General features: G+C 35.2%; 6 protein-coding genes, 1 non-coding gene and 1 pseudogene across 7 annotated transcripts in view; 6 read left to right on the top strand and 2 right to left on the bottom strand.

Moving 5' to 3' along the window:
• The first annotated feature begins 1,183 nt into the window (after positions 1–1,183).
• LOC114719155 (BTB/POZ domain-containing protein At5g66560-like) lies at positions 1,184–3,462 on the top strand. Its single transcript, XM_028904619.1, has 4 exons — positions 1,184–1,244; positions 1,323–1,392; positions 1,489–2,787; positions 2,887–3,462. The coding sequence occupies exons 1-4, from the start codon at positions 1,204–1,206 to the stop codon at positions 3,442–3,444; spliced, it is 1,968 nt and encodes a 655-aa protein (XP_028760452.1). The 5' UTR covers positions 1,184–1,203; the 3' UTR covers positions 3,445–3,462.
• Positions 3,463–7,447: 3,985 nt separating this feature from the next.
• Positions 7,448–7,530, top strand: LOC114719172 (small nucleolar RNA SNOR75). Its single transcript, XR_003737889.1, has one exon. It is a non-coding gene; the product is annotated as a small nucleolar RNA SNOR75 (small nucleolar RNA).
• Positions 7,531–9,360: 1,830 nt separating this feature from the next.
• Positions 9,361–10,767, top strand: LOC114719130 (oxygen-evolving enhancer protein 1, chloroplastic). Its single transcript, XM_028904588.1, has 2 exons — positions 9,361–9,648; positions 9,747–10,767. The coding sequence occupies exons 1-2, from the start codon at positions 9,436–9,438 to the stop codon at positions 10,500–10,502; spliced, it is 969 nt and encodes a 322-aa protein (XP_028760421.1). The 5' UTR covers positions 9,361–9,435; the 3' UTR covers positions 10,503–10,767.
• Positions 10,768–11,916: 1,149 nt separating this feature from the next.
• LOC114719132 (CASP-like protein ARALYDRAFT_485429) lies at positions 11,917–12,953 on the top strand. The gene is made up of 3 exons (XM_028904591.1): positions 11,917–12,044; positions 12,538–12,670; positions 12,759–12,953. The coding sequence occupies exons 1-3, from the start codon at positions 11,917–11,919 to the stop codon at positions 12,951–12,953; spliced, it is 456 nt and encodes a 151-aa protein (XP_028760424.1).
• A 7,435-nt stretch (positions 12,954–20,388) lies between these two features.
• Positions 20,389–21,171, top strand: LOC114719158 (uncharacterized). The gene has a single exon (XM_028904622.1). It carries the CDS (start codon positions 20,446–20,448, stop codon positions 20,956–20,958), a length of 513 nt encoding a protein of 170 aa, XP_028760455.1. The 5' UTR covers positions 20,389–20,445; the 3' UTR covers positions 20,959–21,171.
• A 9,911-nt stretch (positions 21,172–31,082) lies between these two features.
• LOC114719164 (uncharacterized) lies at positions 31,083–34,098 on the bottom strand (annotated as a pseudogene).
• Positions 34,099–42,680: 8,582 nt separating this feature from the next.
• Positions 42,681–46,952, top strand: LOC114719131 (BTB/POZ domain-containing protein At3g50780-like). The gene is made up of 4 exons (XM_028904589.1): positions 42,681–42,895; positions 42,995–43,044; positions 43,199–44,104; positions 45,625–46,952. The coding sequence occupies exons 3-4, from the start codon at positions 43,463–43,465 to the stop codon at positions 46,594–46,596; spliced, it is 1,614 nt and encodes a 537-aa protein (XP_028760422.1). The 5' UTR covers positions 42,681–42,895; positions 42,995–43,044; positions 43,199–43,462; the 3' UTR covers positions 46,597–46,952.
• A 9,178-nt stretch (positions 46,953–56,130) lies between these two features.
• The window catches only part of LOC114719144 (BEL1-like homeodomain protein 4), a 6,583-nt gene continuing 1,018 nt past the window's right edge, over positions 56,131–61,695 (bottom strand). The window contains exons 2-5 of the mRNA XM_028904605.1: positions 60,990–61,695; positions 59,544–59,929; positions 58,861–58,921; positions 56,131–57,154 (exon numbers count right to left, since the gene is read on the bottom strand). The exon at positions 60,990–61,695 is cut by the window's right edge and continues 619 nt beyond it. Of these exons, the coding sequence (XP_028760438.1) occupies positions 56,510–57,154; positions 58,861–58,921; positions 59,544–59,929; positions 60,990–61,695 (1,798 nt within the window). The 3' untranslated portion in view covers positions 56,131–56,509. The remainder of the gene's footprint in view (positions 57,155–58,860; positions 58,922–59,543; positions 59,930–60,989) is intronic.

Below are 61,695 nucleotides of genomic sequence, written 5' to 3'. Positions count from 1 at the left end.
AGTTTTGGAGACTTTTTGAAATTAATTCTGTACTGCGGCCCTTGAACGAAATTTCCCTTTTATTTATAAGAGGGCAAGTGTGAAAGAAATACATTGTAAGAAAAATATTAAAAAAATGCATGGGAAAAACAAGTAACATTGCCGCATAATTATTATTTTTTGAAAAAGTGTCCCTACTAACAATCTCCGACAGTTATGGGCTCCGACTTCGAAAAGCTTTGGTTGTTTGTTGTCCGTCTTCGCATCGTCTTTTCGTTCGAGAATGTCCGAAAACCATAGCCATGCATACCAGCAGTAGCAGTGAGATCTAGTTACATGAATATTTATTATCAAATCAAGAATTATATTAGTAATTTATTGTCCCGATAAAGGTAAATTTTTTAAATTTAATCGCACCGCCTAAGTGTCACATTTGAATCTGATTTCAATCTCTTGTTAAAGTTTCATTCCCCTCAATTCAAAGATGTCCGATGATTGAGTTAATTTTTATAAGGAGTTCGTTAAAAAATCAGAACTTTTGTATGAAATGAAATTTGGAGTGAACTAAAAGCCTGCTCCCTGCTTTCTCTGCTTTCCCTCAATTGGCATCTCAGTTTGAAAACTTGAAAATGTCATTTTTCAGATTCATTTTGAAAGTGTGATAACAGTAATGGACCTTGAAATAGTTGTCGCTCATTAAAGACAGTCATAAATTCCAAGGATTGAAGGACGAGAGGGTAGCTATGGAAGCATTTATGAGGAGATCGCTCTCTTTACTAATTTAGATTTTCTTTTAATTTGTTTGAGGGCTCAGAGAAATTTAGACACCTTTCCACACCTGAACATCCCTGCCTCATAGGGCCAGCCTTCAAGATCTTTACCTGGCTCTAAGGATTTATAGTAGTAGCCTTCTTTTTTTTCTTTCTTTCTTTTTTAACTCAGAAGTTTTGTCTGTTCTGGTTCCAAATATTATAAACTTTAGAAAGTCACAATTTGTTTATATCGAGTTTGGGGGACCTCTTTGATTCTTTTCAGTCCTCATCAAAGTTTTGGATTTAAATCGTTCAGAACTACTCTTCTATCTTCTGGTTGTTCTCAGAACCTCCGTCTTCACGTTCCACTTGAACTGAAATTATTTTTGTATTTGTTCTTCATGCATCTAACTTTCTTCTAAAAATTTTACTCTCAACCAAGCTTTTCCTAGAATACGATTTTCCTGAGAAAATGACAGCATCTGAAAAGCCCAGCACCAAAGGACAAGCATGGTTAGATAAATCTCTTACTCTTTTAACCCCTTGTCTTTTGCATTATCTATTGCAATTTGTGACGATTTCTCTGTGTAGGTTCTGCACCACCGGATTGCCAAGCGACATTGTGGTAGAAGTGGAAGACATGACCTTCCATCTTCACAAGGTAAGCCTATATTAGATGGGTTTGTTCCCATCCCCAGGACTAACAATCATATGTACCCTATTCTCTGAAATTTCTCACCTGTGTGATATACTCCAGTTCCCTCTGATGTCAAAAAGTCGAAAGATTCACGACCTGATTACAGAGCAAGAAACGAATCATTCCTCTGCTGCTAGAATCCAACCTGCTGGCACAGAAACACAATCTGTCCCCGAGGAAATTGAGGAAGACGACGAAATTGCTGAAGAACACTGTCATATAACATTTGCAGACTTTCCCGGCGGCTCCGAGACCTTCGAGATAGCTGCCAAGTTCTGCTACGGTGTCAAAATCGACTTATCCTCTTCCAATGTGGTCTCTCTCCGCTGCGCTGGTGAGTTTCTTGAGATGACAGAAGAGTACTCTGAAGATAACCTCATCTCCAAGACCGAGAAGTTTTTCTCTCAGTTTGTCCTCAAAAGCATCAAGGACTCCATTAGAGCGCTCAAGTCCTGTGAGAGATTGATGCCTCTGGCGGAGACATTAGGCATTACGCAGATGTGTATAGATTCCGTTGTTGCCAGCGCCTCGTCATCGGATCCGGCATTGATTGGTTGGCCGCTGAGTGATCCCGGAGCCAACGACGCAACAACTCGAGGTTCTGACTCGAAGCAGATCTTGTGGAATGCGATTGGGACTGGTGGAAAGAGAAAAGGCGTAAGCAGAGGCGTTACAAGAGGAGACTCATGGCTTGAGGATCTGGCGCGCCTGAGTTTTCCTGTTTTCAAGCAACTCATTCTGGCCCTGAAAAATACGGATACGAGACCGGAGGTAATAGAGTGTTGTCTTCTGTATTACGCAAAGAAACACATTCCTGGTGTATCAAGGTCGAGCCGGAAGTCCTTAACCTCATCTTCGACGGCAGTTTCAGAGGCTCAACAGAAAGGGTTGCTGGAGACTATAATATTGAATCTTCCATTGAAGAGTAGGTCCAAGTCCTCCGCAGCAACGAGGTTTCTGTTCGGATTATTGCGAACAGCCAATATATTGAACGCATCCGAAGTTTGCAGAGATACATTGGAGAAGAAGATAGGTTCACAGCTAGAGGAAGCGACGCTGGACGACCTTCTCATACCCAACTACTCGCATTTGAACGAAACACTATACGACGTAGATTGTGTGGAGAGAATGTTAGGTCATTTCTTAGAGGGTTTAGAAGAAAGAAACGATGCCGCAACAATTGACGGCAGGTCGCCGACGTTAACGTTTGTGGGTAAACAAATCGACGGCTATCTTTCCGAGATAGCTTCCGATGCAAATCTCAAACCAGAAAGGTTCTACAACTTCGCTCACTCTCTTCCCGAACAAGCCCGACTCTTCGACGATGGTCTCTACCGTGCCATAGATATCTATCTCAAGGTAGCAACAAGTACCGACAATTAGTAATGTGATTTTTTCTCCTTGTCATTTTCGCAAACACCTTTAAGACACATGAATTCACTCTTCTATTCCTTACAGGCACACCCACGGACATCAGAAGCAGAACGCGAAAGGATTTGCGGGTTGCTGGACTGTCAGAAGCTAACACTAGAGGCGTGCACGCACGCAGCGCAGAACGAAAGGCTCCCATTGAGAGCAGTGATCCAAGTACTGTTCTTCGAGCAGCTTCAGCTCCGGCACGCGGTGGCGGGGTCGTTCATGTCAGCGGAAGCGGCGATCGACGGCGGGAGGCCATCTGGGGGCGGGATGGAAGAGGAAGCACGTGAGAAGGAGGGGAGCGGCACGTGGAGCGTAGCGGAGAGAGAGAATCAGGTGCTGCGGCTGGACATGGATAGCATGAGGACGCGGGTGCATCAGCTGGAGCGGGAGTGCTCCACCATGAGGAAAGTGATCGCGAAGATTGACAACAAGGCGGGCCCACAAGGAGGCAGAGGCTGGAGGGCATCCCTGGGGAAAAAGTTCGGGTGCAAATTCAAAACGCAGGTTTGTGACTCCCGCGAACAGGCAGTGGTTGACACACGCAAGGGACGACCCCATCAACACCAACCCCCCCATGCCCATGCCCATAATGAATAACCTGCTGCTTAACGTCACGTGAGATTGGTTAGCTGAATCATCTTTTTAATCCCGCATTCTGTTCATGAACTGTTAATAACAACCCCAAAAGGGCAAAAAACCCACACCCCCCACAGGATTTTGGTTTGGCAGGATGGTGATGTGGAAGTTAGTGATTGGTTAAGTGGAGACGCGGCTCTTGAGGTGAAGGGTGCAGAGCGCAAGACATGAGAAATATGGGGGAATAAATGAGAGGGGGTGTCAGTGATTATTGGTAACGGGGAATAAAATTAACTAATTAAGATGCATTATACGAGGCTGGGAACAGTAGCTGGGGGTGGCAGGGCCGGAAAATACTAGAAGGGAAGGAAGAATGAATAGGGATTGCTTGTGGTGAAAGGTCATCAAAGAAGGGGGAAGGGGTGATGATTGGGAGGAGGAGTAGCTAGAAAGGCTGGAGGATGGGGCCATAATTGGTGCACTTTTCCCTGTAGGCTAATCATAATCTCATTTATTTTAGAGAGTTGGGGATTCACAATCAGACCCATGATTTTGCTGCGTGTTCCGTAATTTTTCAACCATCATCATTATGTGACTGAGTCATGTATAAGGAACCTTTTCAATCAATACCCCCACATGGGCACCTCCCCTAACTCCTCATGTTTCTCTTTTTTTTTTTTTTTTTAAATTTGTTCAAGGCCCCAACCCAATACTCTTCGACTTTTCGTTTATATTGGTGCGACCCGGCTATGATAACAGCATTGCTCCTGCAATTGTAACATTTTCCTGACTTCGGTTAACGTTTTCAAGTGAAATAAGTTAGGAAAAATTGGTGAAAAATACCTATTTAAAAATTTATTTCGGAATTAGTCCCTACAAATGTGTCAGAGGTCCTTAAGGAAGACTAAATATTCAGATAAAAATACTGTAGTGCCCTAAACTAAGATTCAAAAAGAAAGATGAGGTTTCACCAAGTGCAACATACCATCTGTATCCGCAAATAAAAATCCCTTTTAAATACAATTAAACTTCTGTTATGTTCACATGAGCCTAACTGCAAACAAACTTAAACCGAGTGCAATATACCATCCGTATGTGCAAATAAAAATCCATCTCAATGCAATTGAACTTCCATTTTGTTTACATGAGTCCAAATGTGAATGAACTTTCACCGAGTGTAACATATCATCCGTATATACAAATAAAGATTCTTCTAAGTGCAATTAATCTTCCATTATGTTTACATGAGAGTTGGTGCAAATGAACATTAAGTGAGTACAACATACTATCTATATGTGCAGATAAAAATCCTTCTAAGTTCAATTGAACTTTCATTATATTCACATGAGCCCAAGTGCAAACAAACTTCAACCTAGTGCAACATACCATTCGTGTATGCAAATGAAAATCCCTCTCAATGCAATTAAACTTCCATTTTGTTCACATGAGCCCAGGTGCGAACGAACTTCTACCGAGTACATTATATCATTCATATATACAAATAAAAACCCCTCTAAGTGCAATTAATCTTTTATTATGTTTACATGAGAGTTGGTGCAAATGAACATCAACTAAGTGCGACATACCATTCGTATGTGCAAATGAAAATCCTCTTAGTACAATTGAACTTCAATTTTGTTCACATGAGCCTAGGTGCGAACGAACTTCCACCAAGTGTAACATGTCATCCGCATATACAAGTAAAAATTCATCTAACTGCAATTAATTTTTCATTATGTTTACATGAGAGTTGGATTAATGAACATCAACTTAGTGCAACATACTATTCGTATGTGAAAATAAAAATCCCTTTAAATACAACTGAACTTCCTTTATGTTCACATGAGCCCAAGTGCAAATAAACTTCAACCGAGTGTAACATATCATCCGTATGTGTAAATAAAAATCCCTCAAAGTGCAACTAAACTTCCATCCATATGTGTAAATAAAAATCCCTCTAGGAGCAGTTGAACTTCCATTTTGTTCACATGAGCCTAGGCGCAAACGAATTTCCACCAAGTGTAACATATCATCCGTATGTGCAAATGAAAATCTTTCTAAGTGCAATTAATCTTCCATTATATTTATATGAAAGTTGGTGCAAATGAACATCAACTGACTATAACATATTATTTGTATGTGTAAATAAAAATCCCTCTAAATGTAATTGAACTTCCCTACTTGGTAGTGCAGTCGCTTGATCCCTTGCTCATCCATATGCGGCTTGCCCAATTTTTCCTCTTCTACGTTGTCTTTCTTTTAAATTTTAGTTTAGGGCAACATAGTAATTTCATTTGAATATTTAATCTTCCTTAAGGACCTCAGCCTCTGACACATTTGCAGGGACCAATTCCCAAATAAATTTTCAAATAGGTATTTTACACCCATTTTCCCCAATAAGTTACTTTTTTATCTTTAGAAAATATTCATTTTTATTGGCTTATGAAGATTTTCAATCTCATCTCTTCAATCGAAACTTTCCCTCTTGTCTAAGGGTGAATATTTGGTTTTTCGGTTCGGTTATCAGTGATAACCGAACTAACTGAATAGAGTAAATTTTAAAAACCAAACCGAAACCGATTAACCGAACTAACCGAAACCGAATTAACCGAAAATTTCGATTCGGTTAACCGATTAAAAATATATAAATATAAAAATGATTTTAAATTAAAAATAATAATAAAACACAATTACAACTATTAATTAATAAATATTTCATGATTCAATAAGATTTATTATAACCATATTTATTGAATATAAATATATGTAAAAAGTTCACATATACCCACATATATATTTATTATAATAATATTTATTAAATATAAATATATGATATATTTATTTCGGTTATAACCGAAATTTTTTTCTGCTAACCGAACTGAACACCGAAACTGAATTGTTTAAAAAATAAAAACCGAATATATAACCAAAAAACCGAAATAACCGAACTGAAAAACCGAAATTGAATTAGGTTCGGTTCGGTTTTCTATTACGGTTCGGTTTTGCTCACTCTTACTCTTGTCTAAGCGAAGAGAAAACATCTTGAGTGACAGTAGAATCATTTTTTCTCTTGCCAAGGGGAATGGTGCCAAAACATGCTGACTCTAGTTTGATATTTTTTCCTTTCTCTGGTCTGGCTTTGTTATAGTGACTTAAAAAAGAAAATTAATCTCCAAGTTTGTTTCATTTGATTTTTTAATTAAATTTTTATAATTGCATTTTCTTTTTTTGTTTTTATAATTTCATTTATTGTTAATCAGGTGTGATAAAAAGAAAAAAAATCTGCACAAATCTAACTGAAAATTAGATACAACCATACATTACTTTTTTTTTTATTTATAAATGGCCTGCTTGATGACATCATATGCAGGAAAGGGGTCTCTCTACTCTTTCCCTGCAACTTCCATCCCCTTTGGCACTTCCCATCCCAACTATTACAAGTAAAATTTGCACTATTTAGATTTCGTATAAAATAATGTTATTAAGTATTTATTTTATTAGTGTTTTAAATTATCATGACTAAAATTTAGTAACTTAATTTTATTTATTTTTTATTTTAAAAAATTAACGTTTTATTTATAAAATAAGAAATTTAACCATTCAAATCTCAATCTCATAATTAATGCATCTTTCCATCCTTTTTTTTTTTTTTGTGCCAGGTACATCTTTCCATCATCCATCTTTGCAAGTTCAATTTTATTATTAAGACTCTTGGGCCCGGTCCAACAAGAGACCCCAAAAAAACAACTTGAACCCTAAGATGAAAAGGCGGATGAACCCTAATACCTGCCCGGGAATGTCTCCGTTGCGTATAAAAGTACGACATCGAGAATTCAATTTCTCGAAGGGTACGGGTACTTTTCGGGGGAGTGGGGCCTTTGGTTCTGCATGCGTTTCTCGATTGCTGGTTGTTTCATGTTTCAATTGCCTTCCTTTGCTTGTATTTCTTGTTATGATCCTTTTTTTTTTTTTTTAATTGATGGCAAATCTCTGATGGATGGATTGTGAGATTTGCGGGATTTCTTCTCAGTGATGATGAATGAAAGATGACGAGTCCGATCACTTTTCCATTCAGTGACGACCAAGCGAGGCATTTGTCTGAGAGGAGTCCTCTCTTTCATCGTTATGTTTTTGTTTTCTGTGTGCCTGCTTTGTTATATGTGTAGTTTGTTTAATTTTTCTTTTTTCCCGGTGAATTTGCATTGTTTAATTGTTTGTGGAGGAAATTTGATGTTTGTTATTTAGTGTTTTTTTTTTAATTTTGTTTTGAATTCCACTATCAGATTCGAATACATGGCATTGTGATGATACTTACAAATTGTTCATATGATTATTCATACGATGAATACAATACCTCCTGCTCATTCTGAATGCATATTATTCGATGTCATCGAAATTTGTCGGGAGCAATTTTCAGGTGGAAGAATCTGTTTTTATTATCTTCTGTGGCTCGATTTGCTTGTCTTAGTCGCCATTACAAGCAGTCTTAATTTGGAGGAAATAATTACTTATGCAGCTGAGCTTCTCTTACGTCTTGATGTAAATGGCAGATAAGCATGATGACGGCAAATTGTATTAAATTCTAATCAGTTTGCTTGTTCGTGGAGCACTGAGTAGTGTGGCCTATGTTCTTCTGTGTGGATTTTGAAATCTTTGTCAATAGGTTTTTGAGTTTTTCCCACTTGCATAGACGTGTATGCTCGCAGAACAATCCGTCTCCTTGACCCTGACACCTCTGGCTACACCAAAGTTTCAGATTCAAGTCTTCAACTATTGAAATTTAATTTTTAGTTTATTTTCCTAGAACCTGACTACCTGACAACCTGTGCTTGAAAATAAATAAGATGATTTAGATTTGGGCTTTAGTTCAAAGGCCCCAGCCGGAATCCTCAATAGGAGGTTAGGAACTTAAAAATAGAGTGAAATGAAATGAATGGGAAGTAAAATGAAAGAAAAGCTCCTTATGTATCAAAAAAGAAAGAAAAGAATGAAAGTGAGTTTTGAAAATTGTAGGATATGTTAAAAGTAAACGAAATCCTTATATTTACTTGTGCTTTAAATATACCTAAGGAATTTTTATGTCACACACTCATTATAAAAATAGTTCAGATTTTAATTCCTTTTTAAAATTTTATCCTTCTTTAATACCACTAAAACATATAATGGTATTTTTTTAACGATTGATGCCTGAGCGAAAAACAAAGAAAGAGACTCTCTATTTGTGAATCTAGAGCACCCAAAAAATCAAAGTCGTCGGAGACTACGAAAAATTCGAAGAGCTAGCCATGGACATGGAAACCTAGAAAGCAGAACCATTTCCAAATGATGATCTATTAATCTATTACTACCTCCGATTCTAATTATAAGAGTCAGTTGACTAATTTAAGAATATTAAAGAAGTAAGTTGAGTTAGTTATTTGTCTTAAATAGGTGTTGTTTTTCCTAAAATATCCTTGCTAATCAAATGTACTAATTAGAACTATAATTATTAGAAGGATTATTTTAAAACAAATTGAGTAAATATAAGAGATAAAGTAGATTGGGGTCTAATATTTAAGATCAAAATAAAAATCAAACAGGATCTTATATTAAGAACCGGAGGTAGTATCATCATTCGTTGCAAACTCGAACTTCTTTGGCAAGCACCCCGAAACCATTTTAGCAGCCACTTCTCAAGTTGTTATGCTTGTGCCCTTCGAACTTCGAAGACACTAATTATGAAACAAATAAAATTTTTACATTTAATTTTTAATTTCTAATTTTATTGCCACGTCATAGATTTCATTCGCCTGGATGGCCTATTTTATGACCGCAAGAATCTTGATCCCAAATGAGAAGCTTCCAACGTGGCAAGCAGTGGCACCAGGTTCGGTGGACCAATCATATATCATCTTATCTTATCCGTGATCTTACTCATACCATCCACCACACAACTCTCCAGATCCTCTTCTTCCCCAACACAAAATCACTCTCTCTTACAGAGACACAGAGAGAGCAATTGTGGAAACGACAATGGCCGCCTCACTGCAAGCAGCCGCCACCCTCACGGCCATGCCCTTGCAGCTCAAATCTTCCCACTCCATTTCCAAGGCCTTCGGCTTGCAACCTTCTGCATCGAGGCTCACTTGCTCTCTTCACCCTCATCTCAAGGACCTCGCTCACAAGTGTGCCGACGCCACCAAAATTGCAGGCTTCGCCCTCGCCTCCTCTGCTCTCCTCGTCTCTGTATGTTTCATTCTTTTTCATTCCTTCATTCATTCTTTCTTTTTTGTAATTCTGGGAACAGTTGCCGATATTTGATGCTTTAACACATTCTTTGTCAGGGGGCAAGTGCCGAGGGTGCCCCAAAACGCCTGACCTACGACGAAATCCAGAGCAAGACATACTTGGAAGTCAAAGGAACAGGAACGGCTAACCAGTGTCCGACCATCGATGGCGGAGTTGACTCATTCGCCTTCAAGCCTGGAAAATACAACGCCAAGAAGCTCTGCCTTGAGCCCACCTCTTTCACTGTGAAAGCCGAGGGTGTCAGCAAGAACGCCCCGCCTGAGTTCCAAAACACCAAGCTCATGACCCGCCTCACCTACACTCTCGACGAGATCGAAGGCCCCTTCCAAGTTTCTGAAGATGGCTCCGTCAAGTTCGAGGAGAAAGACGGCATCGACTATGCCGCCGTCACGGTCCAGCTTCCCGGAGGCGAGCGCGTGCCTTTCCTCTTCACCATCAAACAGCTGGTGGCTTCTGGAAAACCAGACAGCTTCAGCGGAGAATTTCTGGTGCCGTCGTACCGGGGATCATCGTTTTTGGACCCCAAGGGAAGGGGTGCTTCCACGGGTTATGATAATGCGGTGGCATTGCCGGCCGGAGGAAGAGGAGACGAGGAAGAACTTGCGAAGGAGAACAATAAGAGTGCTCAGTCATCGAAAGGGAAGATAACTTTGAGTGTGACGAAGAGCAAGCCTGAAACTGGAGAAGTGATTGGGGTGTTTGAGAGCCTTCAGCCATCTGATACTGATTTGGGAGCTAAAGCTCCGAAGGATGTGAAGATCCAGGGCGTCTGGTATGCTCAGCTTGATTAATTCAGAGACCTTCTTCTTCTTCTTCTGATCTGAGTAATATGGGGCTTCAGATTTTGTTGTAACTAGCCAGGGTTGCATATTCGCTTCTGCACCATCCTAGAGCCCAAAGGGTAATATTTTTATTACTATGTTTGTATATTATAATGTTGACTTCAAACTATAATAAAATGTAGTTTTAATTGGCGGTGGCCTGGCTATTTTTTGTAACATTCCATGTTCTTGTTTACCCCAATTGTAAGATGGTTTGTCCTTTACATGGGCCCAGCCACGGATGTTATTGTTAGTATTACTATCCGGTCAGTTTCTCTGCGCATAACCTTAAACAAATCCATCCTTTAATTTCTATAATTTTCGTTTAATTTTCTGACAATTTTAATTGAAGTATGAAATTTGATGACGTTTTTATATTGAATGATACAAATATAAAATAAATTTGTATTATTTTATTTAAGAAATTTAAGAACCATTCAAGGTTTACTTGAACACATCAAAAGATTGGAAAAGGAAATAAAAACAAGCAAGGAAAACTGGTCAGCACAAATTGATTCAATTTGTTGTGAAATTTATGCCCTTAAAATTTGTAATATGGCGTTTATAGTGTTAAGGAATGTTTGGTAGGAGAGTCAAGCGGTTTAACGGGGAACTATTTAATAATTAAATTATCTAAATTACCAACTCTATATAATGTAACAAATTTAAAAACCGAATCAAAATTCAAATCATTTTGTTAAATTAGATTCAAACTGCATCCTATATTGAACTTGCATAAAAATGAGCAAGTGTTTGTTATCAAGAACACAGAATACTTGTCCCGTCTATTAGCTTTCTGAAAGAAAATAGACATGTATCAAATATTCTTAGGAACCTTATAACAAAAGAAATAAATCAAAATTAGTGAAAGGATTTTACAAGGAATTTACTTAATTAACAGACAAATTAATCAATTTGGATATATCTACGAATATGCAATATAGGTCAAACAAGTCGAACAACAAAAGTGAGGTGAAACTGTATTTTAATTACATAAATAAGTTTAGAATTTGGAAGTCCAAAAATATGGACTTTAAACTACTTATGGGGAGGAATGTTTGGTAGTCACGCTAATGATGAATGGCACGAAAAGTATAAGCTGTTTTGGTTTTTTGCACGAAACGTGGTGTGTATCAGAAGCCAACCGAGCAAAACGCATTCTACGTGTAAGAAATCCAAACGATGAGAAGAGTCTCTATCCGATTCCACGCTTTTTGCATTGCAATTCACTGCAAAAGCAGAAGGATATGCTATTTTCCTGCTGCCATATGTTGCTAGAATTTCATACTCCCAGCTTTCTTTGATTTTCTTTTTCCCTTTTCACTTTCCTCAACACCCACTATCTGTTTGATTAAATTACCATGACAAGAACTTGCTCGCAACAATGGAACCGCCGGGAGTGTTTGGCACTAGCTCAAGCTTCACTTTGCGATTGGGCCAGACCGGTTTCTCCACTGCTTCGCTTCTCTTTCTGTGCTTCCATGTTGAATTCTATGGTTACACTGCTTTCTGGTATGCTTTTCTTACCTTCCTTCCCCCTACTCATTGTTGTTCAATTTGAGTCCAAATTCTCGGTCTTGAATTGCGGGTACTCCAGGAAAGCGATGATCATCGGTTCCTCTGTCTCATAAATTTTGTAAAAATATTTGGGAGAACCAAGTTTCCGAATTATATTTTGGGCGGGATAGGCAAGCGAGGGCAGGGTGCGTATAAAATGAGGAGCTTTACGAGTCAAAGGGCACGAGAGAGTGCCATTGTATGCATTAGTTGCAGCTTTACAGAGTCTAGGCCAGATAGCGTGTCATTTCTATTTTATTTAAAGAGTCAGGTATTAACTGCTCAGGTAATGAGTTTGAACTCCTATTTATAAGGAAGCTTTCACGCTGCTAAATTATAAGGCGATTTGCTAGTGTGTCATTTCCTGATGGGAACAAATTATACAGAAGTAGCCAACTACCTTACTTGGGGTTCTTTTTCAATCACTGTCTTTGTTGGTGATGCGCAGCTATTCTATTATAGCAATGGGGTTGGTGGTTCCTTGGAGTGCAACATTGTTTGTGGTTGATGCATATTCGCTCCTCGTAAGATGTTTACCGCGTCAAAGAATGATCATATGGATCGTCTTCTTTGGAGACATAGTATGTGAAGTTTCTGACTAAAATGACCTAAAAGGCCTCATTTCTGCCACACTGCACTAATAATTTTGAGTTTTGTGTGCCCCTTCAGTGTCTGTCATATCTCTCTCTGGCTGCAGCTTGCTCAACAGCCAGCGTCACAGATCTGCTGCAACATGCTGGTGGATCCGTCTGCCCCACAAATTTATGCAATGGATTGCAATTGTGTGCTGCTATGTCCTTCTTGTGCTGGCTTCTTTTATCAACTTCTTGCCTCTTTAATTTCTGGCTCCTCCCTTCCTTGTAAATTTTAAGCTTGATGACGTTATGACTCAAACTTCGATAATACACAGTGTTCCCTTCTTCCTACAATGGATTCTTTTTCTTTCCCGGAGGATATTCCAAATAGGTTGGGGTTCGAGGTGCCTTTTTTCATACTTGAAAATCCAGTTAAGAGATTGGAAAACAAATGTTTTTGTCAAGGCACCTCAAATCTCAATGTTCTTTTTACCCCTCATCATTCACCTGATGGAAGGAACTCAAGTAACCTTCATGCTCATGAATTGAAGAGTTAAACTCGTAACTTCTTATAAGTTAAGATTCAAGGAGGTGTTTATTGTCAATTGAGCTAAACGTAATGGCCAGAGAATCCTCGTATACTCCCGAAGATACATTATTACAAACTGTTCTTGGCATTTAGATATCCATTTCAAAGAAAACTTATCTAAAACTACGTATTATTGATGTGACATAAATCCATAAAGTGGAGGCGGGGTTTTCAGCCATCAAACCTAAATGTATGCTTACACTTGATTTCGCCCTAGTCTCTCTTGTAGGAATAAATATAGAAGGGATGAGGAAATCATACCGGGTCGGATTGGGTCGGTTGGATCCTTTGAGTTCATGTTATAAGTTAGATTATAAAAGTTTAAGCTTTGAGTGCACAATAGAGCATTTTTTTGTAGGAAAGAATAAGAGAGAGAAATAGTAGAAAAAGCTCAACTATTGGAGTGAGTTGAATTGATTGGTGGAGGCCTTTATTTATAGCTTTTGTTAGGGGTATTTTGGAAAGCCAAAATATTAACTGAGCTCATCAGGTTAAATTGAGTTAGGATAAATACATCTTTATTTCATAATATCATGATATTTGAATTTAAATCCAGAATCAATTACAATTAATTCTAAATATATACTCAATACATATTTAATGTATACAATATAAATTAATTAAATTTATATCGTAACTAATTGGGTTTAATTCAGGATGTTTGGCCGAGTCAAACATATCATAATCTTGCTTAAATATTTGATTGGTATATTATCTTAATATCCAGTCAAATAGTCCGGTCCATCAAGGGCGGATCCAAGCCCAAAACCTAACAATCTCTAAAATAACCTCAGATGGAGACGTACTAGTTGTATTTGTGGGGCTGGGCTTAAGAACTAGGCTTATGTGATATTTGGTGGTGTTATAATTTTATGGGCGCTTGTATATTAGGGTCAGCCCAGCCTGTTTGACATCCCTTACTTAGGTTAGGCCCATTGACCCTTGCCCTGTTTGCCAAGACGCACGAGAAAAGCAACATATTCATCAAATAACCATATCTTGTGTTATTTTGAGAATCAAGTTCATAAATTTTTATTCTTTTAGACCACTAATAATAAATAACCATGATTCTGCTTGTAAATTTGTGATATTTGAGTGGTAAATATATACTGGTAGTGTTCAATATCTTTTTAGTTATATGTGAATGATAAATGCTTATAGCTTGGTTAGTAAATTGACATGTGAATAGTAAGTTCAAGGGACTTTCTTAATACTACCTTCAGCCCTAAATATAAGAGTCAATTAATTAATTTGAGTAGATTAAAAAAATAAGTTAAGTTAGTTATTTGTTATAAATATTTTGTATTTCCTAAAATATCATTGTTAATCAAATATAATGAGTAGAACTATCATTATTATAAAAACTATTTTTAAAAAAATGAATAAATATGATAGATAAAGTGAATTGGGATCTTATATTTAGGATAAAAATAAAAGTCAAATAGGGTCTTATATTAAGGAGCATGATAGTAATTAATATGTGAATTTTGTCTTTCACTATAATTTTTCTTCTACATGTTTCCAATTATGTTGTGAAAACCCGGAAGAGCAATCACTATGATTCAGGCCAAGTTCAGTATTTTATTATTGTCGTTATTCTTCTTATCATTACTCTATACCTAACTAAACATATAAGAGAAATAACATTTTCATTCTATTCTATATTGTATCAATTACAATTACAATTGACTATCATTTATGTTTTTTCTTCATACATACATGCTCTTTTCATACTTAAATCAAGTTTGCGTACTGGATAAGACACTAGAGCTTATATTAATGTTAACACACATCTCATGTGTAAATTGCAAGGCGATTTATTGTTATCTAAGCGATTTATTGTGATTTGTGAAATGTTTAAGAGTATGAATAATCTTGCATTGTATAACAATTGTAATTCCCAACTCTTTCGAGACCGTATATGTGCCCCCCCCCCCCCAAAACCAACAAAACACATATATTTACTGCTTTTAATTCATAATTTTTTTTTCTACTCATAGGTATCTTTCTATTAGAAACAACTCTATTTGAGACACTGTTAGGCCCTACATGTTAACACTTCTCCCAGTAGGGATTCAAACATTGATTCGTCATGTTGTAAGGGACTAGTCCCTTCCACTAGATCTAATCCTTGTTGGTTAATTCACAATTTTGACATCATTCACACATAATTATTACTTATAACTGTGGCATGCTTAACTTTATTGAGCCCCTAATGCTGATTATGTTTTTAAAAAATCACATAAATATTGGTCGAAGATAATATCCAACATCAACTTGTACAATAAATCTGTTCATTCGTTGTTTATTTTAAATGAACAGTGCTCTCATTCAATTGCGCACATTACGGATGCCACGAGTCCACGAGCACATATTGTAATGATCATAATAAAATTAATTAATAATGAATAATTATTCCAATAATGCTTCAAGGATTGAAACACCGGTAATGATATACACGCTTAATAATGGAACACGCAATCCTGCAGTGTCTGAATGGTAATGTATCTTGGGCTAAATCCAAACGGATTATATATGAAGCACATATAATTGTTTGAGGAACCAAATTATTAAAAAAAGGATTAGGATTTAGGAATTACATAATTGTTGGTGAACCGACAGGCAATAACACATTCAACGCATTTATATATATATATGTATATATTGCTTATTTTAAGACTTTGAAGGCAATAATGTGCGTGGGTATATATAGCTATAGGTAGCCACAAACAATGATCCTATATCTATAATTTCCATTTCGAAAGACAACTTATCATTTAGGTATCTTTGATTTGATTTGAGTATAAAACTAATTAGGTTTATTGCCAAGAAAGTTCCTCGTTGCTATGAAAAACCAGAGATAAAGACAAGCAAAGGGTCAAATCAACATAGGATCAGGACCACAGCCCGAATATATAGCAGATGAAGCGGTGCCATACAATATAATGATGCACATATATTATTGTGTTCAATGCATCGTGTTCATAATTTCATACTTAATCCAATTAATAGAGGTTTGTCTTAATTATTAGTTCCTGCACTTGGGTAATTCATTATGTTTGAATACTCGAAACAATTTGGGAATTAGTTTCCGAAGTTATTGCAAGTGAGAAATTAAAGAAACGCATGAAATTAGGATATCCTAACAAATTAAAGATGAATTTGCTTTAGCTTGAGGTATTGAATGCCAAAGATAGCTCCAGATATAATCAAAATTGTGGCTAGGATGTAGGAATGCGGGCCTGGTGCATCAGATAATGGCAACCAACTTACGTTGTCCGTCTATATATCATAAATGACAAACTTAGGATGATTAGATGCTTCAGCGATAGCTAAATTGATAAACAATAATTGAGAGATAAAGTAAGATGAAACGTGGAAGGTAAAATCTTATTGATATGTTAGTTAAAAAGTTAATACTGCCTCTAGTACTTAATATAAGACTTCGTTTGACTTTTATCTTGGTTATAAATATAAGACCCCAATCTACTTTGTCTTTAATATTTATACATTTTTTTCCAAGATAGTCCTTCTAACAACAGTAGTTCTAGTCAATACACTTGATTAGCAAGTATATTTTAGAAAATATAACACCTATTTATGACAAATAACTAACTTAACTTCTTTTCTTAATCTCCTCAAATTAGTCAACTAGCTCTTATAATTAGGACCAGAAGTAGTACAATTTTTTATCTCTTAAATTTGCTCTCATTTTGAGTTTGGTCACTCCAATTGTCTTAAACTATAGTTTTTAGTTTCTCAAGTTTCTTCTCATTTAAAATATTGATCTCTATAATTTAACAAAAACCTGTATCATTTTACCCTTTGAAAGCCAACACTGAAATGAAAATAAATTCGGGAGACGAAAAATTATATGAACTCTGTATTAAAATATAATTATTAGCTCAAAAGATGCATGTTACCAAAACAAGACTAGCGCCACCATGTTTTGGGTCTGTGGGCACAGAGGCCGAGTCCTTTAATTGCCCTGAAAACAACTTCACGTACGTGTTAATAAGAGGCTATATGGAAGACACGTGAGTTCACAATTTAAATATATATATTGGTAAATGGAAATCCGTTTGGTAAATTCATAAAGAATTAAAGATACTAATGTATATATTCTGTAGCAAGCTGTTTTGCATGCAAAATCACGCTTTTCATCATTTAGTATTGACTCAAAATATGAAATTAAGGTAGATGATCTCAAATTCTGGGCGTGGCACACAGACAAATGGATGCCTCCAAATATCGCAAATGGGATCATCATATATAAATAATGGGTATCTTGATTGGCTTGCAACTTTCTTGGGATCAGGGTTTATAGGAATATTATATGTATATTTATTTATATATTCGTGGGTGTTGATTCTATGGAAGCTTAAAAAGCCACCAAACGGGCAATATTCCCCATGATATAAGAGATACATGTTGACGCGAATTAACTGGGAACACGTTGACCTGAATTTTGTGGTGACTAATATATCCCCTTTAAATTGCATGAACATTAATTATATTCTTTGAATATGAGTAATTATATACAAGAATATTACAATTTTAAATATAATCACAGGCCTCTAAAAAAATTTTTAATTAAATTCTTTTATGACATGAACAATATGCTCTTCAGTTCTCACACGCTTAGAACTTCATTATGAAAAAGATCTCTTAATTTATGAGATCAAATTAGTGTTACGTTTACTCCAGGAAATAAGCCATCTGTCTTTTTTATGACAGATATGTGTGTGCCTGTGTATCAGCGCAGACAGAAAGAGGTGTCTTCAAGGAACCAACCTCAAATTAACAGAAAACCCTAGCAGCACCAACTGAATTATGAAAAGAAAAAGTAGACATGTATAAGCACAATAAAAATAATATAATGGGGGCCCTTGTTTTAGATAAAGGACAAGCTTGGGTGAGGAAGAAGCTTCATGGAAGGAAAAGCTTAATGAAATAAAGGTATGTATCACTTTCTTCCACACTCTCCCTCTCCCTGCTCATATTCATGGATTCGTCAAGCTTTATATTATTGATTCGTACGTCTCCGTTGAAAGTGAAACCAGTTAATGGTTATTATATATGCTTTGTCCACCTTAATTCATTTTCATGCTATGCTTCCTCCCACCTTCATGTCTCTCTTTCATCCCTATCACTGTGCCTTTAATCCCTCCAACTCCTTAATTAATGTCTGTTTCCCTCCCCACCATCTCCATCTTTAATTATTTAATTTTTCTTCTGTTCAGAATGGGAATATCATAGATGTATATATTTTTATCGTTATTTTTTTTCACATTTTTTGCAAGGCAGAAAACGATGATTTAGGATCGAGAAATGCAGGAAAGGGCCGTGGCTGGCCTGGCTTTAATTTCGTCCGTTAGAGTTGCCACATTATCGTTTGCTTTCTTTTCGATTTCTTTTCAAGTTAAAATATATTTAACATCCCAAAATATTTTTTAGGTATATTCAAATTCTTAAAATATTTTATAATGTATCCAATATTTTAAAATATTTTTTAGGTAAGCCTAATACTGTGAAATATTTTTTTTATTATGTCTAATATCTAAAAATATTTTTTGATGCATCCAGCATTAATGTAAGAAAAGAAATATTTCAAGATACTAAACACACCTAAAAAATATTTTAAGGTGTTAAAATGTATCTGAAAAAATATTTAGAAATACTGAATGCATATGAACTTTTTTTTTTATTTTAATCATTCACTTTTCTATTTGTTTCATTATAATTTATTATTAGTATTATTATCTACGCCTTCCAATACCTTTCTTCCCCTCTTGTCGTGGCTTCTTCTCCATCTGCCACCCATGCGCCTTCCCCCTCCTTCCTTTGCCACGTCTCCTTCTAGGACACTGCCACTCATCCAAGAGCCCCTTCCCTCTTCTCTTTTACATCAACATAAAACTCATACAAAACACGAGCCTTTTAATGCAATGTTAATTTTTTTTTCAATTTCAGAACATAACAAAGTACTATTTTTAATTTTTAACATGAGAACTACTTACCGATTTAAATAGATCAACAAAATTATTTATCTATTTATAAAAAATAAGTGTTTTTTTAAAATACTCTTGATAATTATATATATTAGCTAAAATTATTATTTAATAAAATATTTAATATATAAAACTACTATGAGAACTATTTTAAGAAAAAATGAATAAATATAAAAGATAAAATAAATTAAAATATTATATTTAAAATTAAATTAAATGTTAAATTAGTTTTTATACCATAAACCTTTCTTTTCAAAATGTAAGTATAAACTTCTCCAGTCTTAAATATAAGATCTTTATACTTTTATATACACTATAAAGATTTTATATTTAGAATCAAAAGAGTATTAACATCACTGCACATAAATATTTGTACCGCATCTTTAGCGTTTGAATGCAAATTATGGAATCCCGTGCATATCGCCGGAGTTTTATTATTATTTTCTTCTAATTGTAAATTGTAATTGAACTATAAATAAACAAATAAAAAAGTAAATGGTAGAGCGCCACAATCTGATGAGCCCGTGTACACCCGCGATTGGAAAATCTCCATCGTATCAAAATTCACCAACTCTTATGACTTATGATGTAATTTGCAGAACTTCTTTGCTGCTCTCAGGTGCTCTGATCTCACATTTCACAGAGCCAGTCCCAAAGTTTGCTCTCTATCCTTTGTTTATGGTAATAAAATTATCACCATCGTCCGTCCCTTCAACCAACGGTTTAGATTACGAATCTCAGTCCCCCCGGCTTCACGTGACCACCTTCCCTTTCCCGGATGGCCTGCCCCCACCATTGACGGTGAAGATTGAATAACCACGATGAGACACGTACACACGTGAGAGCATACTGCACAGAAATATAAGCAACACTTCAGTCTCCCCTCATTCTTTCGACGACACGTACCCCTAACTCGGACAGCCTGTCTACCATCACTTCCAGCCTGGAAATCAATTCCCCACTGATTCAAATTTCAGCTTTAAAGAGAAAAATAAGAAGAATATTTTCCATTAAAGACGTATCCGACGTGGCAAGAGGTCCAAAACACGACGTTCCTTCTCTCCCCTATATATACCCTCCGTCCCTAGCTTTCTTCTTCCTCAATCTAGAGCTCCCCTCTGCATTTTAACGTATTAGGCATAGTAAGTAGAGAATTATAGATCGGAGCAATTTATTACAAAATGGGCAATTGCAGCTCCGGCGATATGGTGCACGTACCGACGGCAAGGCTTATTCTGGAAGACGGCCAGCTTCGGGAGTTCCCTTACCCGGTGAAGGTTTCCTACCTGCTGCAGAAGTACCCGATGTGTTTTATTTGTAACTCCGACGAGATGGACTTTAACGACGTCATGAGGGCTATCGACGAGGACGAAGTGTTAAAACCGGGTCAGCTCTATTTCGCTTTGCCGTTGAGTCGGTTGAATCATCCCTTACGGGCGGACGAGATGGCCGCATTGGCGGTGAAGGCCAGCTCGGCGCTCATGAAAGGTGGAGCCGGTGAGAAATACATTTGTCGTCGGGCGCAGATTGCGGTTCCCGGCGATGAAAACTCCAAGTCATGTCAGACAGTTTCTCACAGAGTCAGCGGCGCTCGCGGTGTAGGTCGATCAAAAATAGGAAGGAGAGGTGGCGGTAGTGGCGATCAGTGGGCCAAGTCTACCGCGACGTTGAGCACCATACCGGAGTACGGGTAGTTTGGGGAGAAAATGTTCGCCGGTGACCTTTTTTTTCCTTTGTAAATAACGATAACCAGATCGATATGTTTTTTCCCACGAAAAGAAAAAAGAACATTAATGTAGAGGTATTATCCAGTGGAACAATGAAAGTGATCAGATTTCACTGAGACGGACCCAGTTTTCATGGCTGCTCTGTTCATCGTTGGCTCTAATCCATTTTATTTATTGGTTTATGATTCTTAATCCCTCTATTGGCGGATTCACCTCCCAGAGGAACAACGAAAAGGTAAAATTTCCTGCAATTAGTAGCAGTAATTAATGGTAACCGTGTTGAGCAGAATAATCTGTGTCAATTAAAAACGTACGAGACAATAATGTAGAGCGGAAGTAGAAGAAGATTAGCACTTGCCAACATGATGGTTAGGTACGGCAAGAGAGATAGAGATAGGCATATAGGAATGGCAACATCAATGTGATTGGGCTAACGAAAATTGCAGTCAAATGGAATCAACAAAGTAGGTTGCTAATGGATGAAATGCCAAAGAGAGGGGACAAGAAAACAACCTCTTTCACTGCTGTCACGTTTTCAAATCCGACTCATGCTTGAAAGAGATGTCAGATTTTAGCGATAAAACGAGATTTTAGGGGGTGTTTGGTAAAACCAAAACCACGGTTTCAGAATTACTTTTCCGCAAAACGAGGTAACCTCCTCTATATATTTACTTCGTAATTCGTAAAAACACTTCTGATACCATGGTTTGGTTTCTATCCAAACACCATTTTACTCCACATAAAGCAATCTAGTTAATTATCCAAGTTAGGCGTGCGAAGATGATGATAGGAATAACCATGACAATTACTTACCGCGTTGTTTCTGTATGTATGTCACTTCTATCTTATTCTCGCATGTTACAAAATCTATTAAATGGATAAAAACCTTTTTACAATTGCCCTTATTTAAAGAAGGTATTGAAAAAAAAGTATGATATGTACATTTTCTCTCTCTTTTTTTTTTATTGTATTCAATAGGATAAAATTGGAGTAATATCATTAATTTAGATACAAATTTTTTTTAAGTTACAAAAAGTTTAGATGTTAGGTCTCGAGAGTTTATTAGGGTCAGGGTATGTCTCTAGGTTTAAAGAGCGCTTACAAAGGTATTTACAAATCGTCCACCAACAAGATCCTCATATCGGTAGTGGGATTCAAACTTATGACCTTGTGGGTTATAAGCCGATTTCTTATCAACTAGATCAATTCTTGTTGATAGAAACAATTTTTTTCAATTTACATATAGGAACAAAGTGGTATAGGAGAGCCCAAGGAGTGGTGAAAGATGAAAAGGAGCAAAGGTACAAGAGCACGCGCACAATGTGGTCTATTCACAAAACCAGACCAAACAAAGCGAGTGAGAAAGTTAGATGAGAGGCCGTCCTAGCGCGAAGACTTGGAAATAAATTGTGTACAGATGGAAACAACTAGCAAGCATTCACATAGAAAGCAGAGTGAGCTAAAAAAAGTAAAGGTAACATAAAAGACTTATCAATGGTAATTAATATGAACAGTGTTTGGGTTAGCCTGTGCTGCCTAATGCTCTGATCTGCTTTATACAGCTGTGGCGTTATGATGACACACACAAAGATCCAGGAATCTCCAATATGGAACTGTATTGAAGCTGTGTTGAACCTTTCAGTTCAGTACGGACAAGAAGAAGCCATGTTGGGATCTAAAGACAGAACATTGAATCTGATTTTATGGAGAGATCCTCGGATAACGTTTGAGCAGCTTCAATGGTGGACTTAACCAAGTTAGCTGACTGGCTGGCTGGCTGTGTCCAGTACTGGTGTCATTTGATCAGTGGTCCAGAGAGCAGGTCTTGAAGTCCTTTTCGCATGATTTTGTTTTGACTCGATGCTGGGAATTATCAGATTGCTCTAATTAGGACTGCTTATGTGCGTTCATTAATGGTCACAATTATATATAAACACGTTGAAGCATTCTTGATTAATTTTTTTGGGTATACACATGCAAGTCAAGTTTTCACACTTGATTTGAAAGATGACCAAGGACGGTGGAGTCAAACCAAAGTGAGAGAAATTAATAATAGAGAGCGCATTTGTATGGTCAAGGGCTTAAAAGCTGTAATGTACTCGTATTTGTTTGCTGGTGTTTGTGTTACTGATGATGCTGGGAGTTGGGAGCCACAAATTGAAGAGTTGGGGACTTGGAGTGCTTTGAAAGAGCTAGTTCATATTCATAAATTTGTAAAACATGTATGATTTTAATCTGTAGTGCTTTTTAAGAATTAAAATTAAAAGTTTCTTAAAAATTATGCCAACAACTTTTTATAAAAGAAGGGGTAAGATTTAAAAAATAATAATCTAAATACCACACCTTTATTCTATATTCAGGATAAAAAAATAAGGATTCAAAATTTTGCTCTATAATTAAAATCGAAGGGAGCATATACAAAAGACATTTTTCACTTGCAATGACTTTTTTTTTAAAGCAGAAAATCAAAGAGTAGTATCTTAAACATCGCTTACTCCAACTCCAAAATAATAATATTCATTGGGAATTCAAAGTAATTCACATTGAGCTGGCTAGGATCACAAAAGTCAGCAAAACTCTAGCGCACAGTATTTAACATTGGCACAAGTTGAGCCAGGCGTTTGATGATCACTCGACCACTATCATGAAGAAAAGCCAGCTGTGGGGTGGAATCCGATGTTCCGGACTCTTCTTACTTTGGTTGCTGTTAATTCCAGTAAAAAAGATGGGTTGGGTAATAATAATGCATTTTTCCTTTTTAATTTGTAGAGGCCATAAAAGATCAACTCTACTGCCTTTTTAATATAATAATTAGATAATTAATTTATAAATATTAATAAAATTAAATATATATTTTTAAAAAAATTCCCGTTAACAATATGTATTTGAATTACTTTTTAATTGTAATTTCTTAATATGTGCAATTCTCATAGAAATTACTTTAGGGCAAAATGAATAAATATTAAAAACAAGGTGAATTAGAGTTTTATATTTAAAATTAAATTAAATTTTTAACTAATTTTTATATTAAAAACTAGAGGTAATATTTCTTTAAGGTATGTGGGGGTAAAAAAAAAATTTTTTGGTTTCCATTATTATTTGCATACTCGATGATTTTAACATCTAAGATTCACCCACAAAGTAATTATAATGTGGTCCTAAATCCTAATCCTTATATTGATATAAGACAACTAATAAGCACGTTGAATGTTCAACATGGGAATGGGAAATAGTGGATGTCTATTTGGCTTGCCCCCTTGCTCCTTGTGATTGAACGCTTCTTGGCTGGAAATGTTTGAATATTATTTTTTTTAAAAATGTTAATTTCACAAATAAATAATTAAAACTTAAAATTACAAAATAAACAATATTCAAAATATTATTAAGGGGATTTACTTTTGATGATGCTAATTATATAAATGAAACTAATTTTTAAATTTTTTTAACTTATTTTAGTGCATTTTATATGACAACAATTATATGAATGAAAGTAAATAAATTTTTAACAGAATTGTAATAATCGGCCACCACATTCATTATCATAAACTTTTACTAATTGCATATGTCAAAGGTTCTATGAAATGGTAGTTCTAGCTAATACACATGATTAGTGAGGATAATTTGGGAAAGACGACACTTAATTATTACAAATAACTAACTTAACAAACTTTCTTAATTTACTCAAATTGGTCAATTAGTTTTTATATTAAGGAGGGGAGGTAGTATATATTTAAGTTAATGTTGTTATTTTCTTATGTAAATTTTTGTAAAAATGTATTTATTATATGAACTAACTTTAAAATTTTTATAATTTACTGGATTTAATTACAGATGTTTAAATCATGAGGATTAAATTAAAAATTAAATAATAAAAACAAAGGTATGATTTTCCCACCAACATATTTGGATATAGAAGGAAGCTGTCTTTTACATTTCTTTATATACATATCAATTAGGAGAGTTCTAATTCAAACTTACCAGTGCCTAAAGATCATATAACTGAAATGCACGTGGCCACCACGCCTCCTTCCTCCAGATCTCCTTTTTTTTTTTTTTCTTTTCTTTCCCTTCTTTCTTTTTTTCTTTTTCGGTAATTAAGATAAACTTCTTTATTTATCGAGTTGGATTCAGCCAGAAGTTAAGAACCAAATTAATATTCCTTTCCTTAGGCTGTTGAATTTTAGGAATTTATGTTTTGACTAGTCTAGGGGCCGGGCCACTGGCCAGGATGGCTATGCTGTTTAATTTATAGTACTACCTCCGGTCCTAATTATAAAAACCAGTTGACTAATTTGAGGAGATTAAGGAAGTAAGTTGAGTTAGTTATTTGTCCTAAATAGGTATTGTCTTTCCTAAAATATCCTTGCTAATCGAGTGTATTGACTAAAACTATCATTATTAGAAGGGCTACTTTGGAAAAAAATATATAAATATGAGAGACAAAATAGATTGGGGTCTTATATTTAGAACCAAAATAAAAGTCAAACAGGGTCTTATATTAAGGACCGGAGATAGTATTTACTTTTATTTTTTAAGATAAAATATTGTTTGTGAATTATAGTGATTTTTTTTGAACCAAAGACAAAAGGAAATTTATACGTAATAAGAATTCCTTACAAGTTACGATAACTTAATAAACCTACATTAAGAGAATTGAAACATAGAAAACCAGGTTTAGACATCACAAAAAATTGGATAGAAGAAAACAATCGAATGGGAGCAAGATTTTTTTGCTAGGTAATATTGAGAGTAGAATGGCTTTTGATAGGGATGCAGATAAACTTCTTCACACAGTGGATATGAAGGGAAGGTTTGTCAGCAAAGTTTCCCACATTAGATTTTTCGATCCAAAGAAGAGCAGCTCTGAAAAATTTGGAATGAAAAGCTGAACCTGTAATACCTTTGTTTTTTTCACAGGAATTCTTTTAAGGGAGTTCCTTCATAGCAAATAACACCGTGATAATAGTACTGTCTTAAACGCTTGTACTTAAAAAGCAAAATGTCCCGTCTTTCATTAGACAGAATCAAAGTGTTTTGAGGAATGAAAGGCTTAGAGGAATGTGGTGTGTGGAACTTATCATAAGCAAAATCAAAGAATGAAGCAAGATGATGAACTTCTTGAATGACGGAGATCGGGGGATCTAGTTTTCCTTCACAAAGCATTATGTTTCTCTTCCTCCAAATAGCATTGATCAGACAGATTATGCCTCTTACAAGATTAAGCATGCCATCCTTGCTAAGTTTCAAAATGGTGGAAACTACCCGAATTCTAAATTCATCAAAGGAGGGAACAAAAATTCTGATTGAGAAACAACAAAACCACACAGCTCGAGTGTAAAGGCAAGAGCAGAACAAGTGATCAATGGTCTCTTCCACGTCACATCCAAACAAGCATGAGTCTGAACAATTAAGGTGATGTGCCCTTAAGTCATTAGAAGGAATTGCTCTCTTTAGAAGTTTCCAAATAAATAGCAGCTGATTGTAAGGCAAATTAATTGTCCATAAAGGATTCTAGAACTCAGACAAAGCTTGGAAGTCATGATCACGGATATCTCAATGAAGTTTAACTCCAACCTTAACTAGGTAAGTGCCCACTAAGTTGCCATTCTAAATTAATTCATCGGGAAGATTTAAAAAGGAGATAGGTAGATGAAGGATTTGGTTAGCAACAACCCGAGGAGTTAATTATAGTGATTAATTCATACAAAACCTCAATATCATTTTTAAAAAAACACTATAATTTACATTGAAATTAGGGGAAAACTTAGTCAACGTAGTCAAACTGAAATAAGTCAATTACACGATAAATAAAAATTAAAATCAAGTTAAAAAAAGCTTGTTGTTGCCAAAAAAAAAGAAGAGAGGTCATCGTCTCACTCGGATCAGTTTGTTACTACAAGCCACATTACATTGACAAGTGGGTCAGATAAGTTTCTAATTAAATGATCGAATTAAAGAAATTAATTATACGCACAGACCCTTAAATGGAAGTAATTAGAAATATTATAATTTTTGGAACTTATGGATAGGAGGGAATAAAGTGCAAAGTATGCCTTGAGTTGTACCCAACTCTGAATCAAACATAAAAGAGTAAATTTGGAGAAATAACGTCAATAAAACAAAACAAAACTGTTCCCTGTTCCTATGGACGGAAAGTTTCAATGCACTAACTATAAAGGAGTACTATCGTGACAATATATAAAATGTGTGATTCAAAATTTCAAATTCCAACATACATATTGAGTACATGATCAAATTTTAATTAGGTCACAACCTTGTCATCTCATGGCATGTAAGTTTTTTTTCTTTTAATAAATGGGAGGTTATGAATTTAACTCCACTTTACAATCTGACGTGAAAAGTACCATTCATTCAATTACAAAAAAAAAAAAAAAACCCATAAACACGTATTATAATTAAGGGAAGCGACAAGTTAAACTTCAATCTGAGTGGTACGAAGAGGAGGGTCGACTTCCGCAAATTGTCAAAAGAGTGGTTTTGAGGCAAATTGTTTTGCATGTTCGTTATTTTAGATTTCAAGCGTTTCATCGTTTAACAATATAAACAAATAAAAGGTAAGGGAAGGTAAGGTTTAGCACTTTCCTTTTAATGTCATTTTTCTTATCCATCTAATATTTTAATCTTATTTATTATATAGCTATCATCCTAATCTTACTTGCAATGCATAGAGCATTTTGATTTTTTTTCCTTTTTACTGATGATTGCAATTATCCAACACCCTAAACCAGAAATAAAATTAGGATATTAAAAATCATATGGAGCTACTTGATGTGCCATGATGCAAGTGAGAAATAGCATGATAGCGTATGATGATACCTTATAAATATATAATGTTTATAGAATTATGAGTTAAAGGTGCCTCCAATATTTTGAGGTATCTTTTAAGCAAATGCAGATCATAAAGTATTGTTTTCAAATATTTTCAGCCTCGTAAATTATATTTTGATGCTTTATATTTTGATATATTTATTATCTTAAACTATTTTTTTGGGGAAAAAATAATGCGAGTATATGAATAAAATTATGTATGCTGGAGCTCATGGGAGAACGCAACCTATGTACTAGACGTTGGGAGGTACCTATTGGATCCAGCTGTTGTGCATTCAGGGTGAGATGCGGACAAACAAATTAAAGGCTATAATGATCGTCAGTTTTATAGCATCACAATTCACAGATATGAATAAGGACAGAATTAATTTTTTTTAGTCATATCTGTGAAGGGTACGGGTAAGGGCATACTCACCTACAATAGTACTTGTTTAATAATTACTCCCAATAGTTTAAAATATAAACTAAATTTTTTTCAAGAAGTTGATTTTTTATAAGAAAATATTTATTTTTATCTAAATATTTAATGAGTTGTTTTTAATTTTACCCTATATATTTTTTTAAATTTATTTATTACATCTTTTACTTATTCTTTTTATTAATAAAAATTTATTAGAAAAAATAAATATACGTCTTACATATTTATTATTTTAAATTGATTTTAGTTAGTATTTTATAAACATAATAGATAAAATTTAGTTTATATTTTAAATCGGGAGGGGTACGTGATTAATCGTAGAGTGCGCCTACTTCATTCCTGAGCATGACTCTGAATGGGCGCTTGCTTCCATTTTGATGAATTTTACCACACTAGCATAAACTTTTATGTGTGGAATAAATAGTAATAGTTTAAACTTCTCAACTTACCTAACATTCCACAAAATCAAAAAATATTAAATTTTGTTAATTCTGTTTTAAAATTTAACAATTTTTTAATTTATTCTTATTTAATACTCTTCTGATTCTTAATATAAAATTTATGTAACTAATTTGATTAGATTAAAAAAGTTAGGTATGAAAGTTAATTATAAGAAATATGACATATTTTTTTTAAAATATCATAATTATCTTTCTTAATATCATCTCTCCCTCTTTTACTTAATTATAGTTGAGGGAGATCCATAGGGTTAATTTAGGAAAAATTGATAAATATGAAAAATATGTATTATATTTAGAACCAAAATCAACTCAATAATTATGTCCTATATTATGAACCAGAAGAGTATATATATACTTTTTTCACAAAACTATTTAATATATGTGCTTTTAAAAAAATCAATGTATTAAAAATAAAGAATAAAATAGTATATGTATATAAAAAATTTAGTGAAGTGAGTTATAAATAAGATAAAAGAGTCTTTTCTCTTATCTTATAAGTAAAATCGAAGGAATATATTTTAAATTTATTTTATGAATTTATACTTTTATGAAATAAAAATATTTGTTATCCTCATTATGATAACAATAATATTATTAAATAAAATCATTTTCTCTAAAATTATATAAATTTAATACTGTGAAAAAATAAATAATCCAATTACTCCTCCATCTTAACAAAAAGTTACTTTGATTTCTTACTACAAAAATGAAAATTCCAAGTCTTCAAGTCTCCACTCCTGAGAGTGACGTAGATACTACTAAATAGTCAAAGGAAGGTGACCGGAAATTACAAACATTGCTGTCCACAGGAATTTTGTGCATGATAGCTTAGAAGTCGAAGTCCAAGACTCCAAGCTTTTAATTTATTTATGGCCAAAAAAAAGTTTTAATTTATTTTAAATCATCGAAATTTTGATTGTTATCCTCCACAACCGATTAACCTTGTTACGTCTCCATCCAGTCAAAAGTCAAAACTTAAAACAATGCCGTCCGATTACATTTTACGTCTTTAAGTTTTGGAGACCGGAGCGGGTCCTTTTATAACTGAAAATATAAATATTTAAAGATTAAACTTTCTTAATAACTACTTTAATTTACAAGATGTTTTTGAATGTGGAAATATTAATCTTTTGCAAAAGAGATATAACTATTAAAAAATGTCCTTCACATAACATTGACTCCTAATTAGGTCACACTTAATGAAGGGCATTTTTGAAACAAGATTATTGTTTTCTCCAAACATTTTATATTATCAGACATGAAGCTGCTCGAAACGTGTTATAAATTGAGACGGAAAAAATAATGTTAAATGTTTGTATAAGGAGAATATTTATTACATTAAATTCCTTATATTCATTATATTAAGTAATTATTTTAACTATAAGTTGTCAAATGTCTTATTTTTAAAATATTATTATTTAATTATAAATTTATATTTAAAAATAAGACATATGGTCATATATAACAGAAAAAATTTGATATAGTAAATATAAAAATTTTATCTAATTATTTTTCTTTATGTAGAGAATATGTAAAACAAACATATAATTATATAAAGCACAATCATATCACATAAACAAAAAGTAATACTGTCCTATATATGATTTATTTTTTGTTACAAATAGTAAAGTGCTATTAAAGTCTAACGCCATATCGCCAAATGCCGAAGGAAACCTAATTCCCTAAGCTAAGCCTACTTATACTTTCCAAATCCAAGCCCATAATTGTCAAAGGAAGGTCACTCGAGCTTACATCCATCGCTTTCTAACAGTATTCGGTTTTTTGCCCCAAATTTTTTTGCTGAAACATAAAATACAAACGAGTTAATATAATCATTAATTTTTATAGTTGAATCGAATTTTGATTTTAATCAGTATTTTTAGATAGTTTGTTTTGATTCTTATAGTTTTATAAGTTTTAGTTTTAATTTCTATACTTAAGGTCTTAAACTTTCTTAAACTTATACCAAGTCCTTATAAAATTATAAAGATTAAAATTAGTGATATGAAACTGTGAGAATCAAAATCAAAATTTGGTCATACGAGAACTAACAACAATGATATTAACCTAATACAAATCCATGAAATACTTTTAAAAAAAATCCATGAAATATGCGGGATACATTATGATGCAATAATAGTTGTAGAATAAACTTTCTTATCCAACTCGAATTTAATCTTCAATAATTTAAGATCAAACACAGATCACAATCAGTTTCATATAATTTGGCTTCCACCAATACAGAATTTAATTACATGTTTGTTACGCTGATTAAAAACGCAGCACAGTACAAGTAATAATTGGCATCCAGCGCAGGAAAACATATACAGGGTAATGGAATAAGAAGATAAATGAAGGAATGGTCAGGTGAGGAAGAGGAGGTGGTTAGAGATGAGATATCGGAAAGAGAAGTTATGGGGAATCCAGTGGATGGCGTTTGGTGATGATTTTGGAGTGTGACATTTATTGAATTGTTGTTGAAGCATCTCCATCACACCCATACGGCTGAGCCCCGAGTCCTTTGCGTATGCCTCCACCAGCTTTGGTAACATTATCTTCTCATCCTTTCGTATCCCTAACGTAGCTCCAATGTACTCTTCTTTTGCCACTTGCAGCTCCTCCATCACTCTCTTTGCTGTGTATACTCTTACCTTCACACATTTCCCACTTTCATATCAATATTACACACACACACACAACAAAATTAATAAGAAGCTGCAGGAGAAAGTCAATAAAATGTATTACAGCAGGGTCAGAATGGTTTCCTGAGGAGAGTGCGAAGTGTAAAAGAGGCTCTGCACGCTCTATTGCATATGCTTCTCGTCTATCTCCACTCCTCAACTTCGTCCATGGAGATAACAACAACCGAACCCACTACCCAAGAAAGCATAAAACAAGAAACTTGGTTTAAAATGCCACATCATGCTTAAACCAATATGAATGAATTCTTCACACAGACAAGAAAATATCTGTTTATATACTACCTCTAGTTCTTAATATAAGAATTTATTTGACTTTTGTTTTGGTCCTAATTATAAGACTTTAATATATTTTATTTCTCATATTTATTTATTTTTTTCAAAGTAGTCCTTGTAATAATGGTACTTCTGACCAATAAACTTAATTAGCAAGGATATTTTAGGAAAGATAATATATATTTATTACAAATAGCAAGCTCAATTAGTTTTTTTAATGTACTCAAATTAATTAACTAGCTTTTATATGAAGAACTGGAGTTAGTATATTGTAAGTGGAGAGTCACCACTTCATAAGGAGAATATACATATATATTGAAGAGATATTTTTCTGATTATTATTTACATATGCAGAGTGCATCGGCTAAGGTAGTGGACTATACTTGCCCGGGTCGAGACGTACGACATCCCAGGATGGTATTTTGTATGGTATCAGCACTAACTGGGCGTCCACCCACGTTATATGAAGCCTGAAAAGACAATAAAAACATAGTAAGCAAATACGGGGAATTAAATGGATACTAATTAAGGCTACACCGGAATTTCACCTTCATAAGAAGGAGGACTCTTTTCACGTTGTTTTGTGGAATCCCATGAGCCAAATATGCCTAAAAATTAAAGAGAGCATTGCATAAGGCAATGAGTCAAATTAGCCAAATTCTCTAGATTCTAAAGGGCGGGAAATACTTACATCCATCACCAAAGCATTGTGTACGTTGATCCAAAGGCCAGCTTCTCCTCGTGATTCAGCTTCCCGGGATCTACTTCTTCCAAACGACAAGTGAGAGACCTGGAACAACAAGACAGGTTTTGCCAACCATCACAATTAACTTGAAAGGCCAATCAGGCTTGGCCAGATGATCTACCTGAAACTCTGGAGCAAATTCTCTGTATCACCCAATTGTAGACTGTCTCTGTAAATCCACGAGACTTCGAACATGGAGCTGTAGGGCCCAGCGTGGTGACAACTTCTTTCCACTGGGAAAGGATTGTCTAGGCCTACATCGAAGAAGGAATTATTCCTGAACCCTGGACTCCATATGTTACCTTGTCCTCCCACAGAAAATCCACTCATCGATGAAAAAGATGAACTTGGCGATGATATGCCATGATATGCCATAGGTGGCTCTGCGAGCTTGCAATATATTGCTGCTATGCATTTCACCATATTCTCCGAAATCCTATTAGGGGTATCTGGAAAATGGTCAAACATGCGAGTGCCAACGTGTTCTGCCAGACTGATCATGCTTGATGAAGCTGTTTCAGGATACTGCGTTGAAATATGTCAGAGATACGATTTTAAAAGGGACATAATCGAACACTTTTCTCTTTCTATTTTACAGTAATTTGACCAAAGCTGAGCACACCTCCATCATGGACAATTGTCGAGAATGACAGGCATATACGGCTTTAGCTAATGATTCTGCAGGAGATGTTCTTGCTGTGAAGGCAGAACTGTGGGATAATGAGGAATGGCAACGATAAATGCTGGAATCAAATAGCTTTTCTTTTGATCCATTTCCATTATACTGATCTCCTGCTGGAGCCTCAAGCTCCTGAGCATTATATCTTACGGCAGAACTTCCTGCATTTGGAAAATTGCAAGGCTTGGAAACTTCAAGAAATGAACTTGGAGTCCTTAGAGAGAGTTTCCATCTTTCGTCCTTGGCAGATGGGGACACAGAAGATAATTGTTGATGAAATGCTTTTCTATACAGAGATAGAAGGTGTTGCTCCAAATACGCAACTTCCAACTCCAACACTGCAATTTCTTTTATCAGTTTAGTTGCTGGCTGCAGTCAAAAGCAACACATATGGCAGTCAAATCTTGGCAATCATCAAGCCGTGCATGAACATATGGAAAACTAAAAGTAGTTAAACAACGCAGGCAACAAACTTTTTATGCTACAGTCATTGAAGATCGATATGGTGTCACCTCAGGCAGCACGATGTCGTTTGAATCGACAAAAGATGAAGGTTTGTACCCAAGTGCTCTTTCTAATCCGCATCTCACCTCAGATTGGTCTTGTAATCTTCTCTCAAGTTGTAAAATCTGCACATAAAATAGGCATATGCAGAAGTCCAGCAAAAATAATTTAGTGTTGCACTGTGCTGGAAATACATGCAAGAAAAGAATTTTAATGAAATGTCAAGGTGTTGTATCGTACCTCTTGCTTCAGATTATTTTGGACGTCGCTCGCCGGGGTTTGTTTCTTCCTAGCTTCAAAATTCTCCATAAAGTATCGCGTATCCTGCATATCGGAATCATAAATACACAAGTCTAATCACTCTTGCATTATTTGAATCCGCGGGTTCAAAATTTTACCTGCTTCATTGGGTCTGAGGCTTCAGAGAGATTATTCCACATCTTTCTCCACTCCCTCTTTGCTAGGAAGGCAGCCATGTCAATAGATTGAAAAAAAACAAAGATAATTTTTCATATCAGACTGCACTTTAAAAAGATCAAATAGCAATTCCCAGTTCTCACTAAATAGACTAATATTAAATGTGAAAGCATTCATTTCCATGTTACGGAAAAAACAATTCCCAATGAAAAGTTTCCCAAGTCCGTAGAATGTGTACAGAAATGGTTATAAAGTTAACAAAACCAGAAAAATGAAAGATGAGAAATAAACAAGAAACCTTTTGGTAAAAAAAAAAAAAAGAAATAAACAAGAAACCTCTTCGACGCTTTATGTGTGCATTTCACTTTCCCTATCCCCTTAATTCCCATATCCAGCCGAAAACAGAACTGCAATAATGGTGTGCATAAAACCCACGATTCCTTCAGGGAAAACTATAAAACAAGCCTTTTGACCAATGAATTAATGAGCGCTCTCTTTCAGAACTCTCCTCTCTCCAAATAAAGACATGTCAAAATCAAAACGTTTAAAGTTTGGACGAATCCCAGTTTAGACTCTAGAGATAAGGAAAAAGTGGTAGGGAATGCTACGTATTAGAGCGATATCTCATTCTCGACTTGAGAGGTGTTGATTTGTCATCTACCCCCTTTGTATCATAATAACGATATAAAACCTATAATTTTGACGGGAAAAATCAATGTAAAAGAAAATGGATAGGAGTTTCTTTGGTTGAAACACGAGAAGAATACAATGTGTATCCTGTACTAAGAGGGTAGAATTTATCTTTTCCCAGAAACAGTGCTGGGATGGAAAACTGGTCAATTTATTATGGCATGCTCGGAACTTAGAGGGTGTTTGGATGAAACCAAGTTATGATTTGGAGAATAGTTTCTGGAAAATAGATTTTGTGAAAAAGTGATTCTGATAAAGTGAAAGTGTTTGGATAATTGTTATCAGAAACACTTTTTATATGTACAAATTACTAAAAAGGGCATAAGTTAATAATTAAAGGATAGATTTTATAATATATTTTAATTTGAAGGAATAAAATTGTTAATAAAATAATTTTTACTAACATAATTAATAATATATAAGATAATATAATTAATAAATAATTAATATGTGTGTATATATTTATAAATTATAAGATTAAATATGTTTATAGAAAAATGATTATTTTTTCTAATAGAAAAATATTAATTTGCTTTAAAGATTTTAAACATGAAATTCTATAATATTTTTTCACAACTGGTTTTTATAACATACTACCTCTCATCTTTAATATAATTAATTAATTGTTACTACGTCTGTAAAAACATTTACTACCTCCGGTCCTTAATATAAGACCTTGTTTGATTTTTATTTTGATTCTAAATATAAGATCCAAATCTACTTTGTTCTCTCATATATATGCATTTTTTTCCAAAGTAATCCTTCTAACATGGTAGTTCTAACTAATTCACTTGATTAGTAAGAATATTTTAAGAAAGACAACACATATTTATTACAAATAACTAACTTAACTTCTTTCCTTAATCTCTTCAAATTAGTTAACTATTTCTTATAATTAGGACCAAAGGTAATATAAAATATAATATTAAAAATATTTTTGAAAAAGATGAATAATTTTTTGTAAACAGAAAAGAAGTGAATAAAAAAAATACCAAAGGCAGAAAAAACAATACCGAAGTGAATAACAACGTACTACCTCTTGTCTGGTAAAAAAAAAAAACAATATACTACCTCTGAACAGTGAAGGACCGAAGGTGGAAGATTGAGGGGTATATGTGTCTAGTCAGAATGCTTCTCCCTAAAACTAGCTGACACTCTCATTTTTGTCCCAGAAACATATTCAAATTGCTTCTAACAAAACCATGATTTTGGTTTTGGCCCAAAACCATGGTTAGTGATTTTTGATAGGTATTTGGGTAATTTTTTTCCCAAACCATGATTTGGGATGATACCCAAACACCCTTAAGTCCCTTTTTAGGAGTTCACATGGGCTTCTTGTATTCTTGGTAGCACAAGTCCAATTCGTCAGGCTTAGACAACTCAACGACAGTTTTTGCTTTGCCCGAATGTCTAAATTGATCAAATTCTGAGATATTTCTATCGTCTCTATAATTTCATAAAAACACACACACCCTGTTTTAGAGTTTATATATTACATGTTAGCTACCAACCTACCAATTGCATAGAAATCCCCTGTTTGGTATGATGTAACCGTTCACTGGTGAAAACTAATGTTGTACTTCCAATCAAACAACTAATTTATGGTTCACTTTGTTTATTTCGCTTCCCAAACAGCCCATTATTAACGGAGTTCCAGATGGCAATAGACCCACATGAACGGCGAGTGAATCCCCACAAACCATCCTTTTCTGTAATCGTGACCTTTAATCTCATCACAGCAAAACAGTCATGGCTTCCGCCTTTATTACACACTTTGGGCTTTCTAGCTTTGATCTCACAGGCTTTCACAATCCGAGAGCAGTAGTATCCATCTTTGATATATTTTTTTCACAAGGATTGAATTGAATGAGTACATGTATCATGGACAGATCCAGATGCAACTTTCTTTGATTCTGAAACAGAAACACCCAGCAACTTGCATTTGCGATTGAAGAAAAAAATAAACGAAAAAAAAGGTGTTGAAAGAAAAGAAATTGGCTGAAATAGTTTTAGGGGGTGTTTGGATAAGACCAAACTATGGTTTGGAGAATGGCTTCTGAAAAATAGATTTTGTGAAAAAGTGATTTTTAGAAGTGAGAGTGTTTGGATAGTTGTTACCAAAAGTACTTTTTACATGTACAAATTACTAAAAAGGGTATAAGTTAATATGATAATTATATAAGGGATAGATTTTATAATATATTTTAATTTAAAGGAATAAAATTGTTAATAAAATAATTTTTACTAACATAATTAATAATATATAAGATAATATAATTAATAAATAATTAATATGTGTATATATATTTATAAATTATAAGATTAAATATGTTTATAGAAAAATGATTATTTTTTCTAACAGAAAATATTAATTTGCTTTAAATACTTTCTGGTAAAAAAAACTGAAAAAACAATAAATAACAACGTACTACCTCTTTTTTGGTAAAAAAAAAAACAATATACTCCCTCTGAACAGTGAAGGACCGAAGACAATATACTACCTCTGAACAGTGAAGGACCGAAGAGGTACATATGTCTGGTCAAAATCCTTCTCCCTAAAACCAGCTGACACTCTCTTATTTTTTTTTTTCAGAAGCAGATGCAAAATGCTTCTCACAAAACCATGATTTTTAGGCCAAAACCATGGTTATTGATTTTTTATGGGTGTTTGGGCAAATTTTTCCCAAACCATGGATTGGGATGATATCCAAATACTCCCTTAGATGAGATTAATAGTCACGATTAGAGAAGAGAATGATAAGAAAATGGGATAGAACAGGAGAGGTTACGTGTCACCGCAAACCAGGGCATTGGTTTCCCAAGTTCTCCGGGAGAACTTGAACAGAGGAATTGGATGGGCTATATATATAAAGAGTTAAGGTGTAAATTTGTTTTGAAAGTTTTCATGTAAGTTTTTTTATGCAAATTTACTTCAAAAACTTAAAATTATCACAACATTACCTCCTACTGTTAGATAATTTGGCGAAGATGGGAGATTGTCCTTAATACTTTTCAAGTCATTTTATAGTATAAATTATATTTAGTATAGGAGGAGGAGTACCTGTTTTTCTCCTAAAAAGTTAGGCGTATAATTTTATAAAAATATTACCATACTTCAGTTTTTTGGGGGCATCTTTCCCCTTACCACATAAATTTGTTCCTTTCCATGTATTATAAATATTACAACTAATTCCTTAAATTTTATGCAATAATGTATTGCGAGAATGCATGTCAAGTACTCTTCTAGTTTTATTTATAGAGTAGAGAGAGAAAATATTTTTTGTTCATATTTACAAAGCACCAAGAGAAGCTTTTTATACGAATTTACAATATTATCTTGTACTACCTCCGGTCTTTAATATAAGACTACGTTTGACTTTTATTTTGATCCTAAATATAAGACCACAATCTACTTTGTTGATCATATTTATACATTTTTTTCCCAAAGTAATCCTTCTAACAATGGTAGTTTTAGCCAATACACTTGATTACCAATGATATTTTAGAAAATATAACACCTATTTATTACAAATAACTACCTAACTTCTTTTCTTAATTTCCTTAAATTAGTTAACTGGCTCTTATAATTAAGATCGGAGGTAGTATTTATTATTGTGTTGACTTTATTTATATGGGATATAGTGCATATAAAATAGGGATAAAATTGAAAAATTGTTAAATTTTAAATGAAATTTAATGAAATTTAAGATTTTTCTTGATTTGTGTAAAATATGTTAAAAGTGACTTATAAATAGGATTAGAGGAGTACACATAAAGTATTTTTCCGATGACTCATAGTGCGCCTCTTTTTTTTTTTGGGCCGACGACATACAGTGTGTTGAACATTAAATTTTGAGTAGTTATTACAAGAGAAACTATAAATATTTCTCCTAGCTATTTAGGAATGCTTATCCAACCATCCTTGATATGATGAAAATAAAAAATGAAATATAAAATTTATGAAAAAATTACATAACATCTGTCAGCTATCAACAATATATTTGACCTTGTATTTTATTAAAAATATAAGGGTTAATATAATTTTTGGTCCCTCAAATTTGTTTTTATTTTGATTTTGATCCCTCAAGTTTTAAATTATATAGTTTTGGTCCCCCAATAGGTAAAATAATCCAGATTTTTATTGAAAACCAAAATGAAAACAAATTTCAGGGACCAAAATTATAAACCCAAAATATATATCAAAAAACACTAACTTGTTTATTTAAAAAGAAAAAAAAAAAAACATGACTAACTCGTCCGTCATCCTCATGTGTTTGCAGGTCATGTTTAATAAAGAACGAGGAAAAGCAAGAGAGATATGAGACGGGACAAAAGCATGTGTTTAAAGAGAGGATCCGAAGTCAATATAATAATTAGTGATATCAGATCTGGAGATTAATTCTTAAAAACGATATCAAAAAGCTTAAAGAGGTATGATTATGAAAATTAGTAAAAGTTAACAAGAAGAAGACAGAAGTGTGATGCAAATAGAAACGCAGCTTCACTGAAACTTTTTGGTCTGGATTACAAGCGGCTGGCGGATTAAAAGCAATGATTAGAGGATGACAAGCACAGTGCTGCTAATTAACACCAGAGATTTTTCATCGTTTCACTGATTACTTCCCTCAAAATGGCCATTCCTTGCTTCCCCATATATTGGTTTTATTTACTGTACATAAAAAGCTACATCTAACGCTTTTGCATCTTAAGATTTGAAGTTCTATATTAACATTGTCTTTTATTCCTAATATAAAAATTAGTTTAACATTTAATTTGATCCTAAATATAAGATTTCATTTCACTTTGTTTTTTATATTTGTATTTTTTTTAAAATAGTCTTTATAGTAGTTGCACATGTTAAAGTTTATATCAAATGGTAATTTTAGCTCATACACATGATTAGCAAAGGTATTTTAGAAAAACTAATATCTATTTATTACAAATAACTAACATAACAAACTTTTTTTAACTACACAAAGGAAAGGAGGTAGTATTATTATTCATAGTATTTAACAGATTAGAGGAATTATTGATAAATGTCAAAAATTAATTTTTTTAATCTTTAATACAATCAAGCTTTTTTTTTTTTTTTTTATAAAACTAAAGAAAGAGTAGAGAATAAGAGAAGAGAATAAAGGAGAATAGAAGACAAGAATATTTCTCATTCTATTCAAAAGTGTTAAATACATGATACATAGCTTCTATTTATAGGCACAACTTTATATTTTTAATAGAATCTACAAATTACATAACAATAAGAAATAATTATGGCATATAGAGATAATAAGATATATTAGAAATAATGGGAGATAAATGGATGTCCACAAAGATATTATTATATTTATAACAATTCTTATAAAATCAAACTTATTCTTATAAAATAAAATAAGTTGGAAGTTAGCAAGATGGCCAGATGGGTTTTGAATTTGAATTTCACACCCATTAAAGATGACAATGTGGTGTTCATCTCTAAATGTGGACTGCCCATAATAAAATGGAACGGTCCAGATTTTACTACGTTTTATTTAAAATTATGCATGATACAAAATAAAAATAGTTTTTTTTTTATGTAGACTTCAATTGTTTTGTAGTTTTTCTTTGTGGTTTCTTAGGCATTGGTTTTTTCTGAGCCCACTTATTTGAGGGGAAAAAAGCGGTTGTTCGACTTAAAAATTGAAAAATGCGTAAATTTTAAAAATAAATCATTCAAATGAAATCTACACAACCTGAACCTCATTTACAAAAAATAAATAATTGACAAAATAAAAAAACTGAAGTCATTGTGGATAAATACGGAAACTAAATAATTTAAATATTTATTAATGCATATTCTCACACACATCCTTTTTTTTTTTTTAACCTTGGCGCACACATCCTCTTTTAAAGGTGCAGTTACCATAGTTTAGGCCTCAGGGTAACAAGAAAGGAAGTGAACAATTAAAAAAGGGACCCAATGTCATGGGCAAACGGGAACGCAAGGCGCCTTCCCTACCATGTTATGGGCTCGATACTTACGAGTGCATCTGGGATTAGTCTGGCCGGTTGTGCTGGGATACCCTGAGGCAGCGATACCATCCTACTCAAAAAAAAAAAGGGACCCAATGTTCTGGTGAACCGGGTGGGGAAAAAAAAAGAAAAAAGGGACCCAATGTAACAGAATCAATCGCATCAAACATTGCCCTCAAATTGAATCATCGATCCCTTTCCTTGAATGTTTTGGGCATCTTCCCCCACCACTACCCCATCAAATCATGACCCACCTAAACTCAACAAAAAGCCAGATTTGAAAAAAAAAAAAATTAGTACTCAAGGGTGTCTCCAATAGAATTGTATATAATAAAAAAAGAATACATATATTTAGCAAAAAATTTAAGATATTTTTATTTTTATCCATATTTATTGGATTATAATATGATATATATACACCCATTTAGCTCAAAAATCTCATCACTAATCATGTAATGTTTAATCAGAAAATTTCAAAAATTAATACACTTAGATTGGAAAAAACACACACACCCATCCCATATGTCATATGAATTTGGATCTCATTCTAGAAACCTAATTTTGTTTTACGCAGAGATTAGCAATTTAGCAATCAATTGGCGACCAAGCGACCTTCTCTTCTTTCATCTCTGTCTCCGCCACTTTCTGCCTCCTTATCCCATTTCCTATCACGTCAAATTATTCAGGCAAAACAAAAATTAAAGGGGACAAAGAAGAAAAGAAGACACGAATTATTTTATCTTCTATTTTCTGTACACAGACTTCGAAACCAATGAGCATTCTTGCACAAAAATAAATACATCAAATGGGTATTAAATATTAAACAATTAAGTATGGTAGATTTTGACTCAAAATCTTAAATTTTAAGTTGATGGGTCCTCCATTTTTATATTGCCTATTAAGTTTAATTTTATCTAATGTGAGACTCTCCACATTAATTCAAGTTCATCCACACTTAGGTATCATAATAATATTTTCTCAACACGTTTTATGTTAAACTAAAACAGATATTTTTTAACTCAATCAAAATATTGGCAAAATTTACTAAAAATTAACGAAGGCTCTCATTATTTAATGTAAAATTTTAAAATTAAAATTATATCTAAATACTTCATATGAGGCAATTCCTGCATGCTAGATTTCTATCCAATATCGTCTTTAATTGAAGTAATTGCCATAATGTAATTAGAAAAGCGAACAACAACTTTTCCAGTTGAAGTAAAAAGGCTGTATCACTGTACTTTGTTCAGTTGATGACATCTTTCTTTTCTATAGACCCTTCTCTCCCAACATTTGGCATTCTGGTCCCTAGAGCTGGGGTGTATTATTGGTCATTGCAGCCTTGCATCATAAAGCACAAGATTTTATATGTTTTATTCACAATATTGTTCTTTTGCAATTTCCCATATTTTTAACAATTTAATAACTATTTGGACGGAGGCTTTTAGTAGGTTTTACTTTACTCTAATCCTATTTATAAGACACTTTCAACATGTTTCACATAGACTAAAAAAACTTTAAACTTAATTACTTCTCATTTAAAATTTAATGATTTTTCAACTTTATCCCTATTTAATATGCATTATACCTCATATAAACAAAGTCAACACAATAATAAATTAGGGATAAAATTGTATATCCATACAAAAAATTTCTCTCAATACCTTATAAATAGCACAAAAAAATATAAATAAGAACAGAGGAGTATATCATGAGATAACAACGGGAAGTCCAGCCTAGAAAATCCAACAACGGTGTCTCAAAGTAACGGGAACATAGAGAAACCCAGATAATTATTACTGTTAATTATTCATATAAACTAATATTTAAATGAGAGAGCCCCGAGAGAGAGAGAGAGGCATTCCGAGTGGTCTACTGTCTCTTTGATTGCTGAGTTGTTCATGTTCATAAAACTACGAAAGCGAAACCAAGGAAAAATAGAAGAAACGTTATTTCTGTTCTCAGATAGACAAAAGAGAAATGGCATAATCCTCACTCCGTTGTAATCATCAAAAGCAGCATGGATGAGCAGAAAATCTGTTTTAAAGTAAAAGCGCAGCACCGTCTATGAGCCTGAGCCATCATCACTCTTCATTCCCTGTTCTTCCTCGAGTCTCGTAATGTTCTCTTCTTTACAAATTACAGCGCTCCTAACGCTCAGTAATTATTCCTTCTGCAGCTCTCTGTTCACTTGTTCTCCTTATGTTTAACATTGCGACTTCTGTTCCATCATTTTCTAACGCCCTGTTTGCTCAGCAGTGTCACATGAGACATGAGGCTTCAAATGTCACTTGCATGACCGATTATCGGTGAGTCTCTCTGCTTCTGATGCTCTCACTAACCCCTATTTATCTGACAGTTTCTTTTCTTCTCTTGCTGGGTTTCATCATTTGAGAAAAATTCTAGCTTTTTCGGTCACAATGAACATTCCTCATGTTCCATGCAATTTGTGTGATACTGCAGTGATTCTCGCGGAGAATGCATCAAAAGTAATCACCTTTAAACTTGTAGCTGTTGCAATTCGTTTTTCCATTTTCATGCTTCAGTATCTGTGAGGGAAAAGCGTTGAATCAACAGTAGCGGAGCGAAATTTGCATTGCAACTAGCTGGAACAACCGATTTGTTGTTTTACATTGAAACATACGGACCTCTTCAAACTCCACCTTTTCCTCTGAAGTGTCATATTTTCCTCCAAAGGACATGTGAGTTCTTGTTTACTAGCAAGATATGGCTGAAATTAGGCTTGCTAGGGTAGAACAAGGTCAAGCCAAGGTAAAAAATGTTCCAATCGCTGTCACCCCTGAAGGTTTTTGGTGTTGCCCTTCTCCAGTTGTGTTTCACAAAAGCCTGAAATCTCAAAACCCCCTCAATAAAACCAAACCCTCCTCCTCACCACCACCACCACCTCAAAAAGTTACTATCCAGAAAAAGCCAGTCCAAGTTTGCGAGAGAAGACCAGCACCTGTCCCACCAAGATCAATGGTTTCTGATGATCAACAGTATGTTGTTCCTGCAAGACATCAAGGTGGTACATCTATGGTCACAGAGAGATCAGAAAGACCCAAAATTGAGAATTTACCTAGAAAGGTAGCTATTGAGTTTGGCGAGGCTGGAACTTGTGATATGAAGGTGGTCTTACTAGGAAAGCAGGGGTTTTGTGTGAAGTTAAGTGTGCACAGGGATGTTCTTAAAGAGAAGAGTAATTTCTTTGCCGATAAACTCTCTGTACAATCTGACTTGTCGTGTCTCCAAATTGATGATTGTGAGGATGTTGAAATATATGTTGAGACTGTTGGACTGATGTACTGCAAGGAAATGAAGCGGCGGTTGATGAAACAAAGTGTTCCTCGCATACTTCGGATACTCAGGGTAATTTACCAACAGTTTCTTGCTTAGAATTTATTTTTGGGGGTAAAATATTTCGACTTTCTTTCAGGTATGTTGATGAGTGGTTGTAAACTGCTGTGTTTGGGTTTTCATGCGACAATGGTTGTAAACTGCTGTGTTTGGGTTTTCATGCGACAATGTAATAGATCTTCAACATGATTCTCCATATCTGCTATCAATTTAGGAAATGATATTATGTACCGGTAGTGGTCGAGTTTACTCAGCAATTAGATTCGGAGCATCACGACCATTTGCTAATTTACAGAATTAGTGCATATTACAGAATTAGTTTTTGGCAATAATACAGTTCATATTTGTAGCAAAGAACACATTTGCTAATACTCTCTGTGTATGTAAAATTGATGATAATTTTAGCAGCTGTTATACTCGTATGAAAACTGGTGCATCAACTTGTTTTAAGAATAGTTTAGTTCTGTGAATCAGCTTCTCTGCACAATGTTCTTAAAGGGGGATTGCTTCCATCACATGAGAGATACATTGCACAATGTTCTTAAGAATAGATTGTGCTTTTTCTGGTTCACGCTGGCTACAAGCAAGCTAAACAGTTGCCCAAAAGATAGAGATGAGAGCTATTGCATCTCGAACATTTTCTGTAGTGAACTTTGCTGCAAATATGAACTGTATTATTGCCAAAAACATACTTATGTGCATCTCAACATTATATGCATGATACATGCGTAGAATTTATTCGTGGCTTTTTGGTTAGAATGCCTAAGGATTTCCTGTCAAACTGTTGACTGCAATACTGAGAGCTGCGCACTCAGTGGACTGTGCAATAAATGAAAAATGTAGTTATAAACTCGAGGGGATCAATGATTCATTGTTTATAATGATATTCATTGCTGAGATTGATATGGTTTAAGACAGAGTGATGCAATATCTTACACTTCAACACACCTGTTCTCCGTGAGAGATTTTTCCATGAGGAGTTTTTTAGCACTCAGGTCTGGATGCAAAAATTGTATTGAATTTGTTGCCTTTTGGATGAAAAAGGAGTTTAATTTGATTATTCCTGCTTGGTCACACTTGCCCCACTTGCTATTATTATTCTTCCTCTTGATATTTTATTTTCTCGACTCACATATTCATGACTTTTTGAATAAATCCTTATCCTGTGCAGTAGAGGTTGCAAATGAGTCCCCCCCTCTTTTTTTAACTGTAGTTCCCTCTTTAGTTCTCATTCAGACGGCCTATCATCTGACTTTTCTTGCTCTTGGTTTTGCTGTGTCCTCTGGCTATGAATTTTACCCCGCAGTTAAGCAAACAATTGTAGTTTTTGAAATGCCGGTGGAAAACATATATGCTGGGATCTTTCATGGAATTTGAGTTATTTGGATGTTACTTTTATGCTCAAGTGTGTATGTATATGGCATCATCTCTGATAATTGGTTTCGCATGATTTGTCTACTCAGCGTAACTTGGCGTGTATGAAAACGTAACTTGCAAGTACTGCAGGGAATCTAAAGCCAACTATTCTGCAGGTTGCAGAACTTCTTGGCTTCACCAGCTGTATCCAGTCATGTTTGGAGTACTTGGAGGCAGTCCCGTGGGTTGGAGATGAAGAAGAAGCAAAAGTGGTTTCAACAGTTCTCCGACTCCAAGGGGAAGGAGTTGGGGTCAACCCTGTGTTGAAACGAGTTTTCTCTGATATCACCAAGGCCCCAAATGATACTCTGTCCCACATCATCAAACTCGTTCTCACAAGCAAGGAGGAAAAAGGACGCCGGGAGATGAAAACCATAGTTCTGAAGCTCCTAAAAGAGAATAACAATGTTCCAAGCCATTCTGGCTCACCGGACATCTGTAAAGAAATGATTTACCGATCATGCAGAAGCTGCTTGGATTCTCTACTGGCTCTCTTTAGGCAGGCTGCGGCACTAGAGCTGGCTGATAAATCTTCCAGCAACAAAGAACCAACGGTAAAACTCATAGCTCTCGAAGCTGATAACTTGTCATGGTTACTAGAGATACTTGTCAACAAACAAGCTGCAGACGAATTTGCAGTTATATGGGCGAACCAGCAGGAATTGGCTGTCCTTCACGAGAAGCTACCTATCGTATCCCGTTATCATGTTAGTTGCATCTCGGCAAGATTATACGTTGGCATAGGACGGGGGGAGTTGTTGCCATCCAAGGACACACGTCAGTTGTTGTTACAGACTTGGTTACAACCTTTGATCAATGACTTCTGCTGGTTACAGCATGGATGCAGGTCGTTTGATGATAAGGTTGTGGAGGAAGGAATTGGGAGGACTATTCTCACTCTACCTCTGGAGGATCAGCAAAGTATCATGCTTTCTTGGGTGGGAAGTTTCTTGAAGGTTGGTGACAAGTGCCCAAACCTTCAGAAAGCTTTTGAGGTATGGTGGCGTAGAACTTTCATAAGACCTTATGTGGAAGGACAAGGTAACAATAATGTGGGATCTGATAGTAGTTTTTTCGATGTTGTCTAAATAACTAGGCATGTGTCCGATGAGGTTCAGAAATATCTGGCAACGGTGTGTTGGAAAGTCACTAAAAAATGATTAGTATAGCTATAGGAATGGTAGTGGCTGGAGACTGCGGGGATAAACACAGCGTATACAAATTGCTTGTGGAATTGATGCTATTCATAATGGCTTTTGCTGTAAGCTCTTCAAAGGATTGGAATTTTGTATTTTGTTTCTGTGATCCTGAGACTTCCAAGCTCCAAGTTGACAACATCCTTGGTGGATATTCAGTGTTCAATGTATTGCTATTTGCTAAGAACATGATACTTGTTCGACCCAAAATTTTGGATAGGGAAACTATAATCTGATTTTCTAGCTGACGTTACACATGGGTAAGCACACATAAAACAGAAACACACCCCTGAAAAACTTCAAATACAGCAACTGAAATTACCTAAATTGATGGTCAAATGAAAGCTTCCAACAAACTGAGGGATAAAAAGATACTATGGTCAACTTCCAGCAGCGTAAGCAAGACTGTGACAGCAAACAAGGGCCAACTAAATTTCTTTCATTCATTCTTCAGTTTGGACGTTGCACAAGTAAAAACCAATGTGCCAAGGCTTCTACTTTTTTTTTTTGGCCCCCCTTCATTAAGCACAGATATCCTTCTAGAAACAATCAAGGTATTGTTAGATATTAAATGTGGATAGTTCTCTCAGCTCAGATTTAAATCTTAGTCACATTCTGAGCCACTAAGGGGGTGTTTAGATAAACTCAAATCATGGTTTCGAGAATAGCTTTTTGGGAGAATAGATTCTGTGAATAAATTTTGGAAGAATAGATTTTGAAAAAAAGTTATTTTGATAAAGTGAGAATATTTGGATAATTGTTATCAGAATCTTTTTTGTCATATACAAATTACTAAAAAGGACATAAGCTAATATGATAATTAGATAAATGATAGATTTTAATTTATATTGTTTGAAATAATAAATTTGTAAATAATAAATTATATATGAAAAAATATAATTAATATTATCACCGGTCCTTAGTATAAGAGCTAATTGGGTATTCCATTTGATTTTGAATATAAGATATCAATCTATCTTGTCTCTTACATTTATCCATTTTTTTCAAAGTAGTCCTCATGTTAGTTTGCAGATGTTAAATGTTACGTCAAATAATAATCCTAATACACATCGTTAATAGGTGTTTTAAAGAATACAACACATATTTATTATAAATAAATAGTTTAACTAATTTTCTTAATGTTTACAAATTAGTTTTCTAACTCTTACATTAAGGATCAAAGGTAGTAATTGATATATATATATATATATATATATATTTATATCCCAAACCATGGTTTTATACCTTCAAAAGCAAAAAAAAATTCACTTTATGAAAAACCATGATTTCCAAATGAAAAGTGATTTTGGAAAAAATTATGGTGTTTGGTTACTTTTTTGTAAACCATGGTTTTAAATTAAAAAGTGATTTTTGAAAAAATATATAGTGTTTGGATGTTTTTTCTTCAAACCATGGTTTTCTCTTCAAAACCATGGTTTGAAAAAAAACCCAAACACCCCCTAAATCTGTGTCTTCTACTTGAAATAGGATGTGCGATTCTTATAATGGGCTTGATTGGGCTATGCCCTGTTATTGTTGCTCGTGTTCGTTGAGAGTTCCCACCTTGCAAACTTACACTGAAACCTGAATGAAGTGATAAAGATCAGCCTGGCCCATTAGCATCCTCTCGCTCTCCCCCAGCCCCTTTGGTGGGCTCTAGCTAAAACCGAAAAGTGGAAACTTGGACTTGGACTATTAAATACTGTTTTCCCTGGATAGTAGCGAAGAAATACTAAAGGCTGATCTCGTTTCCTTTTTGGTATATCAGGATTTTTCCGCAAGCGTATACCAAAACGGTTTGAATCTTAAAATATATATATATATATATATATATATATCTATTGTTGGCTCTAACAGAAAAAACTAATCCTTTACAACATTAGTGAATTGAGGTTTGAATTCTTGTCATAAGAAATGCCTACATTTAATGTCAGATAGTGTTTTGAATATGATTTTTTATATATAGTAGGAGGATAGTTGTGCCTAACTCCCAAAAAAAAAAATTGTATTCCCATTCTATCCTCATTCTTACAATTTGAGCTGGTTCCAAGTGGCTCTTATTTTTCATAATGTGTTGCTCCTCTTGTAGTTATAGAATCTAATTAGGGAGTTGATTTTTATTCTAAACTCAAGTCCCATTTTTCATTTTTTTTTATTTTCTCTCAAACTGTTCCTAGTGTCAACAGTAATTATATACAATAATAATTTAATAATACACTCAATAATAATTTATTAATACCCTCGTATGTCACATAAAGTGAGTAATGTTTTCTAACATTAGTCAACGTTCATATCACTAACTATAAAATTATTGGCAAAGATTTACAACGAGCAATGATAAGGAAGACGCCCCACTTTTATATTCTTTCGGTCTTAAATATAAAATCTTTAGACACACTAGTATAAGAGTCTTATATTTAGGAATGAAAGAGTATTTTTGTTCAAAGACGGCCCATTTAGTAAGTAGATATTGTGGTGATGTTAAGATTTGGATGGGCCAGCCCAAACCTCGTTCAATGTGGCAGCGTTCATCCAAAATATATTTCTTTGGAAGATAATTTTATGATCATATCATGAATGCATAACAATTCATAATATTAAGATAAGAAAACAATTTAGAATTAAAAAAAATAAAGAACGAAATATTAAAAAAGCCTGTGATAATCATAAAACTAACTTATTACATACTCGTTTTTTGTTACAAACATGCTCATTTGATATTAAAAAGATAATAAAAAATGGTTATGTATGTAATGTACTAGGAGGAGAATTACAGTGAAGTCTTAAAAAAAGAATTTAATTACTTTAAAATCTATAACAACTTAAGAGTATACAATAACAAGTTTCAGCATAAAAAATAACAAAGGTTCAAGTTGGTCGTTTGTTATTAAGATTTTTTTGATGATTAATCTCATGGTAAATCTTCTGTAATAGGCCAAGCTGGGTGGAGGGCATGTTGCTGGGGGCCTGACTAAGCCTAGCGGGGCCCTGCATGCGAGGCAATATTAGGTCAATGAGCATTTCTAATCAATAATTAGCTATGACGGGTATTGTCCTTTTCTTTTTTTGGGGGGTGGGGGGGGGAATGCAAACATGTAGTGCATATTATATCCTCACTAGAATTGTTTTTAAATTGTCTTCCGCTTTTATTTTTTATTTTTTTTCCCCGACGCCCGGGTGGTTGTGTGGTGACTTGTCGAGAGATGCGTATATATTTTTTGTTGCATATTTGTTCCCTTCGTTTCAGGTTATAAAATGTTTTAACTAGTTTACAAAGAACAACACACAGATAAAGATGGTTTGATATGTTGATTTTCTCAAAACATAGGATGACATTACACTAATACCCTTGATTTATGACTAATCTCTATACCTTAATGTAAAATTATGAAGGGCATTTTTGAGGAACAATCATTAATAATTCATTGTCCAAATGTTTCAAAACACGAAAATCTTTGGAGAAAAATATCTTATAATTAATTTGAGTCAATATTGTACGTAATTTTTGACTTGGGCTTAAGGGTATGATCCACTTCATAGCTTATCCCTAAATGTCAAGATCATAGCCTGTCCTTTTCTGGTATTATTATCAACAAGTAGATAATACCGTCTATAACCGCAAGATCTTAGCCTTTCTATGTTAACTTCAAAGTATTACGCCCATGCACGAAGAGCAAAATCAAATCAATTACTATTTCTGGTTTTTAATAGAAGAGTTTGTTTGACTTTTATTTTAATCCTAAATATAAAATCTCAATCCACTTTTTCTATTATATTTATTCATTTTTTTCAAGATAGTCCTTATAAAAATGATAATTCTAATTAATACAGTTAGCTAGCAATGATATTTTAAGAAATGCAACACATATTTATTACAAATAACTAACTCAACTATTTTTCTTAATTTATTTAAATTAGTCAGCTAGCTCTTACATTAAGAGCTGGAAGTAATGTATTGGAGACAGTCCACATTACTCAAACCATCGATCTCTTAATTAACATTATTGATATATATATATATATATATATATATCAATCAGTGGAGAAATTGGAGAGGTGAGAAATAAAAGGAGAAAACAAGAAAAGTAAGGTGAAAAAAAGGGGGCTCGGGATAGTGAAAGGGCAGTGGGGACGTCCATTTGATGTGACATTCACCAAACAATAAGATAGTATCTACCAAGAACAAGACAAATGGTGTGTGAAAGATGCTCATGCTCCCACTATATAACTATCATACAATTCAATTCAATTTCCCTAATTGTGATTCTTTCATGGTAACTCCATGGCCAGCCCCTCCAACAAGTCCATGTGCCCCTGTACTTTGAGCTTTCATGCCCCCAATGTCTTCCCTTTAATCTTCAAAATTCAAACACAAAGCCAACACACACTTGGATGCTTTGTTCTGAACTGTCCCATACCCCCCCAAATCAAATGAAACCAAGACATTCCTTCAGTCTCTTTCGGGTCTCCATCACACTTGCATCTCTCTTCCCCATATGAAAACTGCCTTTTACTCTCCTCTCTCCCCCTTTGGAATCCCAAAAAGATGCCATTCTCCATCGTTTTCAATGGCCTCCCACACCCAGCCAAAAAAAAAATTTTGATTTCTCAGATTTGCATCATATGTGTGTTGACGTAGCAGGCAGCTGGGTGGGGATGGATGGGAATCTACTGCCCACTTTCATTCCTTAAATGCTTCCTTGGAATTTTTCGAAGAAATTGTGTTACCATGCGGCTTTGTTGTGAAATGCATGCAGTAAGTTTTGGGTAGAATCTTTGGGGATGAACCTGAGAACAACGACTCGTGCAGAGAGGAGGATAGAAAATTGCCAAAACTAATAAATGAGAGAGATGGGAGGAAGGAATCACGGACCAATGTTCAAACTTGTGCACATCAATGATGCTCTTTGTGCAGCTGCTTTTGGCAAAAAGCCTATTTGGCACCTGCGTTTCCCTCTTCTTTTTTCTGCATCTACTTTCTAGCTTGTTCTCTCCTCTCACTTCCTTCGTCAAACTAATTCCCACAAGTAATACAAACCTCCACAGTAGCAAATAGTAATTCCTTCTTTTGTTTACTGTACTGTTGCATCTCACGACTTGGTAATCACATTCATTTAAGTAAAAGAAATTTCTCCACATGACTATAGAGAGAGAGAGAGAGAGTTGAAGGGAAACCAAAGAAAGTTAGAAAAGATTTTTGTGGTGCAAGATGATGGCCACTTTTCGGTGTAGGACGAGTGGTCCTGAAGCTGATGAGTGATGATTTGCTGGATCAATGTGCTTTTTGTAAATACACATTGCCTATCATGTGTCGCACTCGTCCTTCGACCCTACCTTATCCTCAGCTCGAATATTGAATCATGATTGATTCCCTCCCCCCCCCCCCGGGGAAAGCTTACTACTGTACCAAAAAAGCACGCTTTCACAAGTTTTTAATTTCATCCCATCTTAATTTACTTACACAAATAAAGCTATCTCGATATTATACTCAAATGATTGAAGTGGACGAACGCTTTGTGTAAAAGCCGTACCCATAGATAAACCTAATACATATATCATAATAAACAAGATCTTAGCGATGTAAAAGAAGTACAGACACGTCTGGGTATGAGTAAAGATAAGACTTTTGTCTAAGATTAGGAAGGAAACTCAGTTTGTTCATATAATCAAAGTTTGTTCATATAATCAAAGGAGGTAACAAAAATGAAATGAAAGCTGCAGGGTGAGAAGTGAGAACAGAATGAGGAAGGAGGGTGCAGATGGAGCCTACCGTACCGGATCGGAGCCGTCAGATTGGTACCACCACGTGGGCTGGAGGCCCCACTAAGGGCCTATCCACAAGTGACGTGGGGGACGAATGCATATATGTTTGCCCTGTCACTGCACTCACATAACCCCCCCCCCCCGGCGGTTAGGGTATTTATTGCGGATAGAAATGACTAATCCCTTCGTATTGTAAACTTTTCGAGGGAGTTTTACTGCTGCCCATGAGACCCTCTTTATACACACTACTAAGAATTAAACCTCTGATTAAATGCGGAGAAACCAGCTATCTGTACTAGCCCTCATGGCTACTGTACTCACATATACGACTATGCCAGCACCTCCATTTATTTTGCGATACCTAAAATTTCAGGGAGAGGCAAAGAATGGGCCCAGGCCCAAAAACTGAATTCTGTCGATGTGGGACCCGCCTACCCATGCAAGCTGGTTGGTAGACCGGCCCGTGTGTGGGGTCCTCAATAAATGAAAATTTTTCGTCAGTTTGTTTCCCCATTGAATGGGGAAGTTATGTTACGTTGCAGGGCCAAGTCAGTGGAGACAAATAAACCATTCTAAAGTGGGGATTCCCTCTCTTTGACCAAAAAAAAAAAAAAGTGGGGATTCCCTCCATCTTATGGTGTGTTTGGTTGGAAGGGAGGATAGGAGAGGAGAGGGAAAATGAACCCCTCCCCTCATTTGGTTAAAAATTTTAGAGGAGAGGGAAGCCAAAATATCCTCTCCGTCCCCCCTATTTTAGCTCCCCTTTAAATTGGGAATTTTTGGAGGGAAGTTAAATTTTTAGACTATTATACCTTTATAGTTTTTTTTAATATTTCACTACTACCCATAAAATATATTATTATAATATTTATTTCAAATAAAAAATATATTATCCTAAGTAAAAAATTTAAAAATATAAATTATTATAATTAAAAATTATATCTCGTAATAATCAATGAACAATCTTCTGTATATATCTCAGGCAGAACCAACATTCAATGAGCCTCAACCACACTCGCCCTACAAATTCAGTATTAATTGCGTGTTAATTACAACAGAAATGAAACTATATATACAGCTTCTCCTGGGTAAGAACATAAGCGTAAACTTATTCTGGCTTTCCGTCAAATTAAAGAATGATAAAAACAAATGTTGAATCGCTATAGCTAAAACCTCGAAGCAGCCTTATAGCATGTGGTCCTGTATATATGTGTGTGTGCTGCAAAACTTATGACAGTTTTCTGATATATAGGATGGTCCATTCAAAAAGACCTCATGGTTAGATCTAGAAAACGATTCAGCGTCTACAATTTTATTAAGGGGCTAGTTTAACAAATTGAATACAATGACAGTGACGTTGCTGTAAATGTACATATATGATTGAAGATCAGCGGATCTCTTTTTCAGTGGCATGCTTGAGGTAGGGGAAAGTGTACGTGACTGGGTCTGGCTATAAAATGAGCCTATTATGATGACTACTACTGTCAGATATATCATCTTAACGTAAATCCCAAAACTTTACCTGGGATTATACGTTGTTGTGAAACTTTTCGTGTATATGCAATTAAGCAATTACTTGGCTGGAATCTTCAGAGAAAGCAGCTGGGATTGGCGGTTGCAGCGGATCAGAGCCTAGGAAAGAAAAACTTATTCTGGGAGGGTTTTGTTTCTCAAATAGGAAGAAAGATATTAGGTGACAAGTGATTGTTGCTTTGCAAGTTGAATCTTCTTGTTTTGGATTTTACGGCAAAAACGTGGCATTGAGGGGTTGTTTTCCTAGTACAACAATACAATTAATTAATCCCATTACGCAATTGTTATTATATTTACATATATAGCTAGCATATGAACTACCAAAGCGTGCATGGACTGGAACTCGGGATTTGGACTTTTTCTGGTGCAGTAGCAATCGAAGAACAGTAGAGCTAATTGAAGCTTTAATAGAAAGTTGGAAATTAAAAAGGAGAGAGTACTGATTATGCAATTTATGATTCTAAAGTACATAACTACGGTCCATGAGCATTAAGGAAGTACGTAAGTTGTTTTCCCCATCTAAGACAGAAAAAGTTTCTGTGCTTTTATCCTCTTTTTTTCAGTGCAGTACCCGTAATATCAAATCCACCAGAAAAGCTGCATTATACGTACAAACAATGCAACTCATAATTGCATGGAAGTTTTGACTTAATTGGAGCTCTTAAATTTTAGAAAATCTTGACGCACCCCTGGATTATTCAATTATTACCCTTCCTTTTTTTTTTCTTCTGAACATGCTTAAGACGATGTTATCTGCTGCTGATAACAATAGAATATAAACGGTATAATGATCCCATCCTTAATTTAATTTCTTTTGTGTTCGGACCGCTCATATATCAGTATCCTACTCAATAATCTAACTTGTTTTAGAAGAATGATTTGATTATTATTGAATAGTTAGTTATATATATTGTGAATTTGAAATTCAAATTTCGGTTGAGTTTATTTATTTGTGGGGGACTTGAAGAGAAAAAATGGCCACAACAAAAAATTGAGCGCACAATTCAAATTCTCTCGATAACTTCTAAAAGTAAACGAAGAATAAATTAAAGGACACAGAAGACAGACAACAAGGGTGTTGGGGATATTATTCTGTTAGAAACACACACCAACTGTCCATGATACTTTCCTTAATTTCTTTTTCTTTGTTCGTTTGTGATGCATGTGGAATGAGATTAGAACTTGAGAACTCTCATCCGGTTGCTAGTGGGAGCTCAAGTGGTAGCTAGACAAGTTAAAATCATTTTTCTAATTTCATGAGAAAAAAGGCCGGAAGATGGAACTAAACTGCTCCACTAGTATCAATTTATCCTATCTTTCCTGTAGACAAGAAATTTAGAAGAATTAAATCCAAGATGAGCTTCAAAATTAAAAAAAGTTCTGATAAAAATATTTACATATTACCTACTAACAATTTTTTATTTCACATATCGATGGCAGGATTCAAACCTTACACCCTTGGGGAATTAATAACGTTGCATCGATCTTGCCAACTAAACTAACATTTGTTGCCTTAATTTATAAAAAGTAGTGCTTAGAACTCATCTTTTAACCTTTTGCATTAGGTAACTAAGCTTTATATAAATTTAAAAGTTGAGAAGTTTAATTAGCTAGAGTGCCAATATATATAACACTTAATTTGTAATTAGTAGCTTTTTTTTTTGGTCAAGTTCGCCCGTAGCCTTTCTATATCATACAACTTTACATTAAGTATATATGCAGTAGGTGCAAAGCCTTTATAATCATGTCAAGAAGCTGACAAATGGTTGTGTTAACAACCTCTAGACTAAGGGATATACTATTATTAGTAGCAGAATTAAAATAATAAGTGAAGATTGAAATTAGTTTCTATCACTTTCGCTATCAGTATAGCTATGAGTATTTCATATATCATCAATATATTTATAAAAGTTGTAATTAAGAAGTAAGTAACATTTTTCGCATTTAGTGGATTTACTTTGAATTCTATGCACATGTCCCAAGCTTACTCTAATGAAAACTAAACTGAGGCCATAATATGCAGATTAAAAGTAGGATATTGGTTTCAATAATTGGTAGCAGTATTCTTAGAACGAAACATTGATAAAAGAAATCATCAAATAAAACGGAAGGGCCGTACAAAGTTGATTGTAACGTAAGGCAATCAAAAGCTTCTCTCCGTATACCAGAAGTATAAGCTCCTGTTATTCTAGTGATTAATCAGTTCAAGTCCTATCAAATTGAAGTACAAACCCTGAGTACACATATATGGATGGAGGGGAGAAGGTGGAAATTAAAACAACCTCCTATACAATTATACAAGCTAGCTATAGTGTACGTAACGCTATGTTTCTCATATTGTATCCCCATTTTGCCTTTTCTCCAATAATAATGCAAATCTAAGAGGGAGGAACATGAGGGAATAAAAGTGACGAAGAAAAAAAGTGTTCCCCTTTTCTCATAATATAATGAGCAATTAACTTCCTATATATGGAAATAATATCATTTAATATTGTAATATATGGGAAGTTCAAATGCCTCCGAAGTCTCTAACCGAGAAAGGAGGAGCTTTCTCAGGGATGTTCCCGGCGTGGCGTAGCCCTAGGGTGAGCGAAACATCACCGGCGGTGGTCCCAAACCTAATGAGAGTAGAACCAATGTCAGAATTAGCAGAGGCGGTCCCGTAATCTGCTGCAACGAGGCTGCCATGGCGACACGTGTCATCTGCAGGCACTGATCTGTGAAGGGGCAGGTCTGAGTCATAACACTGAGACGAGGGTGGCGCCACCTCAGAAGTGGCGGCAACTTCGGCGGTTGGAGCGGTGGTGATGGCAGAGGAAGAGTGGTTTGGTTGGGATTCCGAGAAGGGTTGGGTATTGATTGCAATGAGTGAAGGGTCGCCATCAGAAGCATTGATTTGGGATCTTTTGCCTGCTGCTGATGTTGTGAGTGTCGTTGTTGGTGTTGTGGTTGTTGTTGTTGTGGATGGTGGTGGCGCTGCTTCTGTTGAAGTTGCTGCTGCTGTGGTTGGAGTTTGTGCGACGTTGTTGTTATTGTTGCCTTGGTTCCTTTCTTCTCTCTCTTCTCCTTCTACTTCTTTAAGTTCTTGTTGGTACATTTCTTCTATCATAGGTTTCCACAGCCGGACCCTGGCATTAATGAACCAGTTTGATACCTGCACAAACATTCAAGTTCTCACAATTCACCCTTCCTATTCTGTATATACATATTCAAATAAATATATACACATGTATCAATCACTATTAATTGCCAGTACAAGTCTTAAATGTCACTGAACAAAAGTTAAAAAATAAATACTTCTTAGTGATAATAGTGATAGCGCTATTTATACTTGTCAATTTGTCACATTTATACAGATGATTTAACCCTTCATGAATGAACAAAGAATCTGAATATAAATATAAGAAATTACTGTATGCATGAATGCAACGCTAGCCAGCTCACTCTAAGGTTAATAGATATATAATACAACATGCATAACACCAGCAAATTATTATAGATACCATCGTATTTTGTTCACATTTTAACAAATGGGTCTTTTATGTCAGATCATATTTAAAAAAGAAGAAGTGATTTCTGACTCATTAATGTTTTGTCCGTACGTGCGTTCCTGAACAGTGATTAGACACCGGGGAATCTGCACTATATATGATTATGTGATAATCTCTCTAGCATAAGTGTAAAACTATTCATCAGCAGTTTCTTCTAACAGTCGACAGTACTTCGAATGACCTAATTAGGTCTTCGCTTCACTGACTCTAGCATGGATCTAGGCATCCATTTGATACGGTAGGCAAATAGGTTTTTGTTTTCTGGTTCAGCTCAGTTAATTACATGCATGCACTCTGATCTTCTATTATTCCTCTAGCACAAGGGCTTTTTGTTTTTATTTTTTTAAGAAAAAAAATACAAAAAAGTACATTATTAGTGCAGAGCACAAGATCGACAAAAATGATTAGGCTGATGCAGGAAAAGGGTTCTGTATGATAACAACATAAATTGCTAGGCAACTTCAAATTTTTGTTTTTCATCAGGAAAAGTACAAAATGCTGATGTAAAAAGATGTTAAGGATGATGCAGGAAAAATTTTGTGCCGGTTTATGCAAAAAGGACATGAATAAGGACGAAAGTGAAACGTCCCAGAAACCATATATATATAAATATATATGTATACACCACACTAGATTATAGACACCAGAAGAAACTAATATTATTAGTTAACGAGGTAGCATAAAAATGGCATTAGCAGAAGATATGATGAAGGCACTCTTTAAAATTTGAGGAAATACCACGAGGGAGAGGATATAAATATATTGAGAAAGTACACATTTATTTCCCATATTTATGATTAGTATCGTGGAGTTGGGTGAGGACATTTGATATGAGAGAGAAGACAAGTGACTGAGGGAGTGAAGGGAGAGATTCGAGTACAGCAAAACTTTGGTGTCTCATTGCTTCTGTACTTGTCTCTGCTCTCGTTTAATTTCAGAATGTATGTCACCAAGGAAAGCATCCGAAGTAAAATATTAAAAACTTGAAAAAGAGGGAAAAGAAAGAAAACAAGAGAACAACCTCCGTTGCGGTTGTCTTTGTCTAAAAGAAAGAAAGACAGGAGAAAGCAGAGAAACAAAAGCCAAAAGTTCAAAACCATGTAAGTTGCATCTGATATTACTGCTGGTCCCTTGTGAGTGTGAGTGTGTGTATCATATATCTCTCTCTCTTCCATGTGTTTCTTTTATCTTGGTTACTTGATGGATGTGGGCCGTGTGCTCAATTAAGCAAACAGCCTAAAAATTGTCTCATTGTTAAGTTTCTCTCTCTAGGGTGAGGGAAGAGGGAGGGAAAGGGAAGGAGACGCACCTGATTTCTCGAGAGGCCAGTCTGTCGAGCCAACAGATGCTTATCTGCATCGCTTGGATACCTGAGAAAGAGACCAGGAAACGACATCAGAGTCCTTGCCTTAACCGTATAAAGAGACATCGAGCTTTCTGTACCCTTCCCTAACCTCCCAACTTTCCTTCTTTCCCTTCATGGGCGTGACAATCGAAGACAAATAAAGAAAGAAAGATCTACGTCCTGGCTGCTATAGTAGAAGCAAAGTAGATCACTGCACACACTGACCACTTTCTCCCTCCCTCTCTCTCTCTCTCTATACACCCTATGACCCCCTTACGCCTTAATGATCACTTAATCTAGCGAAAAGGAAATTGAAGTTTGAGATCGCAGTAATGCCATATCATCTTTTACAGCTTTTCGCTAGCAAAAAACATCCCAAGGACACTGCAATATTTCTGCAGTATTGCTAGCTGTTGCTCTAAACGATGATCCGATACGGCTCTTAAATTATGGCTTTTCGATCGACACTCTTTCTCTCTGCCGCTCCTTTTTCTCTCCGTTTCTTAAATTATCGCATACGCCCCCTGCTGCTTTTTCCACTCAACCATTCATCATATCATCATGTTACGTTAATATCATCACATGAAAAACAAGAAGAAGAAGGGAGACATCAAGTAGGCAAGTAAAAGTGGACGAGAGTGACGTACGGATGAAGAAAATGCTCGAAGAGCCAGGCTCGCAAAACGTTGACGGATCGCTCGGGGAGGCCTCTTTGGGGTCGCCACGCTTCCTGTTCCATCATGCCCATCTGGTGGAAGGCTCTCTGCTGTCTCAGGCTTTGTTCCAGAAGCTTCAGCCTCGGCGTCTCTCCTTTGGTTAAACCTGAGCTTCCTGCTCCGTCTTTCTCACCCAGCAACTCACAACTGTGCTTCAGCTGCGCCGTTATCGCATCCTTCAGGCACCGGAAATGGCGCGACATCGCCTTCTGAGCTAAGGCCGTGTATGGCACTGCAGACCCGAATCCCATTACCATGTCGAATGAGTTCACCACCATTTGCATTTGTTCGCAGTAGTGGTTGTATCTTCGATCCACCTGCATGCCCCAAAGTTTAACTCTCTCATCTTCCCAATGTACAGTATACATGCATAATCATATATCTGTATGGTTTTAATGTTTTTGATTGGTGACCGATGGATGATGGCGTTAGATAATTATATATTTAATGAAGAGATAGAAATAATATATCCACAGGTAGGAAAAGAGACAGGCGATGTTCATCAATATGGTTCTCAATTTATCGGAGACTAAGATATAGGTGAGTCAACACATGCAAAATGTGAAAACGAAGACAAAATGTGCATTCATATGTATAATTAGTTTGACAGGCGGATGATGTGATGAAACCATAGTTGTCTGAGTCGATCGAAAGATTCGGGGTACATATGGTTGTTAAGGACGAAGGCAAGAATATCCTTCGGGTTTAATAGGTGCCCAAACAATTCCCTTTAAAAAATGAAAAGAAAAAATAATAATTAAAGAAGAAGGAAAAAGAAAAAGAAGAAAGACGACCCACGCGTTCTCGGTCAACCGAGATATGATAACAATGGCTGATGGATCACTTTTAGGGAGGAGAGGAAAGAGGAGAGGTGGGAGTGGCCATGGCCTTCATAAGTCATAACAACTAATTACTACGTAATAGGGGTGTGAGTGGGATTTAATTATATTGGGCTCTATCTATCATTTAATCTAAATTACTAATCAGAAGGAACGTCGCTTCTTCTATAATGGAAAGTCACTCTCTCTCTCTCATGGTTTTCACCAAACCAATCTCAAATCATCCCCACCAATCAGATGCAAGTATTAAAATAATGAATAGGTTCTAATATAATAAAACATTGATCAAGCACCTACCGACTGATGATACTATGGAACCCTATTATAGTACAAGCCGGCCTTTTTTCTCTCTGGTTTTATATAATAATTCAAGATACCGGCCGGAGAACTGTGTTCATTAATTGTTCATTCCTGTAGTTTAATTTAATTATATTAATGGAGTAAATAGAACAGAATAATAAAGATTGGGGTGACCTTGACTCTTTAAGGATGAGAGAGGTTGAGAGAGAGAGGGAAGAGAGAAGTAGAGATGACATGCCTCGTCAAGCATGGATAGAAGTTTGACCTTCCTTCTCTGATGCTCAATCCTATCAGCCGACGACAAAGGAGGAGGATCCTTTGATGAAGAGGAAGAACCACCACCACCGGTAGGAGGATTGGAACTAGGGTTTGAGTTTTGCCTGCCGAATTTATTCCTCTTGAATTGCCCTCTCCCAACACTGCAGAATTCTTCGAGCAATTCTTGTGCGGCTTTCACGTACTTTGAATTCCTCAGCACATTCACCACCCCTATTGATGAGCCGAACCCCACATGTCCCTGGTGGTTCTGACCTGCTCCGACGGACCCTTGGAAATGCAATGTCTTGTACGGATACTGGGCAGACGAAGACCCTCCGGATCCTTGATTGTAATACAGAAACCCACTGTCTCCCATCCTCAATTCCTCGGCTTTCGCGGCTTCCAAGTGTTGCAACGACGATGACAACGATAAGGAAAGACCTTGAGCTTCCATAACCCCTCCAATTTGAGGTGGATTAGCAGCCGTGGCTGGTGCTCCTTGCTGAGAAGTATGAGGAGCCCATGTGAATTGGCCGAAACCCCCTCCTTGAGTAGTGAAGCCTTGGAGAGAGGTCGAATTAGGAGTGGGATTCTGAGTAGGAGAAGGCGATCTTGTTTGTGGGTTCATCAGGAAAAGCTGCATGGCGGCAGCCGAGTCCGCATTCATGCTTGGAATTTGAGGAGGA

The sequence above is a fragment of the Neltuma alba genome, unplaced genomic scaffold (assembly GCF_004799145.2).
Source record: "Neltuma alba isolate B1F8T4 unplaced genomic scaffold, ASM479914v2 tig00011895_pilon, whole genome shotgun sequence".
Classification (NCBI taxonomy): Eukaryota; Viridiplantae; Streptophyta; class Magnoliopsida; order Fabales; family Fabaceae; genus Neltuma; species Neltuma alba.
The sequence above is the reverse complement of the archived record's forward strand: the minus strand, read 5'-3'. Positions and strand labels throughout refer to the sequence as shown.

What these genes read in the sequence shown, in the direction of transcription:
- LOC114719155 (XM_028904619.1), top strand. Translation starts at nt 1,204, where the DNA reads ATGACAGCATCTGAAAAGCCCAGCACCAAAGGACAAGCATG. An exon ending in TGACCTTCCATCTTCACAAG is followed by an intron (nt 1,393 to 1,488) that starts GTAAGCCTATAT and finishes GATATACTCCAG; the next exon opens with TTCCCTCTGATGTCAAAAAG. An exon ending in CCATAGATATCTATCTCAAG is followed by an intron (nt 2,788 to 2,886) that starts GTAGCAACAAGT and finishes TATTCCTTACAG; the next exon opens with GCACACCCACGGACATCAGA.
- LOC114719130 (XM_028904588.1), top strand. Translation starts at nt 9,436, where the DNA reads ATGGCCGCCTCACTGCAAGCAGCCGCCACCCTCACGGCCATGCCCTTG. An exon ending in CCTCTGCTCTCCTCGTCTCT is followed by an intron (nt 9,649 to 9,746) that starts GTATGTTTCATT and finishes ATTCTTTGTCAG; the next exon opens with GGGGCAAGTGCCGAGGGTGC.
- LOC114719132 (XM_028904591.1), top strand. Translation starts at nt 11,917, where the DNA reads ATGGAACCGCCGGGAGTGTTTGGCACTAGCTCAAGCTTCACTTTGCGA. An exon ending in TATGGTTACACTGCTTTCTG is followed by an intron (nt 12,045 to 12,537) that starts GTATGCTTTTCT and finishes GGTGATGCGCAG; the next exon opens with CTATTCTATTATAGCAATGG. An exon ending in TCGTCTTCTTTGGAGACATA is followed by an intron (nt 12,671 to 12,758) that starts GTATGTGAAGTT and finishes GTGCCCCTTCAG; the next exon opens with TGTCTGTCATATCTCTCTCT.
- LOC114719158 (XM_028904622.1), top strand. Translation starts at nt 20,446, where the DNA reads ATGGGCAATTGCAGCTCCGGCGATATGGTGCACGTACCGACGGCAAGG.
- LOC114719131 (XM_028904589.1), top strand. Translation starts at nt 43,463, where the DNA reads ATGGCTGAAATTAGGCTTGCTAGGGTAGAACAAGGTCAAGCCAAGGTA. An exon ending in GCATACTTCGGATACTCAGG is followed by an intron (nt 44,105 to 45,624) that starts GTAATTTACCAA and finishes ACTATTCTGCAG; the next exon opens with GTTGCAGAACTTCTTGGCTT.